General features: G+C 35.6%; 5 protein-coding genes and 2 pseudogenes across 7 annotated transcripts; 5 read left to right on the top strand and 2 right to left on the bottom strand.

Annotated features, from left to right (window-relative positions):
* The first annotated feature begins 32,908 nt into the window (after positions 1–32,908).
* On the top strand, positions 32,909–36,815 carry LOC146933397 (uncharacterized; annotated as a pseudogene). Its single transcript, XR_015007449.1, has 3 exons — positions 32,909–35,030; positions 35,174–35,774; positions 36,266–36,815. The product of XR_015007449.1 is annotated as an uncharacterized LOC146933397 (transcript).
* Positions 36,816–40,519: 3,704 nt separating this feature from the next.
* On the bottom strand, positions 40,520–46,569 carry LOC146933396 (subtilisin-like protease SBT2.2). The gene is made up of 10 exons (XM_085705187.1): positions 45,572–46,569; positions 45,060–45,219; positions 44,555–44,952; positions 44,381–44,476; positions 43,778–43,850; positions 43,011–43,293; positions 42,215–42,546; positions 41,849–42,119; positions 41,413–41,694; positions 40,520–41,282 (listed from the first exon to the last, which is right to left on the bottom strand). Exons 1-10 carry the CDS (start codon positions 45,817–45,819, stop codon positions 40,870–40,872), a joined length of 2,556 nt encoding a protein of 851 aa, XP_085561313.1. The 5' UTR covers positions 45,820–46,569; the 3' UTR covers positions 40,520–40,869.
* Positions 46,570–47,149: 580 nt separating this feature from the next.
* Positions 47,150–50,094, top strand: LOC146933395 (gamma-soluble NSF attachment protein-like). The gene is made up of 8 exons (XM_085705184.1): positions 47,150–47,297; positions 47,466–47,533; positions 47,664–47,748; positions 48,078–48,236; positions 48,334–48,471; positions 48,750–48,828; positions 49,524–49,603; positions 49,835–50,094. The coding sequence occupies exons 1-8, from the start codon at positions 47,251–47,253 to the stop codon at positions 50,001–50,003; spliced, it is 825 nt and encodes a 274-aa protein (XP_085561310.1). The 5' UTR covers positions 47,150–47,250; the 3' UTR covers positions 50,004–50,094.
* A 1,126-nt stretch (positions 50,095–51,220) lies between these two features.
* LOC146933393 (disease resistance protein SUMM2-like) lies at positions 51,221–54,657 on the top strand. 2 transcript variants are annotated; one of them, XM_085705185.1, is made up of 2 exons: positions 51,221–52,056; positions 53,700–54,657. In XM_085705185.1, exon 1 carries the CDS (start codon positions 51,355–51,357, stop codon positions 51,934–51,936), a length of 582 nt encoding a protein of 193 aa, XP_085561311.1. In that variant the 5' UTR covers positions 51,221–51,354; the 3' UTR covers positions 51,937–52,056; positions 53,700–54,657. The 2 variants fall into 2 exon arrangements, with proteins under 2 accessions (XP_085561311.1, XP_085561312.1); XM_085705186.1 differs by having other exon boundaries at positions 53,761–53,894.
* Positions 53,783–54,388, top strand: LOC146933394 (disease resistance protein SUMM2-like; annotated as a pseudogene).
* Positions 54,658–59,670: 5,013 nt separating the features above from the next.
* Positions 59,671–61,820, top strand: LOC146933392 (heat stress transcription factor A-4c-like). Its single transcript, XM_085705181.1, has 2 exons — positions 59,671–60,526; positions 60,646–61,820. Exons 1-2 carry the CDS (start codon positions 60,314–60,316, stop codon positions 61,636–61,638), a joined length of 1,206 nt encoding a protein of 401 aa, XP_085561307.1. The 5' UTR covers positions 59,671–60,313; the 3' UTR covers positions 61,639–61,820.
* A 2,594-nt stretch (positions 61,821–64,414) lies between these two features.
* On the bottom strand, positions 64,415–65,953 carry LOC146933391 (uncharacterized). The gene has a single exon (XM_085705182.1). It carries the CDS (start codon positions 65,753–65,755, stop codon positions 64,577–64,579), a length of 1,179 nt encoding a protein of 392 aa, XP_085561308.1. The 5' UTR covers positions 65,756–65,953; the 3' UTR covers positions 64,415–64,576.
* Positions 65,954–71,874: the final 5,921 nt, after the last annotated feature.

Genomic DNA, 71,874 nt, shown 5'->3' with positions numbered 1-71,874 from the left:
CTTATAAGGGAGGGGAGTATAAATTTTACTTTGCAAGGGAGGGGAGTGTATATTTTAACATAAGAGGGGAGGGGAGTGTAATTCAAGCATCTTTGAGGGGAGGGGAGTGTAATTTACTCTTAGAAAATAAGTGTTTAAAACCACAAATCAAGTGCTTCCTTTATTTTTTGGAATCTCATCTCGTTCGACAAAAAAAAAAAAAGTACTTAGAATACTTTGACAGGACATTGAGGGTGTGCTTGATTTTACAGTAGTTGAATTCTTTTGAATGAATTGATTTTAATTAAAAGTGAGTTAAATATAAATTGATTTGTATTTGTATAGATAAATTTATGTGATAAAGAAGATAAAAATAAAAATCATCTAAATTTATGTGATAAAAAAACAAAAAAGATTAATGATGAGGGTCATATATATATATATATATATATATATATATATATATATATATATATATATATATATATATATAGAGAAAGATTAATGAAAGGCCTGGAAAGAATACTGTGAGATTTAGCATATGATTGACACATTCTCACGTTTTAATCTGGACCATTTAATTTTAATCTAAAGGTTGACAAGTGTTCTCACCATTCTCACATAAGTTACCCATTCTCACTAGATATGCCATATATATATATATAACAATCAATTTTGTTGAGTCAATTAACTTGGTGTTTAAGTGCACACGGAATCTTCCGATAACTGCTTTGGTGATCCAATCAACCTATTAATATTATAGGTTTAGGCAACTGTTTGCAAAGAGAACACGACAACTAAAAGCAACTGAAATTTATGAAGGTGAAGTTGCATGGTACGTGAAACGGTAAACCTAAGAACGTGGTAACTAATTAATCAATTCATGGTCGACCTTCATAAAATTTTATTTTCCTCACACGTGCAAAGAAATTTGGGGACAAGCAAAGAATTTTAGAAGTCTTGATAAAGCATGAGTTGCGACTTACTTCTCCCCTTTTACTCCTTCCTATTAAAACTAGTTTGGGTTGTGCGTAAGGAAGGAGCCAAAATGTCTTCACATTGTGTTGTAATGACTTCACACAATCACACTGTTGTATTTTCTTCTTGGCACTAAATTAGACACGTCAACTTGTACTTGTTCATTCGTAAAAAGAAAAAAAAAACTTTTATTTGTTCTTAAAGATTTCTATAGACACCACCAAAAAAGAAGATTTCTAGAGTATTTTTCATTGAGGGTCTCATAGGTGGAGTAGTTTTTTTTCTTTTTGCTCATAGGTGGAGAATTTGAGTAGACATAATCTCCATTTTTCGAAAGAAATTTAAGTCACACTAATGTATATAAAGAGTCTGTTGGAACAAAATGTGTTTAACAATGAACCTTAAAAAGTTTTGATGATAACAAGGTATTAAAAATTGTAAATTGGACTAGCTAATATTTGTTCAAGTGTACAGGACCACAGTTAAAAAAAGTTACATCATTGATTGGTTCTGAATGAGCAAATAAAGAGCAAAAGAAAATGAAGCTTAGATGATTCTGAAGGCAATACGCTCCTGAAAGTAAAAGCGCTCCTGAAGTCAAGCTGCTCCTGAAGAAATAGTGCTCCTGAAGAAGTAGTGCTCCTGAAGAATAGTGCTTCTGAAGACAAGAGGTCCAGAAGCCACATCATCAGAAGCTGCACACCATCAGAAGCTGCAGAAGCTGCACCATCAGAAGCTGCAGAAGCTGCACCATCAGAAGCTGCAGAAGCTGCATCATCAGAAGCTGCCTCATCAGAAGTCATTTCATCAGAAGCTGAAGATCAACTGGATTTGCAGAACATTCAAAGATTGAAGAATCTACATTGCAAAAGCTGTCTATTGGTTTCGAAAACACAGCAGAAAATCAGTGGAACATTGCAACGGTCATTTCAAAGGTGTTTGAAGGCATGTGCTTGCAATTTGGACGAAAGCGTTGACATTGTACTTTGTACGAATTGTACAACCACGTTCTCCACTACTCTGTTTTGTGTCCACGCTACAAGACAAGAAAACAGCTCCAGAATACGGTCTCGCCTGCATATATGTTCCTTCGGATAAGGAATGGATTTCAAATTTGTTCTTCATAGGACAACAACCAAATCAGGCAAAATATCATCGGTGAAAGATCAAGCTTCAACAACGACTCTTTGGTGTGCTGGCAATTTCACAACGTCTCTTTCACACCTCTATATAAAGGAGTGAAGACCTAGAGATTTGGTAACGCAAGAACGCTGAACGAAAGACTCACAACATTTTTACAAGTGTCAAACCTCTGCTGAAATTGTTCTGCATTCACTTAGAATTTCTGTGTCTCAAAGTCATATCTTAGAAATTCTTAAGTTCATTGAGTCTGTATCTGATTTATATTGTGAGCACCTCTGATTGTATATCAAGTGTTCAACCTTAAACAATTTTCTGTGTAATTTTGTTTAGTTAGGAAGTCTCTTGCAGTTGTGCTTGAGCAGGAAGTCTCTTGATTGTGTTCTTGAGTAAAGGAAGTCTCTAGCTTGTGTGCTTGAGCAAAGGAAGTCTCTTGCTTGTGTGCTTGAGCAATTGTAATCAGATATTACTCTTAGTGAAATCTCCTTGGAAGTGCAAGGGGGACTGGACTACTTCCGGATTGTGGAAGGAACCAGTATAATTGCTTTGTGTTGTTCTTCTTCTCTCTCTCTGTTTTATTCCACTGCATTTAGATTATGATCATCACTTCAGAAGCTGTCTCACTTAGCTTCTGATCAGTGTGTTCAGTTTTTAGGAGAAACGAAGAATTTTTCAAAACACAATTCAACCCCCCTTCTTGTGTTTTTCTCACCTTCAATTGGTATCTAGAGCCTTGGTCTGTTGTGTAACACTTAACCGTGCAACAGTCAAAGATCTGAGAAAAACATGTCTATTCCTCCTCCTACTGGTTCTGGTGATACTAGCTATAAAAATGTCTCACATGATTATAGTGATAGTAAGAAATCCAGTGTTGGAAAAGTTCCAAAGTTCAATGGAGATGCTGAAGAGTTCTCTTGGTGGAAGACCAACTTTTACAGTTACATCATGAGCCTAGATGAAGAATTATGGGATATTCTGGAAGATGGTGTTGGTGATTTAGTCCTTGATGAAGAAGGAGCTGCTGTGGATAGAAAGAAACATACTCCAGAACTGAGGAAACTCTACAAGAAGCATCATATTATCAGAGGAGCCCTTGTCACTGCCACACCCAAAGCAGAATACATGAAGATGAGTGACAAATCCACTGCTAAAGCTATGTTTGCTTCTCTCTGTTCAAATTATGAAGGGAGCAAGAAGGTCAAAGAAGCAAAGGCTCTCCTGCTTGTACATCAGTATGAGTTATTCAAGATGAAGGATGATGAAACTATTGAGGAGATGTACTCAAGGTTTCAAACCTTAGTTTCTGGGCTACAGATTCTAAAGAAGAGCTATGTTGCTTCTGATCATGTAAGCAAGATACTCAGAAGCTTACCTGCCAGATGGAGACCAAAAGTGATTGCCATTGAGGAAGCTAAAGATTTAAACACTTTAAGTGTCGAAGATCTTGTTAGTTCTCTCAAAGTTCCATGAGTTAAGTCTTAATGAACATGAGTCTACTAAGAAGAGTAAATCAATAGCTCTTCCATCCAAAGGCAAGTCATCAAAAGCTCTCAAAGTGGTTGAATCTGAAGAGGAAGAACAGTCAAGTTCAGATTCTGAACCAGATGCTGCTGAAATGGCCATGCTCTCAAACAGACTTCAATATCTGGCCAAGAAGAACAAAAAGTTTCTCGCCAAAAGGGGTAACTCCAGAAGCTCAAGGAAAGAAGATCAGAAGGGATGCTTCAATTGTAAGAAGCTGGGACACTTCATTGCTGAATGCCCTGATCTTCAAAGAGAAAAGTCAAAGGATAAGTCAAAGAGGTCTACATTCAAACCAAGAAAATTCAAGAAGCAGATTAAGCAGAGTTTAATGGCAACCTGGGATGATTTGGGTAGTGAATCTGGATCTGATAAAGAGGAAGCTGATGAAGATGCAAAGGTAGCTGTTGGGTTGGTAGCAACAGCAACTTCAGAAGCTGGATCAAATTCAGACTCAGAAGATGAAAACGAGGTATATTCCAAAATTCCCAGAGATGAACTTGTTGAGTCACTTAAAGAACTTCTTACACATTTTGAAGTAAGAACCAATGAGTTGAAGGATTTAAAAGAAAAATATGCTGATTTGGTACAACAGCAAAAATCAACTCTATTGGATCTGAAAGCTTCTGAACAAGGACTTAGGGGCTTTGACTTCATGTGTAAAACATATGAAGATCAGCTCAGGTTCTTATGTCAGAAGCTACAAGAAAAGTGTAATGAAAAACCTTTAAGTAACCATGAAATTGCTCTTGAAGATTTTATTATATCTGGCATTGACAGAAGCAGAGTAGCCTCTATGATTTATAGCATTTACAAGAACAATGACAGAGGAATTGGTTTTCCAGAAGTGAAACTTGAGAAAACCAATCTAAAATCTTGTTGTGAATGCATCAAGGAAGGTCTGAAAACATTCTTTGTACCAGAAGGGGCTGAGTTGGAAACTGTTGTTCAATCAGAACCTGAAGCTTCTAGTTCTAAGGCTAAGATTACTTCAAAGCAAAAGAACTCTAAGTCAAAGCTTATGATCAAATCTGATTCCAAGATTTCAAAGGTTAGGATCCTGAAAAGATCAGAACGTATTCCTCAGAGTCTGGTGAAACCAAAATCTGGGGTTTTGAAGTCTAAATTTCAGAAGAAGACAGTAACTACTTCTGAAGTACCAAAACCTAAGGTGATGGTTAATCAGAAGCAACCCAACTTACAGCACAAGGTACAAGAAGTGAAGAGTAAAGCCTTAAGTACTAACCTTCCAGGACCCATAGGACAATGGGTACCTAAATCTAAAAATGTCAATGATGCAGGTATGTCTAAGAGCAGTGCCAAAGCAAAGATCATGGTACCTAGACAGCGGTTGCTCAAGACACCTGACAGGAGACAAGTCCATGTTCCTCAGCCTAACAATGAAAGAGGGAGGAAATGTGAAGTTTGGAGGAAACCAGACAGGCAAGATCATAGGTACAGGAACTATTGGTATTTCCTCTACCTCAATTAATAATGTATGGTTGGTAGATGGTCTTGAACATAATCTTTTGAGCATTAGTCAATTTTGTGATAATGGTTATGATGTGCTTTTTGAAAAACCCAACTGTACAGTAATCAACAAGGAAGACAAATCCATTGTGTTCAAGGGAAAGAGAGTTGACAATGTCTATAAAATCAATTTTTCTGAATTGGCTGATCAGAAGGTGATTTGCCTATTATCAGTGAATGATAAGAAATGGACGTGGCACAGAAGGTTGGGACATGCTAACTGGAGGTTAATCTCTAAGCTTAGTAAGTTACAACTTGTGAAAGGGCTACCAGACATTGACTATCATTCAGATGCACTCTGTGGTGCATGTCAGAGAGGGAAAATTGTGAAATCATCTTTTAAAACCAAAGACATCGTTTCAACCTCAAGACCTTTAGAATTACTCCATATTGATTTATTTGGACCAGTGAGTACTGCATCCTTATATGGAAGTAAATATGGATTAGTCATTGTTGATGATTACAGCAGATGGACTTGGGTGAAATTCATAAAGAGTAAAGATGTTGCGTGTGATGTATTCAGTAGCTTCTGCACTCAAATTCAATCTGAAAAAGAATCAAAAATTTTGAAAGTCAGAAGTGATCATGGTGGAGAATTTGAAAATGAGCCATTTGAAGCTTTTTGTGAAAAACATGGAATTTTCCATGAATTCTCTTCTCCCAGAACACCACAGCAAAATGGGGTTGTAGAGAGAAAGAACAGAACTTTACAAGAAATGGCCAGAACCATGATTCATGAAAACAATTTACCAAAACGTTTTTGGGCAGAAGCAGTAAATACAGCATGCTATGTTCAAAACAGGATCTATATCAGACCTATTTTGGAGAAAACAGCATATGAACTCTTTAAAGGAAGAAAACCCAATATCTCTTACTTTCATCAATTTGGATGTACATGTTACATTCTGAACAACAAGCTCTACCTAAAGAAATTTGATGCCAAGACCCAAAGAGGAATCTTCTTAGGTTACTCTGAAAGGTCAAAGGCATACAAAGTGTATAATTCAGAAACACTCTGTGTTGAAGAATCTATGCACGTTAAATTTGATGACAAGGAGCTTGAAGATAAAACTTCAAAGCAAGATGAAAGTTTTGCAGAGATACAGGTTCCTGAAGCTACCCCAGAACCTGATCAGATAGCTGAGTCTGAAGACAGTCCAGAAGCTGAACCCACATCGGAAGCACAAGATGAAGCTGCTTCTGATGAAGCACAAGATGGCTCACATCAAGAAGATCCTCCCAGAAACACATTCAAGCATAAGTCTTCACATCCTGAGGAGCTAATCATTGGAAACAAAGATAGTCCAAGAAGAACAAGATCACATTTCAGACAAATAGAGTCAATGATTGGACTAATCTCAATGATTGAACCTACAACAGTTGATGAAGCACTTTCAGATGATGGATGGATCCTAGCTATGCAAGAAGAGTTGAATCAATTTCAAAGAAATGATGTGTGGGATCTGGTATCCAAACCTCAGCACAAGAACATTATTGGAACAAAATGGGTATTCAGAAACAAGCTGAATGAGCAAGGTGAAGTAACAAGAAACAAAGCCAGGCTTGTTGCACAAGGGTATAGTCAACAAGAAGGCATTGATTACACTGAAACGTTTGCTCCAGTTGCAAGATTGGAAGCAATCAGGTTACTTTTTTCCTATGCAGTTAATCATGGCATAATATTATATCAGATGGATGTCAAGAGTGCATTTCTCAATGGTGTCATAGAAGAAGAAGTGCATGTCAAGCAACCTCCTGGATTTGAGGATATTAAATATCTTGACCATGTTTTTGAACTGAAGAAATCACTATATGGCTTGAAACAAGCTCCCAGAGCTTGGTATGATAGACTAAGTAATTTCTTAATCAAGAATGATTTTAAAAGAGGACAGGTTGATACTACACTCTTCAGAAGGACCCTTGGGAAAGATATTCTTGTTGTGCAAATATATGTTGATGATATAATATTTGGTTCTACTAATGCATCTCTTTGCAAGGAATTTTCTGAGTTAATGCAGGATGAATTTGAAATGAGCATGATGGGAGAGCTGAAGTTCTTCCTTGGCATTCAAATCAATCAATGCAAAGATGGAGTCTATGTTCATCAATCAAAGTACACAAAGGAGCTTCTGAAGAAGTTCAAACTTGAAGATTGTAAAGTGATGAACACTCCAATGCACCCTACGTGCACCTTAAGCAAAGAAGATGAATGAGCTAAAGTAGATCAGAAGCTGTATAGAGGTATGATTGGTTCTTTGTTATACCTCACTGCATCTAGGCCAGATATTTTATTCAGTGTATGCTTGTGTGCAAGATTCCAATCAGATCCTAGAGAATCTTATATGATTGCTGTCAAGAGAATCTTCAGGTATTTGAAAGGAACAACTAATCTTGGACTCCTTTATAGGAAATCCTTAGATTATAAGCTAATTGGATTCTGTGATGCTGATTATGCTGGTGATAGGATTGAAAGAAAGTCAACCAGTGGCAATTGTCAATTTCTGGGTGATAATCTTATATCCTGGGCTAGCAAAAGACAAACAACTATTGCTATGTCTACAGCAGAAGCAGAATACATTTCGGCTGCAAGTTGTTGTACACAACTACTTTGGATGAAACATCAGTTGGAAGATTATCAGATAACTGCTAACAGTATTTCCATTTATTGTGATAATACTGCTGTTATTTGTTTGTCTAAAAATCCAATTTTGCATTCAAGAGCTAAGCACATTGAAATCAAACACCATTTTATCAGAGATTATGTTCAAAAAGGAATTTTAGATATACAATTCATTGATACTGAAAATCAATGGGCTGATATATTTACTAAGCCTTTAACTGTTGAAAGATTTGATTTTATAAAGAAAAATTTGAACATGCACTACGTGTCTGATTAGATGTTTGCTTGCTCCTGAATAGGATTTTAGGTTCTGAAGTTAGTTCAGAAGCAGTAGTCCATTAGAAGCTCTTTATTGAGGTTCTGAGGAAAACTCGCTTCTGATGATAACGTCAGCATCTGAAGTCCAGAAGCTGGATTTATTGCTTCTGAATAGTTGAATTAGTGGAAACGTTGGGAGTTACTTTTTAAAAGTAACTTCTGGCCCACTAACTTGGTAGTTACTCTGTGAACTTCTTACGTGGCCTGTATGTGTTGGTGTATAACAAAAAGGGCAATGATGATTTAATAGCTTTGAAAGTACTTTTCACGCGCCCCCAATTTTGTCATTAATGTTTGTTTGTTTGTCTCTTTTGAATTGCAATCGTTTTACTCTTAACACTTTTTCAATTCACACACTACTCACTCACAACAAACACATTTTGCTTTCAAACCTCTTGCGAAGTAAGCGCAAAAACCTTAGAACCCTAAATTCTCTAAATCTTCTTCAATCATTATCAAATGGCATCATCAAGCTCTAAAGTTTCAGAATCTACTTCAAGCAAGCAAGGCGCAACAGAATCTGGGTCAGTCTACAAAGAAAAGACTATGGATATTCCATGGAAATCCTTAATCGTCCAAGTAGAATCGCCAGTGGACTTCACCTCACTTAAGAAGTACGAAGTGGACATGGAAGGTTATGTAGAAACTCAGAAGCTGTCCGGATACTTCAAGATGCTAAATGGGCCAACGTATGTGAACTTGGTCAAAGATTTCTGGTTAAGGGCTGAAATCGTCAATGGAAAGCCTGTGAAGGTAGCAGGTAAACAAGCTGGGTCGAAGAAAGGAAAGATGGAGATAGAGTTGAATCCCACTTCCTTCAGTAGCCTTGAGATAAGGTCTGAAGTGATGGGTATTCCCGTAACCATCACAGAGGAGATAATTGCTAAAGCTTGTAGAATGAATGCAGAAGGAAGGTTTCAAGAAATAGTTAAGAAGGACGATGTCCTGCTGCAAAACTACTACAACACTCTTCTGGGTGGTAACAAAGATGCTAAGCCTTCTGAAATGGAGATTCACAACAGAATGTTGGTGAAATTCAGTAACGATTGCTTCTTTCAAAGAGCAGGTGGGTCTGATCAACCCAACAACCAACAGAAGCTAGCAATTTACTTCATGACCAATCTGGAAAAGATAAACTTCCCAAGATATGTAATGGATCATCTCTGCTGGGCTATTAAGGAAGGCACAGTCAAAGGAAGGAAACAAGTGCCCTATGGAAGATTGCTCTCTGAGATCTTTTATCAAGGGAGAGTGCTGGATTTATTGAGAAAGACAAGGGATGCTTCTGATAAATGCTTCGAAGTTTCTACTGCAGAGAAGACTATCAGTAGCAAGACATTGCATTCTATGCACATATTCAAGACAGCCCCTAAAGATGAGAAGTGGTTAGAGATGACAACTGCTGAAACTGAGATAATCAAGGACTTTCCTCCCATCTTTAAGGAAAGTGACTCTGATTTCCTAGTTCAATCAGTTGCTAAGTATGTCTTGGAGGAAGATGCAAGCTCTCAGGAAGTAACTACTCCTATTAAGACCAAAGGGAAGAAAGTTAAAGGAGTTACTGCGTCAGAAGCCACTGATAATAAGCCCAAGCAAAAGAAGGATGCTAAGAGAAAGAGAGGGAAAGCTGGAACAGTTTACTACAAGGAAAAACTGGATGAAGCTTTGGATGAGATAGAGGAAGAAGAGGCAGAGCCTAAGCTAAAAAGAAAGAAGGCTCCACTTGACAAGAAAAGCTCCATGGTTCAAGTGACTCCAGCCATGAAGAGAATGGCTAAGGAACATTCTGATGACTTCTTAGCAAATAGGCGAGAAGTGAAAGCCATGAAAGAACTTGAAAAAGAACAGGAAGGAGAAAGGACTCTAATAGAGGATGAAGCTGTTGCTGAAAATGTAGAGCAAGTTCAGAATCTTGGAACTTCAGAAGCAGTAGATAACTCTGCAATGTTATCTAAGGTACCTCAAGTTTCTCACACATCTTGTACCACATCCTCTATTCCTTCTGAAGACACATCTCTTTTAGATCACCTAGAAAGCCATTATCTAGGTGAACTACCCCAATCTGGCTTTACCTCAACCTCAGAGAAAGCCTCTGAGACAACTCCAGAAGCATCTGCTTCTGATAAAGTTGTTTCAGAAGACCCCCCCCCCCCCACAACAAACACCTTCACCAGAAAAAGCCTCTTCACCCCCTACAACTTCATCACCCCCAATCATTCCTGAACCATCTGTTCCTGAACAACCAACTCCTCAAAAGACCGTTCCTGAACATTCTGTTCCTGAACAACCAGTTACTAAACCCACTCCTGAACCTGAACCTGAAACTGCCGCTCCTGAACACATTGTTCCTGAGCTAACCTCTGCTTCCATATCTTCTTCACTAGTACAAGTTATCAAGATCACCCATCATACTGGTGTATGTGATATGGACACAGACTCTGAGGATGATCAAAATGATCATGCCTCTGATATGGTAGTTGACCCCACTCCTGACCAACCATCAACCAGCCAATCATCAACTACAAATGACCAATCATCATCAAACCTACCAATTGTTCCCCTAGCCCCTCCAAAACCCTCTAAACAACCTTCACCTCCCACCATTTACCTGGATTCTCAAGTACTAAAAGATGTGTGGGAAGATATTGCTTCTGAAGTTCTCAGACTGATAGCAGGTAGAAATGACTTGGGTCATACAATAAGCTATCAGAAGCAATGGAGAAGGATCAAGGAAAGGGTCATCAACCTGATTTCAGCTCTGCATGATTCCTGCATTGAGGCTCAAGAGCAAGCCAAGCAGAAGCTGGAAGAGTGGTTGAATGGAATTGAAGAGAATGCTGGAGATGTAGAAATTCTTGGTACTTGGGTGAAGAATCCACTCAGTATCAGAGGCAGAGAACCTGATGAATTCCTGCCTAAGGAGCTGCATCTGATTATTCCTTCTGAGATCCTAGAAAAGATTGATGCACCTAACCTGGTTCTAGCTCAGGAGAACAAGGTGCTCAAAGAAGAAAATGAAAGGCTGGAAACAGAGCTACTAGAGCAGAAGCTGAAGATATCAAAGTTGGAAGCTGACATGCAAGAAGCCAAGATCAGAGAAGACAACTACAGAAAAGATATGGACAAGAAGTATGCTGATGTTCAAGAGCTTCTGAAGAAGATTTTAGAGAAATAAGCCAAACCCATAGTTGCACACTTTTAGCTTATTTTTCTGTCTTTTTAGGCTTTTGATATTCTTTGTTCATTTCTGCTTCTGAATTAGTTCTTTTTGCTTCTGATATTATAAGCTTCTGAATTCTTCCTGCTTCTGAAAATCTTTAACTGTTTATACCTTGTGTGTTATTATTTTCGTTGATAATAATGCTTGCTATGACTGTTTATTTAATCTTTGAAGATGGTTAAAATGCTTTAAATTTATTTGAATTATGCTTTGAACCTTTAATCTTGAGTTTTTCTCATCTCTTCTTTTTGTTTATGTCTTTTTGCTAATGACAAAAGGGGGAGTATATGTGATAGTATTTAAAGGCTCTGAGCCCCATTAATTAATGTTTGAAAATTTTGAAAATTTCTATCCTTTTTATCGGTGTATCAAAAAGGGGGAGTATCAAATTTCAAATAACAATTAATTGAACCATTCTTCTTATCTATAAGTCAATTCTTTCAATTTTTTTTAGCTCTGATATTATTGTGCGAAAAATGAATTTAATTAACCTGGATAGAACTTAGGGGGAGCTTACAAATCTCACCTTAAAGACTATCAGACTCAGGGGGAGTTAGAGCTTACAAACCTCAGACTCTGAGCTTACAAACCTCAGAACCCCAAGGTCAACTTGTTAATTAGATTAACAACAATTGATCAATTTTTAAATACTATTGTTTGTCATCATCAAAAAGGGGGAGATTGTTGGAACAAAATGTGTTTAACAATGAACCTTAAAAAGTTTTGATGATAACAAGGTATTAAAAATTGTAAATTGGACTAGCTAATATTTGTTCAAGTGTACAGGAACACAGTTAAAAAAAAGTTACATCATTGATTGGTTCTGAATGAGCAAATAAAGAGCAAAAGAAAATGAAGCTTAGATGATTCTGAAGGCAATACGCTCCTGAAAGTAAAAGCGCTCCTGAAGTCAAGCTGCTCCTGAAGAAATAGTGCTCCTGAAGAAGTAGTGCTCCTGAAGAATAGTGCTTCTGAAGACAAGAGGTCCAGAAGCCACATCATCAGAAGCTGCACCATCAGAAGCTGCAGAAGCTGCACCATCAGAAGCTGCAGAAGCTGCACCATCAGAAGCTGCAGAAGCTGCATCATCAGAAGCTGCCTCATCAGAAGTCATTTCACCAGAAGCTGAAGATCAACTGGATTTGCAGAACATTCAAAGATTGAAGAATCTACATTGCAAAAGCTGTCTATTGGTTTCGAAAACACAGCAGAAAATCAGTGGAACATTGCAACGGTCATTTCAAAGGTGTTTGAAGACATGTGCTTGCAATTTGGACGAAAGCGTTGACATTGTACTTTGTACGAATTGTACAACCACGTTCTCCACTACTCTGTTTTGTGTCCACGCTACAAGACAAGAAAACAGCTCCAGAATACGGTCTCGCCTGCATATATGTTCCTTTGGATAAGGAATGGATTTCAAATTTGTTCTTCATAGGACAATAACCAAATCAGGCAAAATATCATTGGTGAAAGATCAAGCTTCAACAATGACTCTTTGGTGTGCTGGCAATTTCACAACGTCTCTTTCACACCTCTATATAAAGGAGTGAAGACCTAGAGATTTGGTAATGCAAGAACGCTGAACGAAAGACTCACACCATTTTTACAAGTGCCAAACCTCTGCTGAAATTGTTCTGCATTCACTTAGAATTTCTGTGTCTCAAAGTCATATCTTAGAAATTCTTAAGTTCATTGAGTCTGTATCTGATTTATATTGTGAGCACCTCTGATTGTATATCAAGTGTTCAACCTTAAACAATTTTCTGTGTAATTTTGTTTAGTTAGGAAGTCTCTTGCAGTTGTGCTTGAGCAGGAAGTCTCTTGATTGTGTTCTTGAGCAAAGGAAGTCTCTAGCTTGTGTGCTTGAGCAAAGGAAGTCTCTTGCTTGTGTGCTTGAGCAATTGTAATCAGATATTACTCTTAGTGAAATCTCCTTGGAAGTGCAAGGGGGACTGGACTACTTCCGGATTGTGGAAGGAACCAGTATAATTGCTTTGTGTTGTTCTTCTTCTCTCTCTCTGTTTTATTCCGCTGCATTTAGATTCTGATCATCACTTCAGAAGCTGTCTCACTTAGCTTCTGATCAGTGTGTTCAGTTTTTAGGAGAAACGAAGAATTTTTCAAAACACAATTCAACCCCCCTTCTTGTGTTTTTCTCACCTTCAGAGTCTCTAATTTCTTTTAAGAAAATTTGTATTTATTTGAGAATTTTCCATACGCATTTCTTCTATGTTTGCTTTAGAAAGGAAATTGTCTATCTTGTATGTGAAAGACACTTGTCTTGCCCTTCATCTCTCTAATTTTCTACATTTTCTTTGAACATTCTCATCTAAAGGCTAAAAGTCTACATGACTTTAACAGATATTTGGATTCTGATGAGTTAGGTGTATGTTTATTTACGGTATTTTTTAATTTTCTATTTTACTGATAAAATCAATAATTTTGAGTTAAGGAAAGGAAGTTAGAGATTATAAGTTTAAATCTTGACAAATGAGAGAAAAAAACATACTAACCTAACAATTGATTACTAATACTAGTCATTAAAAAAAAAGTTTTGAATATATATATATATATATATATATATATATATATATATATATATATATGTGTGTGTGTGTGTGAATCACTTTTTCTTTCAAAAAATATATCTGTGTGTGTAAATCATATGTAATATGCTAACTTATAACATACGTCCTTTAAGTTATTTAATAGTAATAAATGATCATTTAAGCTTTTCTCGCACCACTTAACTCCTTTAAGTTAATTAATTGTAACAAGTTGATCCTTTAAGTTTTTTCAGTATCAATTATGTCTTTTAAGTTATTCAACTGTAACAATATGGGAGATTTCATATCTTAAAAATTTACGTTATTCGGGACCTAAAAATTACAATTGAACAATTTAAAGGACCTAAGTTTTATGAAAAATACTCAAAGGACTGACTTATTACAATTAAATAACTTAAATGACCTGAGTGATACAGAAAAAAAACTTAAAAGATCAACTTATTATAATTAAATAAATTAAAGGACCTTCAATATAAGTTTTTATATATCAAGTTTTATCACACTTAAAAAAATTTCTCACACTTTCTATAAATACAAGTTTTATATATCATACACCTTAATGATAAAGTCTTTTACTTTTTTGAGAAATTTAGATTTATTTGAGTATTTTGCATATGCATTTCTTTTATGTTTGCTTTAGAAATGTAATTGTCTATCTTGTATGTGAGAGACATTTGTATTTCCCTTGATCTATCTAGTTTTCTTCATTGTCTTTGAACATTCTCATCTCAAGGCTAAAGTCTACATGACTTTAAAAGACAGAGGACTTTGGGATTCTAATGAGTTAAGAGTTTGTTGTTTTTTTCTAAATTTTTATTTTTACTGGTAAATTAAAGTCAATAGTTTTGAGTTAAAGGGAAACAGAGTTAGAGATTCTGAATTCAATTCTCAACAAAGAAAAAAAAAAGAGCAAATTACACTCCCCTCCCTTCAAAGATGCTTGAATTACACTCCACTTTTCTCTTATGTTAAAATATACATTCCGCTCACTTGAAAAGTAAAATCTACACTCCCCTCCCCTATAAGATGCTTAAATTACAACTCTCTCCCTTAATAATTAAATATGCACTACACGTTAATTTATTTTAACATAAATAAATATTTTTATGATATATACTAATTTTGAACCACCATTTAAGAAAAATAAATTTATTTCTTTATAATTTAAATGTCAATGATAATTAAATTTAAATATTTTCCTATTAATTTTATAATTTATAGCATAAAACTAACTTTTAAAGAACCATACTTTATTGTCTTTAGTAGTTTTTCACATATTTTAATTTTATTTTTGGTTGTTTCATATTTTATAACAGGGTTTAAAACTATATGTTAATGAAATTGTAAATAAAAAATAGCAAAAAATATGTATTCAAATTTCGATTATATTAAAATAGACCTGTAGTACTATTTTCTTTGAAGTGTGTTAGATTATTATTTTTTTACTAGATTATTAGAAATAAAAAAATATATTGAGGGGGTAAAGTGTAGATTTTAACATAAGAGGGGAGAGGAATGTAATTTAAGCTTCTCTTAGGGGGTGATAAATATATTTTTTAAAAAATATATTAAGGTTTTCGATTTTTAAAAACTTGTATTTGTACAAAGTGTGATAAATATTGTATAGAGTAAATTACACTCTCCTCCCCTCAAAGATGCTTGAATTACACTCCCCTCCCCTCTTATGTTAAAATATACATTCCCCTCCCCTCTTATTCAAAACATATTAGAAAACTTTTCACTCCCCTCCCCTAAGAGAAGCTTGAATTACATTCCCCTCCCCTCTTATGTTAAAATCTACAATTTATTCCCTCAATTTTTTTTTATTTCTAATAATCTAGAAAAAAATTTAAACACACTTAAAAATAAAATAGTATTACGAGTCTATTTTAATATAATAAAAAATCAAATACATATTTTTCGCTATTTTTCATTCACGATTTCATTAACGTATAATTCTAAACTCTATTATAAAATATGAAAAAAATTGAAAATAAAATAAAAAATGTGAAAAATTACTAAAGACAATAAAACATGGTTATTTAAAAGTTAATTTTATACTCTAAATTATAAAATCAATAGCAAAATATTTTAATTTAATTATCATTGACATTTAAACTTTAAAGAAATTAATTAATTTTTCTTACATGGTGGTTTATAATTAATATATATCATAAAAATATTTATTTATGTTAAAATAGATTAAAGTGTAGTGCATATTTAATTATTGAGGGAGGGGGTTGTAATTCAAGCATCTTATAAGGGAGGGGAGTATAAATTTTACTTTGCAAGGGAGGGGAGTGTATATTTTAACATAAGAGGGGAGGGGAGTGTAATTCAAGCATCTTTGAGGGGAGGGGAGTGTAATTTACTCTATTTGAGGGGAGAGGAATGTAATTTTTTAAGAGTAAACTACACTCCCCTCCCCTCAAAGATGCTTGAATTACACTCCCCTCCCCTCTTATGTTAAAATATACACTCCCCTCCCTTGCAAAGTAAAATTTATACTCCCCTCCCTTATAAGATGCTTGAATTACAACCCCTCCCTCAATAATTAAATATGCACTACACTTTAATCTATTTTAACATAAATAAATATTTTTATGATATATATTAATTATAAACCACCATGTAAGAAAAATTAATTAATTTCTTTAAAGTTTAAATGTCAATGATAATTAAATTAAAATATTTTGCTATTGATTTTATAATTTAGAGTATAAAATTAACTTTTAAATAACCATGTTTTATTGTCTTTAGTAATTTTTCACATTTTTTATTTTATTTTCAATTTTTTTCTGTACTCGCAAAAGTACGGTAAGGATTCTAGGGTTTTAGACTGATGATTAGATACCTTGAGAATGCTCTCAAGAGTGGTATTTATAGCCTGCTATGGGTTTGGGCTTTGGTTGCTTGGTTCCCAAGCAACAGGGGTATTTGTGTAACTTGGGGTTTTTGGGCGGTTTCTAGAGGCTTCTAGAAGCTTAATGAGGCGGCGCCTTTCAGGGGGCGCGCCAGGGCTCAGGAATCCTTCTGGAGGGCGCCCAGGCCTTTCTGGAGGGCTTAGAGCCTTCTTTGGAGGGCTCCCATGCCCTTAGGAATGTGATGACGGTCCACAGCCCCCCAAGCACGAGTCTTGGGACAAGGCGAAGTGATGACGTCGTGCGAAGAGTCTTTCTGGGGTCATTTGATTCATCTAGGAATATGATGACGGTCCACAGCCCCCCAAGCACGAGTCTTGGGACAAGGCGAAGTGGTGACGGTTTCATGAAATCTCGCTATGCCGTCGGACTATTTCAAAGGATTTCTCCGGGGCGGTTTACGGATGTCACGGATATCCCAAGGGTAGATATAGGTCTTGTACTTGGAGCGCTGTACTGAGTCTGTCGTGGAATGCTTTGACGGAATCTGAGGGTGTATATTCTGCGTGCCCGTATTCTATATGCCCCCCAAGCACGAGTCTTGGGACAAGGCGAGATGATTGATGATCCGGGTTTGCTTTGTGTATGTTTTGCTTTGAAGGCGGTCGCCATTAGGCGATCTCGTACGTTCCTTGTTTGCGGCGAGTTTCCCGGGGCGTTCTTGGTGTATTCACGGACCTTTGATATTCCATTAATCGTCGATGACCGCCACGTGTCTTGATCTTAACTGTGCCTGACACGCTTCCCGAGGCGACCTTTGGCCTTCTTTAAAAGCGATTTTTCTAGGTTTTCATTTCTCCACTTTTCATTTTCCCGACGCTTCTTGCTGCCTTCTTCTCCGGTTCTCTTCTCTTTTTGCTCGTTGGTTTATAGCATCCGAAGGTCTGCCTTCCACGCTCTCGCAGGTACTTTGACTACTTCTCCCTTCATTTTTCCCTTTTCTATATTTTTACGTTTAAAGCGATAACGTTTAGCATAGGATATGGTTTTAATTAGAGAGTGCGACGGTGAGGGGAAACTGATCCAACCCAGCGATCCGATTGAAAAAGAGAATTTGAGGAAAGCGTGTCTGAGGCACGCTACTGGTGCTGATGGGGTTATCAACTGGGATGCTTATTACGATGGGTTATTCGGGGAAGAATTGTTTAGTGACCTTTCGAGCGAGTCAAGTGATAATTCAGATCGTGATAGTGATTGTGTGTTTCTGTCTGCCACTTCAGGGGCAGCTAAGGAGGACGAGTGCTGGGAAATTCGTCCACTTCAGGGGACTTCTCGCGTGGAGGGAAAGAGGTTACCTTCTAGGCTAATAGGGATGTCTTTGTTCGCGGAGGAAGTGTTGTTGGAAGATTCCCTTTACGTTGATGTCACTGCTATGGATTTATTTCGAAGTAAGTTCGATATTTCTGCCACTGGCCGGGAAGAGGACATGGTGTTGTTGTCTTGTGACCCAGATGAACGTGTGTGCGACCAGGAGATGGCGGGCGAGGGGGACGAGTCTTACTTTGTCTATACTGCCGTCTTAGAGGAATTCGGCGTGAAAATCCCTTTCACGCCCTTTGAGATGGACGTTTTGAAGTTTCTGAACGTGGCGCCCACACAGATTTTCCCAAATAGCTGGGCGTTCATTCGGGGTTTTGAAATTCTATGCAAGTCGCTGGGTCTTGAGCCTTCTGTCGCCGTCTTTTTTTGCTTTTATGGTACAAAAGACGTCAACAAAGGGACCTGGATAGCCATCTCTGCTCACTCTGGAAAGAGGCTCTTCCCCCCTTACGCGTGTAATTTTAAGAAGGAATGGCGGGATACTTTTGTTAGAGTGCAGGGGGCGCCTGGGTGTTCGACGGCTTCGGTTCTGGTAAAAGGCGAACCAAAGTTCCCTCTTCGGTGGACCAGTGCCCCTCTGGCGGTGAGAGGGTATGACTTGGATGCAATGTCGCCCTACGAATATGAGCTAACTCAGTTTCTGGAGAAGGTTCCATTGACAAATATCCATGACTTGTTAAATAGGGAGGGCGACGGCGTCCGCATGGCGGCTTATTTGCGTGAGTGTCCTTTAAAAGTTTTGTATTCGTTCTGTTTCGTCACTTTGTTTGGTTTATTTACCAGAGTTTGTTCCACTTTGTGCAGGCGAGATGTTGCCCCTGACTGGTGCCGAGATGAAGAAGTACTTGGCCGATTTGGATAGGAGTAAGAATCCTGACGGCTATGTGTCCAGCAGTCCAGCCGGTGTTTCCTTGAGGAGGTTGAAGAGGAAAGAAACTGGCAAAGGCGATTCTGGTGTGATCGAGGTGGACGACCTAGAAGCTGTTGGTGGAGGAAATGCTCCTACTTCGGCGGCCTCCCCTTCATCTAAGAAGGCGAGGACGGGAAGAGGATCGAAGCCGAGCAGCAGTCGCCCGCCTTCGGGAAAAGAAATCGGAGGGACTTCCTTGAATGACGACGTGATGGACTCCTTCTGGCATTCCGGATTCGACATCCGCCGGTATAATATTATTTTTGTTTTCTTAGGCGTTGATTCCTTTTGGCCGTTAGGCTTTTGAACTCTAGTGACCTTACTGCTTGAGGATCCTGCAGGTATATGAAAGAACAGGTGCCTTTTACTAAGGTGGACGTGGAAGCTGGATTGAAGGCTAAGTGCAGCGACCTGGTGGCGGATATCCATACCGCAGCTTTGAGGACTATGCTGTTGAGCCATTGCCTGGAGAGCAAGTATGACCTGGTGGAGAAGAAGCATACTGATGCTGCAGAAGATGTGGAGAAATGGAAACATAAGTCTTCTGGACTAGAAAGCCGTCTCAGGGATGCGTTGAAAGATAAAGCAGCCGCCGAGTCCGCCTTAGAAGAAATGAAGCAGGCTAAGGAGGCCGTAGAGACAGAGAGGGACGCGGCGAAGGCTGCGCTAGAAAAGTCAGAGTTGGCGGTAGATGAAGGACGGCGGGCTCTGGCGATATATTTTGAAGATGGCTTTATGCGTGCCAAAGATCAGGTGCTTCTGTTTAACCCAGAGGCCAAAGTTGATGAGCTTGACCCATTCAAGATCATTGCGAACGGCGAGTTGGTGGACGATGAATAGTTCTTGCTCTTCTTTATTTATTTTTTATTTAAACTATGTTTCTTGGTCTGTAACTTGATATTGGCGGCTTCTTAGAACGCCCTTTTAAACACTTTTGGTTGCTTGACGATTTGTGACTTTGAACGCCTTCTTATACGTTTATGTCAGATGTGGTACTTCTTTCTTGCTATGGCTTGATATTCCGCAAATGTTTAAGTATTTTTATGACTCTCTACGTTGCGATTTGGTTTTATATGTCGGATGTGTCCTCAGGCGTTGTTTCTTCAAAAAAGCGAAAGCTTTCGGTGATTTGTGTCACTTTTTAAATTTCGTCGCCCTAAAAAGTCGTTATAAGCATTTTGGCGGGCCCGTGGGGATGCCCGGCGTTTACTCTTTCATCTCTTATTCTGAAGGGATATTTTGCTTCCCACTCTGAGGGAAGATGTTTATACTTCCAACTCTGATGGAAGGCGCCTCCTACTCTGAAGGAGGACTTTTGGCTTCCCGCTCTGGGGGAAGATTTTTCACTTCCAACTCTGATGGAAGGCGCCTCCTACTCTGAAGGAGGACTTTTGGCTTCCCGCTCTGGGGGAAGACTTTTCACTTCCAACTCTGATGGAAGGCGCCTCCTACTCTGAAGGAGGACTTTTTGGCTTCCCGCTCTGGGGGAAGACTTTTCACTTCCAACTCTGATGGAAGGTGCCTCCTACTCTGAAGGAGGACTTTTGGCTTCCCGCTCTGGGGGAAGACTTTTCACTTCCAACTCTGATGGAAGGCGCCTCCTACTCTGAAGGAGGACTTTTGGCTTCCCGCTCTGGGGGAAGACTTTTCACTTCCAACTCTGATGGAAGGTGCCTCCTACTCTGAAGGAGGACTTTTGGCTTCCCGCTCTGGGGGAAGACTTTTCACTTCCAACTCTGATGGAAGGCGCCTCCTACTCTGAAGGAGGACTTTTTGGCTTCCCGCTCTGGGGGAAGACTTTTCACTTCCAACTCTGATGGAAGGCGCCTCCTACTCTGAAGGAGGACTTTTGGCTTCCCGCTCTGGGGGAAGACTTTTCACTTCCAACTCTGATGGAAGGCGCCTCCTACTCTGAAGGAGGACTTTTGGCTTCCCGCTCTGGGGGAAGACTTTTCACTTCCAACTCTGATGGAAGGTGCCTCCTACTCTGAAGGAGGACTTTGGGCTTCCCGCTCTGGGGGAAGACTTTTCACTTCCAACTCTGATGGAAGGTTAGGCGAGTAATTGCGTCGACGTCGCCAGAGCCCTTATTGTGGTTGGCGTTGTGGATCTTAGTACTTTCAGTGTGCGTGTTCTGTTTGCATGATAGAAAAAATGCGGATAGAATCATAGATATGAAAAAAGGAAAGGGCGCCTCGTTAAAAACCCCTGCCCTTGCAGGGGAAAAGAGTGCCACCCTAACCCTGTATTATTGATAAAGTCAAAAGATAAGAGTTGCAGTGGTGATTTTTACATCATCCTTATTTAATACATAATAAAATCAAAATGCAAAAGGAAAGGAATCTAGCTATAATAGTGACGCAGATTGGCCACATTCCAAGTGCGAGGTACGGCGTCTCCATTCAATTCTTCCAACTTATACGCCCCGTGAGCGTACTTTTCCCTGATTCTGTAGGGTCCTTCCCAGTTTGGAAATAGTTTGCCTATTCTGGTTGGGGCGACGACCTGCTTGAGGACTAGGTCGCCCTCTTTCATCTCCCTGGGCGTCACTCTGGAGTTATATCGTCTTGCTGCTCTCTGCTTGGCTGCGAATTCCCTGATGTGTGCCTGCTCCCGAACCTCATCAATGACGTCCATGCTTACCGCCATACCTACTTCATTAGCTTTTTAAAGGAAAGTAACACGTAAATTTACAATAGCAATATTTCCCTGCACCGAAAAGTGTTAGTCGCCTGGCGTAATGAAATAGGTACCTTCTTCGGAAAACGTATCTCGCCTCCACGTGGGGGTGTCGATTTCGACAGGTATCATGGCGTCTGTGCCATAAACCATAGTGAACGGTGTCTCCTTGGTTGTAGAATGGGGAGTAGTGTGGTAAGACCATAGTACCTGTACTTATTTTGATCGATGCATTTGTTTATATATAGTATAGAAGCTTGAAAGGGATTTAAAACTGTGGAAAGTTGCAGCGAGAGTAAATTTATTCTGAAAATTATTCATACCTCATGGAGTTGTTCTGCCCACAAACTTTTGGCGGCTTCTAATTTCTTTTTGATTCCGCTAAGAATAACTTTGTTGGCCGACTCGGCTTGTCCATTGGCTTGCGGGTGAATTACCGAGACGAATTTTGTCTGTATCCCCAGGTTCTTGCAGAAGTCCAAAACTGTTGAGCTTGCGAACTGAGTTCCATTATCTGACACTATGCATTTAGGTAGACCGAAACGGCAGATGATCTTCTTCCAATAGAATTTCTTCACTCTTTCTGCAGTTATCTTGGCGACTGCTTCCGCCTCGATCCATTTGGTGAAGTAATCCACTCCTACTATGAGAAACTTCAGCTGCCCTGGGGCGAGAGGAAAGGGCCCAACGATGTCGACTGCCCATTTGTGGAAGGGCCATGGCGAGTATACAGAGGTCAACTCCTGAGCCGGGACGTGCTTTCTGTCAGAGAACCTTTGGCATTTGTCACATTTCTTTACGAAAGTCGAGCTATCCTGAAGCATGGTGGGCCAATAATAGCCGGCGCGGAGGAGTTTGGCGGCTAAGGCTCGCCCGCCTATATGGCTACCGCAAACGCCCTCGTGTACTTCCAGAAGGACCAATTGCGTTTCGTCTTCTCCTAGGCATCGTAGTAGGGGAGTCGTGCGGCCTCTTTTGTAGAGTTTCCCCGAGACCAACGTGAATTTGGACGCTCGCCTCCTGATTGTCTGTTCTTCCTCGCCGTCGTTTGGTGTGAATGATCCTGTCAAATATCTAAGCAGTGGTTCCATCCATCCTCCTGTGTTTTCTACGACCTGAAGTACTTCGTCCACCCTCGTACTGGGAGTTGCAACTACTTCCTGGATAACTGTTCTGTTGTTGCCTGGTCGTTTGGTGCTGGCGAGCTTTGCCAACAAATCCGCCCTAGAATTCTGCTCCCGTGGTACATAAGTGGCTTCGAAGAAGCTAAATTTCTTGGCGAGGCTCTGCACTTTAGTTAGGTATTTAGCTAGCTGTGTGTCTTTCGTCTGATAGTCGCCCGTGATCTGACTTGTGACGAGCTGGGAATCACTCTTGGCTCGTAAATTTTCAGCGCCCATCTCTAGGGCTAAGGTCATGCCCGCTATTAGAGCTTCATACTCGGCCTGGTTGTTGCTCGCCTTGAATTCGAATCTGAGGGATTGTTCGATGAGAACGTCGTCCGGCCCTTCCAAGATAATGCCTGCACCGCTGCCTTTCAGGTTGGATGAGCCATCTACAGATAGGAGCCATACGAAAGGAGGTTGTTCCTGCACTGGGGAGGCGAGCTCTACTACGAAATCTGCTAATACTTGGGATTTGACGCTCCCCCTTGGTACGAACTGAACGTCATACTCTGACAGCTCTACAGACCAAGCTACCATTCTACCGGCCAAATCAGGTTTCCCCAGTACTTGCCTGATCGGGTAATCTGATTTTACGACGATCTTGTGACTTTGGAAGTAGGGGCGAAGCTTCCTTGCTGTTACGACAACAGCAAGGGCGAGACGTTCTATCTTTTGATATCGCAGCTCTGCCCCCTTGAGTACCCTGCTGACGAAATAAATCGGCTTCTCTCCTGTTGCTGAATCTTCTACCAATACCGTGCTCATGGCGTTGTCAGATATCGCCAGATATAGGAAAAGAATGGCGTTCGGACTTGGCCGCTGAAGGACGGGCGGACTGGCCAAGAACTTCTTAATCTGCTGGAAAGCATCCTCGCATTCTGTAGTCCACTCGAATCTCTCCTTTTTCTTAATGGAGGCGAAGAAAGAGAAGGCTTTGTCCCCGGCGCAGGACAAGAAACGAGAAAGAGCGGCGAGCCTGCCTGTGAGTTGTTGCACTTCCTTGATGTTGGTGGGGCTCCTCATGTTGATGATCACCTGGCATTTGTCAGGGTTTGCCTCGATGCCTCGTCTTGTTAAGAGGAAACCTAAGAATTTTCCCGCCTGCACCCCGAAAGAACATTTTGATGGATTTAGACGAATCCTATATCTTCGAACCTGGCTTAATATCTCCTCCAGATCTTCAGAATGACTGTATCCCTCTTTCGTCTTTGCGACTAGGTCATCAATGTATACCTCCAGATTCCGTCCTATCTGCGCGGAGAACGCGGTGTCCATAGATCGCTGGAAGGTGGCGCCTGCGTTCTTTAGACCAAAAGACATGACTTCATAGTGATAATTCTTTGTGCTGGTCATAAAGACCGTTTTTGGAGCGTCCAGAGGGTCCATCCGTATTTGATTGTAACCTGAATAGGCATCCATAAAGCTTAGAGTTTGGTAACCAGAGGCGTTGTCGATCAGGTGGTCAATGTTAGGGAGAGGATAAGGATCTTTGGGGCACGCCATGTTCAAATCAGTGTAGTCCACGCACATTCGCCACTTCCCATTTGCTTTCTTAACAAGTACGGTGTTGGCTAACCACGTGGGATACTTTATTTCGCTGATAAAGTGGGCTTCAACTAACTTCTTTACTTCCTCATCAACCGCCTTTCTTCTTTCCTCGCCCATCTTCCTTTTCCGCTGTACTACCGGTTTCACGCCAGCCTTGATGGACAGGTGGTGGCAAGCAATGTCGGGGTCCATCCCTGGCATTTCTGATGGATGCCAGGCGAAGAGATCCAGATTCTTCTTTAGCAGCTTGACCAGGGCGACCTCCTCTTCAGGGGGTAGTGACGTGCCAATTTTTGTTGTATGGTGGGCTTCGGGTCCGATGGAGACTTCTTTTAACTCTTCGGTGGGTTCTAGGCGTTCTTGTTGGAAGCCTTCTCTGGGGTCTAGATCGATCATGTTGACTTCGTGCATTACTTCGTCACTTGACTTCTTTCTGGTTTTTTGCAAACGCAAACTGTTATGATAGCACTCCCTGGCGAGTTTTTGATCACCTCGAATGGTTCCAATTTTTCCAGAGTCAAGAGGGTACTTCATTACTAGATACTTCGTGGATAAGAATCCGCCCAACAGGTTGAAGGCAGGGCGACCTATGATAATGTTGTAAGAGCTAGGTGAGTTCACGACGAGGTACCTGACTCGAATGGTTTTGGCGTGAGATCCGCTTCCGAAAGTTGTCTTTAGGGTGATGTATCCTCTCACATGAACCTGCTCGCCTGTGAAGCCCGCCAGAGTTCCTCTGAAAGGTTGTAGCTGCTCCGGGTCTAGCCCCATTCGATCAAATGTGTCATAGTAAAGAATATCCGCAGAGCTCCCTGGGTCTATCAACACCCGTTTTACGTCCCACTTGAAGATTTGTAAAGTGACGACCATGGGGTCGTCGTCGTGGGGTACCACGTCTCGAAAATCTTTGGGCGTGAAAGATACTTCTGGTTCGTGCTTCTGATCTGCTTCCTCGTATTCCTGGCATAGCATTACCTGTCTCACATATTTCTTTCGCGACGAACTTGACTCCCCCCCTCCGGCGAAGCCGCCTGAAATAGTGTTTATGGCGTGTCTTTTTTCGTCATTCACTTCCTCCTTTTTATGATCTGTTTTTTGTTTACTCTCGCCCCTTCTGTCCCTGACATACCCTCTTAGCTTCCCACTTTGTATTAGTCGCTCAATTTCCTGGCGAAGATGGATGCATGAGTCTGTGTCGTGTCCCCGTACCTTATGATATTTGCACCATTTGTCTTCATCCCTTCCCATGACGGAGCTGCGGGCTGGCAAGGGCTCTGGGATCAGCCTTGCTTCCAAGACTTCCTTCATGATACGCCCAGGTCTGGTATTTAAGGGCGTGAAGTCCCGTTGAGAATACGGATTGAACGGTCGCCTCTCCGGCCTTCTGTAGGGGGCGCGATCTCTGCCAGCTGCTGGTTGATAAGGTCGCCGTTCTGGGTTGTTGGCGCGCTCCTTGGCGTCTCTGGCTTTCTTTTCTGCGTTGCTCTCCTCGCCCTTGATGTAGCATTCTGCTCTGGCTATAACCTCTTCCATGGAATCCGCAGGTTTCTGGGCTAGAGACTCGTTGAACTGCCCCGCTCTTAGTCCGTTTTGGAAAGCTCCTACGAACACTTCCTGGTTGGGGTTGATTACCTTGATGGTTGTGTCGTTGAACCTAGCTAGATAGTCTCTGAGGGATTCATTATGTCCTTGACGCACATTAAAAAGGCTAGTTGCTGGGACCTTGCGATGTCGACTGGCGGAGAACTGTTGTATGAGTTTTCTGGTCATGTCCTGGTAGCTGAGGATGGAGAACCGTGGGAGGTTCATGTACCAGCGTAAGGCAGCGTCAGTGAAAGTACCTGCTAGCAATTTGCACTTCAGAGAATCGGGAGCCCCAACAACCGCCATGCGTGTATTGAAGGCCGTAACATGCTCCATGGGGTCGTTCTTTCCGTCGAAGGTGGATAGGTGGGGCGGCTTGAAGCCGTCTGGAACTGGTGCGTCCCAAATTTCAGAGGATAATGGTTGTGGTTCAGGGTCATCTAGCTCGCCATGGTGTGATTCTTCTTTTTCCTCCAGTTGCTTTTGTTGCATGGTCTCCATTGAGGCCTGAAGGGCATCGTTGTGATCCTTCAGCTGAGCGAGTTGGGTTCGCATGGATTCTAATTCTTCGGCTGTTGCCATGATGAAAGGCTTTTCTCTAAATCGTACGTGAGGTGCGATTTAGGTTGGTCGAAAGGGGTTGGGGTTTCTAAATCGCGAAGGAGTCTTACGATTTAGAGGTCTAGCTTAAGGGTTTCTGAATCACGATTTGCGATCCAGGGACGTGGTCAAGGTTAGTTTTACCTTTTCCCACAGACGGCGCCAACTGTACTCGCAAAAGTACGGTAAGGATTCTAGGGTTTTAGACTGATGATTAGATACCTTGAGAATGCTCTCAAGAGTGGTATTTATAGCCTGCTATGGGTTTGGGCTTTGGTTGCTTGGTTCCCAAGCAACAGGGGTATTTGTGTAACTTGGGGTTTTTGGGCGGTTTCTAGAGGCTTCTAGAAGCTTAATGAGGCGGCGCCTTTCAGGGGGCGCGCCAGGGCTCAGGAATCCTTCTGGAGGGCGCCCAGGCCCTTCCAGAGGGCGCCCAGGCCTTTCTGGAGGGCTTAGAGCCTTCTTTGGAGGGCTCCCATGCCCTTAGGAATGTGATGACGGTCCATTTTCATATTTTATAATAGAGTTTAAAATTATACGTTAATGAAATCGTGAATGAAAAATATGTATTTGATTTTTTATTATATTAAAATAGACTCGTAATACTATTTTATTTTTAAGTGTGTTTAAATTTTTTTTCTAGATTATTAGAAATAAAAAAAAATTGAGGGAATAAATTGTAGATTTTAACATAAGAGGGGAGGGGAATGTAATTCAAGCTTCTCTTAGGGGAGGGGAGTGAAAAGTTTTCTAATATGTTTTGAATAAGAGGGGAGGGGAATGTATATTTTAACATAAGAGGGGAGGGGAGTGTAATTCAAGCATCTTTGAGGGGAGGAGAGTGTAATTTACTCTATACAATATTTATCACACTTTGTACAAATACAAGTTTTTAAAAATCGAAAACCTTAATATATTTTTTAAAAAATATATTTATCACCCCCTAAGAGAAGCTTAAATTACATTCCTCTCCCCTCTTATGTTAAAATCTACACTTTACCCCCTCAATATATTTTTTTATTTCTAATAATCTAGTAAAAAAATAATAATCTAACACACTTCTAAGAAAATAGTACTACAGGTCTATTTTAATATAATCGAAATTTGAATACATATTTTTTGCTATTTTTTATTTACAATTTCATTAACATATAGTTTTAAACCCTGTTATAAAATATGAAACAACCAAAAATAAAATTAAAATATGTGAAAAACTACTAAAGACAATAAAGTATGGTTATTTAAAAGTTAGTTTTATGCTATAAATTATAAAATTAATAGGAAAATATTTAAATTTAATTATCATTGACATTTAAATTATAAAGAAATAAATTTATTTTTCTTAAATGGTGGTTCAAAATTAGTATATATCATAAAAATATTTATTTATGTTAAAATAAATTAACGTGTAGTGCATATTTAATTATTAAGGGAGAGAGTTGTAATTTAAGCATCTTATAGGGGAGGGGAGTGTAGATTTTACTTTTCAAGTGAGCGGAATGTATATTTTAACATAAGAGGAAAGTGGAGTGTAATTCAAGCATCTTTGAAGGGAGGGGAGTGTAATCTGCTCTTTTTTTTTTCTTTGTTGAGAATTGAATTCAAAATCTCTAACTCTGTTTCCCTTTAACTCAAAACTATTGACTTTAATTTACCAGTAAAAATAAAAATTTAGAAAAAAAAACAACAAACTCTTAACTCATTAGAATCCCAAAGTCCTCTGTCTTTTAAAGTCATGTAGACTTTAGCCTTGAGATGAGAATGTTCAAAGACAATGAAGAAAACTAGATAGATCAAGGGAAATACAAATGTCTCTCACATACAAGATAGACAATTACATTTCTAAAGCAAACATAAAAGAAATGCATATGCAAAATACTCAAATAAATCTAAATTTCTCAAAAAAGTAAAAGACTTTATCATTAAGGTTTATGATATATAAAACTTGTATTTATAGAAAGTGTGAGAAATTTTTTTAAGTGTGATAAAACTTGATATATAAAAACTTATATTGAAGGTCCTTTAATTTATTTAATTATAATAAGTTGATCTTTTAAGTTTTTTTTTCTGTATCACTCAGGTCATTTAAGTTATTTAATTGTAATAAGTCAGTCCTTTGAGTATTTTTCATAAAACTTAGGTCCTTTAAATTGTTCAATTGTAATTTTTAGGTCCCGAATAACGTAAATTTTTAAGATATGAAATCTCCCATATTGTTACAGTTGAATAACTTAAAAGACATAATTGATACTGAAAAAACTTAAAGGATCAACTTGTTACAATTAATTAACTTAAAGGAGTTAAGTGGTGCGAGAAAAGCTTAAATGATCAATTTATTACTATTAAATAACTTAAAGGACGTATGATATAAGTTAGCATATTACATATGATTTACACACACAGATATATTTTTTGAAAGAAAAAGTGATTCACACACACACACACACACACACACACACACACATATATATATATATATATATATATATATATATATATATATATTCAAAATTTTTTTTTTAATGACTAGTATTAGTAATCAATTGTTAGGTTAGTATGTTTTTTTCTCTCATTTGTCAAGATTTAAACTTATAATCTCTAACTTCCTTTCCTTAACTCAAAATTATTGATTTTATCAGTAAAATAGAAAATTAAAAAATACCGTAAATAAACATACACCTAACTCATCAGAATCCAAATCTGTTAAAGTCATGTAGACTTTTAGCCTTTAGATGAGAATGTTCAAAGAAAATGTAGAAAATTAGAGAGATGAAGGGCAAGACAAGTGTCTTTCACATACAAGATAGACAATTTCCTTTCTAAAGCAAACATAGAAGAAATGCGTATGGAAAATTCTCAAATAAATACAAATTTTCTTAAAAGAAATTAGAGACTCTTTATATACATTAGTGTGACTTTAATTTCTTTTGAAAAATGGAGATTATGTCTACTCAAATTCTCCACCTATGAGCAAAAAGAAAAAAAACTACTCCACCTATGAGACCCTCAATGAAAAATACTCTAGAAATCTTCTTTTTTGGTGGTGTCTATAGAAATCTTTAAGAACAAATAAAAGTTTTTTTTTTCTTTTTACGAATGAACAAGTACAAGTTGACGTGTCTAATTTAGTGCCAAGAAGAAAATACAACAGTGTGATTGTGTGAAGTCATTACAACACAATGTGAAGACATTTTGGCTCCTTCCTTACGCACAACCCAAACTAGTTTTAATAGGAAGGAGTAAAAGGGGAGAAGTAAGTCGCAACTCATGCTTTATCAAGACTTCTAAAATTCTTTGCTTGTCCCCAAATTTCTTTGCACGTGTGAGGAAAATAAAATTTTATGAAGGTCGACCATGAATTGATTAATTAGTTACCACGTTCTTAGGTTTACCGTTTCACGTACCATGCAACTTCACCTTCATGCAAATTTCAGTTGCTTTTAGTTGTCGTGTTCTCTTTGCAAACAGTTGCCTAAACCTATAATATTAATAGGTTGATTGGATCACCAAAGCAGTTATCGGAAGATTCCGTGTGCACTTAAACACCAAGTTAATTGACTCAACAAAATTGATTGTTATATATATATATATATATATATATATATATATATATATATATATATATATGGCATATCTAGTGAGAATGGGTAACTTATGTGAGAATGGTAAGAACACTTGTCAACCTTTAGATTAAAATTAAATGGTCCAGATTAAAACGTGAGAATGTGTCAATCATATGCTAAATCTCACAGTATTCTTTCCAGGCCTTTCATTAATCTTTCTCTCTCTCTCTATATATATATATATTTATTATATATATATATATATATATATATATATATATATATATATATATATATATGACCCTCATCATTAATCTTTTTTGTTTTTTTATCACATAAATTTAGATGATTTTTATTTTTATCTTCTTTATCACATAAATTTATCTATACAAATACAAATCAATTTATATTTAACTCACTTTTAATTAAAATCAATTCATTCAAAAGAATTCAACTACTGTAAAATCAAGCACACCCTCAATGTCCTCTCAAAGTATTCTAAGCACTTTTTTTTTTTGTCGAACGAGATGAGATTCCAAAAAATAAAGGAAGCACTTGATTTGTGGTTTTAAACACTTATTTTCTAATGAGGTATTCAAATAAGTAATAAGCTTTATAGTATTAATTTTCACATTTTTTGTGTACGAAAAGAACGGTCTGGATGGGAAAGCTCCAAATTTTGTGTATCCAACTAGTTCTCGAACAAAAACTAATTATTACTACACGATTGTTGATAGTTTGTATCTATAACATGATTATAAAAATAAAAATAAAAATAAAACAGATTTTTCATTTTAAAATGTTCAATTTTAAGATTTCTTTTAGGTTTAGATATAGAATTGGCCCTCTCAACCTCTGCAAAACTACATTATCATCAAATTGTATTCTTACCCTTAAAAAATATCAAATCGCATTCTTGTACATGTTTAATGTTTTTTTTTTTTGCACAAGCTAAAATGAGATATATTAAAACTACACATGAAACACCCTGCACAAGACGTGCAAAAAGCGAATCACTGCTAAATATTTACAAAGTACAAGGTGCCAAATAAAGGAAAGCACCCCTCAATTAACCAAAAAATAAACATCAGTGGTGCACTCCCATACAAAGGAGCGGATATTTCCACCAGTCATAAAAACAGTAATTAAAAGATATATTTCTTGCTTTCATCCATAGAAATGAGATGCGTTTAATTTTCTCCATAAGAGCGAGAGAATGTGATGCCTCGTTTTGGAATATACGTTTGTTTTTGTCTTTCCATATCACCCAAACAGAGGCATACCAAATACCTGTAAAATAAGCATGAGTACTCCGAGGAAGTCCCGCCATATGACAAAACTGATGGTAGTGTTGTTGTAAATCATTATGATGTACCAAATACAAGCCTAACCATTCCGAAATCAATGACCATAAGATACAGTAATTTTCGCATGATAAAAACAAGTGACGTGCCGTTTCCACGACTTTACACCCAGTCACACACATTGAATTATTTGCCTGAACTATATTTCTTCGTAACAAATTGCCTCGGGTCGGTAGTCGATTGCGAAGAAGACGCCACACAAACAAAGACACCTTTGTCGGTATGTGCCTATGCCAAACATTGTCGACACAGTTCGTAACCGATTGATCTCTGAAGCTAGCTAGAAAGCGATAGGCCTCTCGCACCGAATATCCTTGAACAGTGTCAAGAGTCCAGCTCCATTTATCAATAACATTAACCTGTAAAACAAAGTTTTGTAATAATAATGCACACTCCCTCACACTCTCCTCCTCCCATGCTAACAGACGTCGTCGCAACACCCATCCCCCTCCTCCTTCGTCCCACCCCTCTCTCTCCATATCCGCCACCGTCCAATCCTTATGTACAGCAAGATCAAAGAGCCTAGGATATTTGAATCGCAAAGGCGACTCCCCGACCCAATGATCATACCAAAATAAAGTACCACATCCATCTCCCACCACCTTCCGAATGTTCCCATCAAACCAATTTCCTACTCCCTCACCAACCCCCCCACGAACACTACACAACATCCTCCACCAAGACGAACTATGTCTGCCCCCTCCATCAAACGGCCACCCTCCTCACCGTAACGTGCTTTTAAAACACGGTACCATAGGCCCACTGTACATGTTTAATGTTAATTGAGTACCTACACAAGAATTTATTTCATCCGTGAAAATCATATCTACACATTTTTTTTTCGCTTTTCTTAAATCACATATCTTTTTTACAATAATAATATCATTTTCTTTTTAGAAAATAAGAAAAATAATCACATTTTATATTTTAACACAAATTCTTTCTCTGTAATAAAAACATAGACTCATTCTAATTATGTTTTTCTTTCTGTCGTGTGAAAAGAAAAGACATTTTAACGTTAATTTTAGGGTTGAAATGTTAGTTGACTATGTTACCACTAAGACGGGTCAAATTGAGATGCATGCATGAAAGAGAGAAAACAATGATGTAATATATGTAAAAATTGAAGATGTTTTTACGAGTACAACCCTAAATCAAAAATATTTGGGCACACTCATAAAATGAAATTTTTTAAAAGATGTGACTAAATTATTTTATGTGGGCGTGCCTTAAAAGATCAATATAAAATCGGGTGTCGAATGAGTGTTGAAAATTAATGAGTGTCTAAATAAAAATGTTCATAACTAAATAAAAAACAAGTGTGCTACAGTTGCCTCTAAATGCTATAAATACACACCTTCTTAGCATAATATGAATATCATAAACCTGCATGCAAACCAATCCAAACCAAACCAAAGAAGCAAGCATGGCTTTGTTTTCTCATTCACTTGTTCATTTTGCCTTATTAATGATCCTTATTCCCTTTGATTTCAACAACCTTTTGGTTGGTGTATCATCCTCCACTCTAAGCATTACCACAGACAGAGAAGCCTTAATCTCATTAAAATCTCAATTAAGTAATAATGACAATTCTAGCTCTCACCCATTATCCTCTTGGCGCCAGAACTCATCTCCTTGCAATTGGACTGGTGTCCTGTGTGACAGAGATAACCAAAGAGTGACTAGCTTGGATCTTTCAGGCTTTGGACTCTCAGGTAACTTAAGCCCTTATATAGGTAACATGTCCTCTCTTCAGTCCCTCCAGTTGCAGGATAATCAGCTCACAGGATTCATTCCTAACCAAATTACCAATCTATATAATTTGAGAGTTTTAAATATGAGTTCCAACAGATTTGAAGGAATGATGTTTCCTTCAAATCTTACCAATTTAGATGAGCTTCAGATTCTTGATTTGTCCTCAAACAAGATTGTAAGCAGAATTCCTGAACACATCAGCAGCTTGAAAAAGCTGCAGGTCTTGAAACTTGGAAAAAATAGCTTCTATGGTACAATTCCACAATCTCTAGGAAATATTTCTTCTCTAAAAAATATTAGTTTTGGCACAAACTCTCTTACTGGCTGGATTCCTAGTGACTTAGGTAGGTTACATAATTTAATTGAGCTTGATCTCATTCTTAACAATATTACTGGAACTGTTCCACCAGTTATATACAATTTGTCTTCCCTTGTTAACTTGGCTTTAGCTTCAAACTCCTTTTGGGGTGAGATTCCTTATGACGTTGGTCATAAACTTCCAAAGCTATTAGTGTTCAATTTTTGTTTCAATAAGTTCACAGGTAGGATTCCAGGATCTTTGCATAACCTAACAAACATTAGGGTCATTCGTATGGCCTCTAACCATTTGGAAGGAACAGTTCCACCTGGTTTAGGAAATCTCCCATTTCTTCACATGTATAATATTGGCGGAAACAGGATAGTCACCTCAGGAGTCAATGGTTTGGACTTCATTACTTCATTGACAAACAGTACTCACTTGAAATTTCTAGCATTTGATGGAAACATGCTTGAAGGTGTAATTCCTGAAACAATTGGAAATCTCTCCAAGGAACTCTCAATGTTATACATGGGAGAGAATCACTTTAATGGAAGTATACCGTCTTCCATTGGTCGTCTTAGTGGCTTGAAGTTGTTAAACCTGCAATACAATTCAATCAGTGGTGAGATTCCAAAGGAGTTAGGCCAATTAGAGGAGCTACAAGAGCTATATCTGGATGGAAATAAGATAACAGGAGCTATTCCAAACTCTCTTGGTAATCTCATAAACTTAAACAAGATTGATTTGTCAAGAAATGAACTTGTAGGTAGAATACCAATAAGTTTTGGTAATTTTCAAAATCTGCTTTACATGGATTTATCTAGCAACAAACTCAATGGAAGCATACCTGCGGAAATCCTCAACCTACCAACTTTGAGCAATGTTTTAAACTTATCTATGAACTTGTTGAGTGGACCAATACCTCAAGTTGGGAAATTGACTACCATTGCCTCCATTGACTTTTCCAACAACCAATTGTATGGCAGCATTCCAAGCTCATTCAGCAGTTGTTTGAGCTTGGAGAAATTGTTTTTGGCAAGGAATATGCTTTCAAGTTCCATTCCAAAAGCTCTTGGAGAGGTGAGAGCTTTGGAAACATTGGACTTGTCCTCCAACCTACTCACGGGTCCAATTCCTACTGAACTTCAAAGTTTGCAAGTCCTTCAGCTTTTAAACCTCTCTTACAATGATCTAGATGGAGACATTCCTAGTGGTGGAGTTTTCCAAAATCTCTCTAATGTCCACTTAGAAGGCAATGAAAAACTATGCTTGCATTTTTCATGTGTGCCTCAAGTCCATAGGAGATCACATGTCAGACTTTATATCATCATAGCTATTGTGGTAACGTTGGTACTATGTCTCGCAATTTGCTTTCTACTATACATGAAGTATTCAAAGGTGAAGGTAACAGCAACATCAGCATCTGGACAGATACAGCGACAGGTATTACTAAAATACCTCATTTATTGATAACTTGATCAATTGATTAATTATGAATACAAGGACTCTATTTATACATGAGTCCATATGAAAATGAAGAAGATAATGAGAATAGCTAACTTAACTAACATTATCTCTAATAACAGGGTCCAATGGTCTCTTACGACGAGCTTCGTTTGGCGACTGAGGAGTTCAGCCAAGAAAATTTAATAGGAGTTGGGAGTTTTGGATCAGTGTATAAAGGCCATTTAAGTCAGGGAAATAGTACTATTGCAGTGAAAGTGCTTGATACTCTAAGAACAGGTTCTTTAAAGAGTTTCTTTGCAGAGTGTGAGGCCATGAAAAATTCAAGGCATAGAAATCTGGTTAAGCTAATCACATCATGCTCTAGTGTTGATTTTAGAAACAATGATTTTCTGGCTTTGGTGTATGAGTATTTAAGTAATGGGAGCTTGGAAGATTGGATTAAGGGGAGAAGAAATCATGCAAATGGAAATGGTTTGAATCTTATGGAGAGACTGAATATAGCTATTGATGTTGCTCTTGCATTAGATTACCTGCACAACGATAGTGAAACTCCTATTGCGCACTGTGATCTAAAGCCAAGCAATATTCTCCTGGATGAAGATATGACTGCAAAGGTTGGAGACTTTGGTTTGGCTAGGTTGCTGATTCAAAGATCAACTAATCAAGTTTCCATCAGCTCCACTCATGTCCTTAGAGGTTCAATTGGGTACATACCTCCAGGTTAGTACTTTTTTTTTTTTTTCTTTTTTTTTCTTTTTTCTTTTTTAGGTTAGTACCTTGACAATTTTCTCTTTTCAAGAATGGTTTAACTCATTCAAGTATAAATTTAATATGACAAAAAGTGAATTAAATGTTAGTGATTTATTTATGTTTGGATAAATTCATTTGAAAGTGAGTTGAACAATAAGTCCTAGGCTAACGGTCAATTGTAGAGGCAAAAACTACAAATTCCATCTTCAAGTTAGAATAAATTTTGAAGCAAAATCAATTGTACTTGAAAGCATCCAAACATATCAAAATCAATTATATATTGGAACATCGCTGGAATCAATTTCCTCTCCTCCAAAATTGAACCAAACAAGCAGTCAGACTTTTATTCCTTCTGCATGAACCTTTTAATAAAAATTCTAAAACATTGAATATTTAATGTTCTTACCTCTCTCCTGCTTTGTTTGTTTAACAATAGTTTACTCTTTTTTTTTCCAATGTAGAGTATGGATGGGGAGAGAAACCTTCAGCAGCAGGGGATGTATATAGTTTTGGGATAGTGTTGCTTGAACTTTTTTCTGGGAAAAGTCCACAAGATGATTGCTTCAGTGGAGGCCAGGGCATAACAAAGTGGGTACAATCAGCATTCAAAAACAAGACTGTACAGGTCATCGACCCTCAGCTTCTATCCCTCATTTTCCATGATGATTCTGCTACAGACTCCAATCTACAACTTCATTGTGTGGATGCAATTATGGGAGTTGGACTGTCCTGCACTGCTGACAATCCAGATGAACGCATTGGCATAAGAGTTGCGGTTCGCCAACTAATAGCTGCTAGGGACTCGCTTCTGAAAAAAATCTGATATTAACAGTCCTGCTAGTCCTACTCATAATAAGAGTCCTGCTAAAAGCTATTTGATAAATAATGCAAGAGTTGAAATTTGAGGTCAGGGGTTGAAGTATAGGCAAATAATGTATAATAGACCAAATAAATAATCTTGTTAATATATATGGTTAGCCGTGTTTCATACAATAAAGGTGGTTTCTGAGATTTTGGGTGCAAATTTAGAAGAAATATGTCTTATTAATAATTTGAATAACATTCTCTTGCCATTTTTACTGCAAAGTCATTAATAAATCATGTAAGATTTCTGATTTTCTTGCAAAACTATTTAAACTACCTTATGATATAATAGATCACATATAAGATTTTAACAATTGCAATTTATAAAAACTTCTAACAGAGGCATCAGTAACTAAGATGGGTGTAGATACTCTCAGCATAAGCTTATACTTGTTGTAGTCAACCCTACTTATTCTACACACAATATCATCTAACATATACCTTAACCATTGTTGAAATTTCTGAAATATTAGAACTTCCATACCATAGATATGGAGTATAATGTTTCAGAAGTGACTTACTTGAATCAACAATGGAATCATCTTACCACTCATGAAGGAACTTCAGATAAAGCAATGTGATTGGTTAAGAAGCATTCCTTAAAGGCATATAGAACTTGTTATTGACAATAAAATGTCAAGTGTGTCACTATTATATGACTTTCATTTTGGATTTCTTGTTCCTGATTAGGGTTAATCATCTAGTAAAATAAAGTTTCTTAGTGCATTTTTGTTAGGCACCGGTAGAGATAAAGAATGGAAAACTCTGAAGTTTCACCAACATAATGACTTTTTTATAAGACAGCTCTGCAACAGATTAACTATGCCAACTAATTCAACCAAAGTCCTAGACTCAAAATTGATTTATGCGGAGATTGATGAATTGGAACATTTTCATAGACAAGGTTCCCTGAGTCTATGTAATCATATACCGAGTATGAATTGCGATTACTACTAGAATAATCAAAACTAGGCTATTCAAAATGAATACAGGTTGAGAATTATGTTTGAGGATAAACCTCTATGTTTAGCTCAAGATGGTGGATACCTGAGAGCAAGAGAAGCAAGAAAGCACAGGATGGTTCGGGCAGATGCTGTGACGATGACGGTGGAGGATGTGCCATGACACCAAAAGTGAAATTTTGTGGCTTTGGTAGTGGTGGAGCAAAAAGTGAATACAAACGGCGATGGATTGTTCCTCAATTGGTTCCATGGAGGGAAGAAATGCATCAGAAGCCGGCAGAGTAGCGTTTATCAACACATAAGCATCAATCTCCTCTTGCATCAGGTCGAGGATCTTTCACACGACTCTCTGATTACTCATGTATGTTCAACCATATGAAGATTAAATTGTTGGTTGGCCCAATTCAGCCATGGAAGATATGATGTGCGCCTTCCACGGCTGTGTCGAATTGAGTTCTTTGTACCATTGAGAGAACTCTAGAGTAGGATTGAATTGATATTGAATTAAAGCATTAAAGAAAGACATGGTCATAGAAATATTGTTGTATCTCTCTCCTTAACCGTCGCTTTCCGGCGATGCTCCGGTAAGGGTTTTGCACTGATTTTTGCCCTGTTCCACCGTTCAGATTCACCTTTCTACTCCGTTTTAGGGTGTTTGCTTCACCTCTCTCCTCTTCTTCGTCTTTTGGTGGCTTTCCGCGAAGATTCTCCTCTGGTTCCGAAGGTTCTCCGGCGTAGCTTCTTCGTTTCGCTCCGGTTGTGAGGCATCTGTTTTCGATTCGGTTCTTCCTTGCTAGGATGGTTTGCCCCTGGCCCTTCCTTGCTCCGCTGGAGACGGTGGTGGCAGAGACGATCAGTAACAACAAATCGTTCGCTCAAGCTCTTTCGGCGTCTTGCGATATCCAGTTGAATCAACTCCCTCCAAGGTGTTCATTGGTGATACGGTCAGTATAAAAATCTCTCAGGATGAGTATGAATCAAGTCTTGTAGCTTGTCGAAACAACCTCCATGGGAGGTTGACATTACACAAAGAGGATTCACCATTAACAACCAAAGCTCTCAAACTCAAGCTGAATGATTCGTGGCCGAGGCTAAAAAACTGGAGCATGCTTCCACTGGGAAAGGGATTCTTTGAATTCAATTTTCAATCGGTTGAAGATATGCGCAAGATTTTGGCTCTTGGAGCAGTTAATTTGAAACCTGGCATTCTGAGATTCTACTGTTGGACAAAGGACTTCACGCCACAACATCAGGTACAAACTCATGCTCAAATCTGGGTTCGGTTGATGCACCTCCCTCAAGAGTATTGGAGGAAGAAGACGTTGTTCGAGATAGCTTCAGGTATTGGTACCCCCCTTACCATAGATGAGGCTACTTTGTCTAGAGTGTTTGGCTTGTATGCTAGGCCAGCTAGGGTGTTAGTGGATGTGGATATGTCTGGAAGATTGTTTGATGGAAAAGGAGGGGCATGCCTTCCCTGTTGCTATTGAATATGAGAAGAAACCCCCTGTATTGTGCACACTGTAAAATGTTAGGTCATACCTTGCAAAGTTGTAAGAAAGTAAGCTCAATGAATGCTCATGATGGCACTGACAAGATCAAGGTTACTAAAAGACATCAAACCAATAATCCCCAAACTGATTTCGCAGTTCCAAGGGGTAATGTAGTGAAGCAATCAGAGCTAGGCCAAAAGGAAGATGTTTTCATTATCTCCAAGTCTGATCAGGTGGTTAACAAGGAGTCTGATGCAACTCTGTCCAATTCTGATTGCTTTTAGAAGGCAGGAACCAATGTATTTGCTAATGTCACCATTGACAAACTTCAGGATCAGATTGAGGATCCTTCATTGGTTCTTCACAACTCATTTGAATTGATTAGTGAAGCTTGTGACCTTCCTAATGGGGATGCCTTAATGGAGGAACAGGAACTTTCTATGCATTCAGCTGATGTGACTGCAGAACCTGTCCTAGAGGTTTCCAGGGGGACTGCTTGTTTAGAACCAGAGAATGAGACCATGTCAAGCATAGCCAGGGATCATATGGCTTCACTACAGAGTGTCAACTCTCAGGTTTTATTTCCAATCAAGCTTGCTGTTCCTATTACCTCAATTGATGAAGATTTAGGTCCTGACAAAAGAAAAGTGCAAGCTTATGGTGGTTCCAACAATCACACAGCTGCTAGTCTTAAAAGTGATAAAATATTAAGCAAATTTTGGGGGGACATGGTGGATGATGACACTGCTACTGACAGTACTATGGAACCTGATTTTGACACAGAAAAACAGGTGGCTGCTATGAAGACACACATTGATGCGAAGAAGTACTTAGCTAAGCAATATGAGATGGCCAGTCAAATAAAACCTAGCAGGACAACTAAGAAGCAGAAGAGTCCTAGAAATCAAGTTGGTACTAGTTCTGCGGGAATCAGAACTCGTTCGAAAAAAGGCCAAAACAGCAGTATTTCTCCATGTGTTGGTTGTGAAAAGTAGATGTTACCACATACATAGGGAAGGCAATTGGCTGCAGATTGCTTTGGCCAAATTTTAGCTATGTTTCCTTTGCTTCATAGGGATAGTTTACATTTACCATGCTCTAGTATCTGTTTGTAATGTGTCCTTTTGTTAAGGGTTCAGGCCCTAACATGCTTCTTTAGTGCTTTTCTTGCTTGATCAAAAAAAAAAAAAAAAGACATGGTCATAGAAGATGGTCTGGTGTTTCCAGCGACTACTTGCACAACAAAAATACAAGTTTTATAGCTGACAAAATGCCATCTCTATTATCAGTAATTGAGAAGCATATTATATTGTTATTCTTAATTGTCAATAGCCGTTGAAAACAATAAGATTTAATGTTGTTTAGAATATTCTATAGTTTCACCATAAATATCAAGTAAAAGAAATAAAAACCAAAATATTATTATGCATTCTAAATATTCTCCCTCTTTATCCAATTTCTGCAGAATCCTCTAGTTTAATCACCTCTAGAAAACCACATTAAACAACAAGTATACAAAATTCAAAAGATTATCACTGATGACATTTAGTGTCCCAGTCAACATAACCAGAGCTGGATATAGCCCAAGTGTGTACCGAAACAATTATATGCAATGGAATCCATCTCAACTATTTCTATTCGGTACACATACATGCTTTTCCACACTCGCCAGTTGTGTAGCATTAAGGTGTATTTAACAAATTTGTAATTATAACTTGCTAATTTTCATTAACCATGCTAATTTTCTCACAGTGAAATTTTAACGATGACAGACACAGGAATGTTGACTACATGACCTTGATTACCAAACAACCCAATCCTTCCAAAGCTGGCAGTTGAGCTGTTGCTGGTTGCATTGAAGATCACAGATAAGACTTGTCTCTCTCCATTGGCAAGAGAGAAGCGAGTTGGAGTTACTTTTACTGAAACCCCGTATGGAGAACTCCAACCAACACTATAAGTTTCATTTTCAGCAATGTTTTGTAATGTTCTCTGAACTACTCTAGATTGGTTCAACCTTGCTATTGTGATTGAGGGCAAGTTTAGATCAGAGCCATATCCAGTAGAGTTAAAATTTAAACAATTCTGACCCGTGTAGTCTAGAACTGTAGAAGCTGAACCATTGATACCACATAGAAAAGACATGTAATCATCATAACCTAAAAAAAAAATGAAATTTACACAATTCAAATGTAACCTATACTGCAACCGTTGTTGAAATTTCTGAAATATTAGAATTTCCATAGACATTATAAATATAATGATTCAGAAGTTCATTAAGTGACTTACTTGAATCAAAAAGCAACCCTGGATTTAATGCTGCAGTAGCATTCACAAAACCACTCCCCATGTCAAAGGGAGTTGCTGGAGATTGGTTTAGCTCTGGTGAGGGATATGACCGCTGAGCCATTATTGGCTTCCCACTGTTGTCATACAGAGACGCTGTGGTGGAAAGCGCAGATCCAATGGCAGCAGGACTGAAATTGGGAAACTTTTGCTTGATTAGTGCAGCAAGACCAGCAACATGAGGTGCAGCCATGCTTGTCCCAGACATCATTGCAAAATTTTCACCTGTTGGTTGAAAATATAGATCAGACACTTAAATTTCACTATACAGACATGCACAATAAATTTAAATTCATATTTCGTATTCACGTTTCACTTGATTGTATTGCTAGTGCTTCTCTTTCCTATATAGTAAAAGTTTGTTTATGTATTTACAAACCTAGAAATTCATCTGAATCAGTGGCAACAGAACTCCAAGCAGCCCATATTAAACTTCCAGGAGCGACCAGATTTGGTTTCAAAATGTCAGCTTCATGAGGAAGACTGTCCTCTGGATCTGGGCCTCTGGCAGAGTAATACATAACACTTGGGGAAACATTACTATAGCTCGCTGTAAGTCCACCATTAATGCTAGCAACAGCCCCAAGTTTAACAATTTTTTCTGAAGTACCTTCTTTTTCAAGTGAAGAATTGTAGTATTCTAGTAATATCTGTCCAGTTGAAAACAACATTGCATAATGAGAACTGCAAATATATGTATACTGTATAGTAAAATAAAAACCAATATGAAAAATGGATGGTGCACCTTGGAATCATTTGCAAATGAAATTATTATGCTGGGAATTTTCATTGGAATTGGATTAAGCTGAAAACCATTCACAGAAGGATTCATGGGAAAAACAACACCAGCAGCACTCAGATTCTTGGCTGTTTCTAAGGCCTGGTTGATACTGGAGAGACCAAGCACAAATCTCATTGTATAGCTACACATTAAGAGGTTCCCCTGGACCAAATCTTTATTGAACTTACTTGCATCTTGACACTCACCAACATACATATCATCAGCAATTGTAGTGTCATCATTCAAAGCATGATGTGCATGAATCAATTTGTACATTGTGTTCTCAGGTGTACCAGCTGGGAAAGTAATAAAAGAACAAATTTCAAAAATTGGTTATAATGAATCTCAATAATAACAATCATATAACAAAAAATATTTGCATAAATTAACAATTAACTCATTTCATCATCCATGGATGAACTTCAGCAGTATTAAGATGATGTTGTTATAGGCAACCAAAACTGGTATAAATAGTATATGCGTCCATTTTAAATCTTGAATTTCTTGTTCCAGTTTAAGGGATCATCAAGTAGTGAAAGAAATTAGTGTATTTTCAACTAACAAAACAAAAGTAACAAAAATACACAAACATATTCAGGCTTATGCAAATGCAGCGCAATCACTGCAAATATTCTTGACAACGAGAGAAATTCAAAGAAGGAATTCAATCATTAAAACATAATACTCAACTCTTTTGGAGATTTTTAGTCTAAAATGAAGTCATGTATAGCTAACCAGGTTTATAGAAACAGAATTTTACGTGCAAGTCCAACTCCAAGTATAGTCGCATTATTTCCAAGAAATAGTGAGTTGCTATAAACTCGATCGTGAGAGGTGGCACCAATTGTAAAGATCCATGGACTAAAGGATGACATGCTCATAGGGGAAGGCCCAGTATTTCCAGCAGCTTGCACAACAAAAATACCAGCTTTTGTAGCTGACAACAATGCCATGTCTATTGGATTGAAGAAAGTTGCAATATCAGGAGGACGCCTATTTGGAGTGATTGACAAGCATATTATATCAACTCTATCTTGAGCTGCCTGTAAAAAATCAAGTTAATCATAATATTAATCCTTAACAGAATTATAAAATTGTGGATGCAATTAGTAAATAGATTTTGAAGGGATCATATGGGAGGAAATTATCAATACTGAACGGTTACAGTAACTCTTTGATTCATGACCGTGCATACCTCGATAAAACACAAATCAAAAAAAGAAGATAAAATACAACAGGATTGGTAACTGTTTTAAGTTAAGATTAGCAAGAATGTCTATAAAACATGTTCGTCGCTGAATCATAAGTATATGAACCCAATAAAAATAAACAGATTCTTCAAAAATGGATCAAACAGGTTAACCATGAAATCACATTAACACATACTTAAGGAAGGAGGACACAACTTGAATATGAACGGTGGAGAAAAAATTGTGTCAACAATTGGCTACAAATACATTTATCATGTATTGCTGACACATAAATGGTTTAAACAGCAATAAGTCGCTTGTCTGTCTTTATATGTACCTGGTCAATAGCTGCAACAACATCAGCCGCAAATCCTCCAAATTCCTTGTATAGGGCCTTATAAACAGCAATGCTGCGAAAGATTGAAACGGAATGCATTCATAAATTTAAAATAAAATAAAAATCCAATCATGCTTGCATGAAATGATTAGAGCTCTACGATAGAACAGATACAACATTTCTTTTTTACAGGCCTTCTTCTTTTTCTTGAATAAAAAATACCCAGATTCTATAATTTTCTATCATCTTTCAAATGGCAATAGGCCAAATAATTTGTTAAGGTAACAAATACTGTTGACACTTGACAGGCCTTCAAGGTTATAAAGTACCTCAAATTTATGACCATTAAATAGCACTGACATATTAATTCTTGGAACCAAGACCCCTGCCAAGTACTAAGTACCAACAAATATCTAAAGTTCTAACATTTTAAACGGCAGTGAGGTGCTCGTCTATGTTATCTTGATTGTTAATGCAAGCAACCTTTACTAATTCAAGTACTTTTCTACAAAGCAAAAGATCTCAACTTTTTTTCCGCCCCATAAACAGATTACAAAAAGCATGAAGATTATAATAGTAGCACAAGAATTTATAAATAGTTACTGTGAACGAGGAGCCATCCCGCTAGCATTTCCAAAATGATGCCCAGCAACAACCACTGGAATTCCATGGTTTCCAGCTGCAATAGAAGCTATGTTCCTGTTTATTACAGATACATCAGAATGGACTATTTGATTGACACAAATAAAAGAATGGAGCAAGAGCAAAATTACTCACGTTCCATGTCCATCACCATCAAAGGGAGAAGCACTGTCCTCAGTTGAGTCAAACATTCCTCTGGTTATAGCAGATGCTGCAAAATGACGTGCCCCAACAAGCTTCCTATTGCACGAACCAGATGGAAAATCCGGAGTAACCTCACAGGTGCCACAAAACCGAGCAGGAGCATTGAATGGATGTTCAGATTTATCATCAGCAAAACTAGGGTGTTTAGGATCAATGCCAGTGTCAACAAATGCAATAGTGATTCCTTCTCCAGCAGTTTCAAACCCACCTGATTGAAACCAAGCTCCCTGTGGAAGACCTAAAAATTGTGGAGTGTGCGTGGTTGCAGTTCTTACAGAAAAATCCAAAACCACATTGGACACTTCTCTTCTCCTTGATAGCTTATCTGCCTTTATAAGTGATTTCAAAATTAAGCATTTTATCAAATTACATATTTTGTTTACAGTGTAAGAATAGAATCGTGATGTTGAAAAATGAAGAGCAACATCATACAAACCTGCTGTTGGTTAACAAGCACAGCAAAGCCATTGATCAAGTAATGATAGCTATAGAGTTTCAAATACTTTTCCCCTTTAAACACCTTCTTCAACAAAGAATCATGAACTTGTGCAATGTTAAAACCATGTCTCTTATCTGTCTTTGTAACATTTCGATGTCTGAAAAAAGCCAAACATTCATTTTTCCAAAATAAACTCACAAAGTCAAGAAATTAGGAAATATTTTAGAATGTTAATCAATATCATGATAATTTTTTCGAACAATTTTTGTCCATGAATTATTTAGATTTTAAATGCTAACTGCTAAAAAAATCATTTTAACAAATACTTGCCGGTTGCCATCATAGCACAGATATAACTTTCAAAAGAAGCCTAAACTTCAATCAAGAAGAACTAGAAAGCTAAAAAAAAAAGCATCCGCCAAATAAGGAAATGCAATAATACAATTTGTAAATGCAACTTAAACACTTTCTAAACCTTCAAAACAAAGATAGTGAAAGGAGTGCATTACCTTGGTTTGTGAAGTCTGGTTCTCCCAGCAGCACCGCGTCTGAAGTGGTTATAAACTCTGCTCAACTCACCCTGATAATGAGAAGTAGGGGCTTGTCTGAGAGTAACAATGTACACAGCAGTAGTTGCATCAACTTGACAAGAAGAATGCATTAGAAGCATCCCCAAGAAACACAACAGTGCCACTAAATGTACCCAATATGTGCTCTTCCTCATTTGTGTTTTGGAATGCAAAGCCCCACCAAACATGATCAAGAAACTTACAACAACAGCAAATCTTCAGTAGCATGCATAGTTAGTCCATCCTCAAGAGCAAAGATTTGACCTTTGGAAAAAACAATGAGTTTTGGTTTTGCAGTCTCTTCTGGACCCCACTATCCTGAAATAGAAGTGCAAAGTGAAGCCAACCAAGCATAGATGAACATAAATAGCAAGGTTTGTTAGTATTAATAGCTCAAGTATATGACCCTAAAATAACATGTAATAATTGAGTTAGTTATTAATATATAGTTTCCTTATCATACTTTATTGTATTTATATACATATATAGAATAGTGGAAATGGAATATTCCTATGCAAATATAAATACAATTAATCTTTTGAGTGTATTTATAGTGAAGCAATTGGTGGGCACTTAAAAAACCGATGAGGATGATATCTTTGAGCATTGTCCATTATACATATTGCCTTGAATTTTCAAATATTTAAGGCATCACCTATTGCATTGCTTGTGCTCTCAAAGAAAGTGGATGTATTGTGGCAACAATAGTGCATGCTAGTTAGTGCCTTTGAGCACATGGCATAGTGATAGCGCGCGCACTACCTTGTGTAGTACAAAAGTTACTTCCTTTTTTTATGAAAAAAAATTGACATGAACAAATGGTACGCAGTAGAACAATCTCTAAATTCAATGAACACTTTTTTTTTTTTTTTCCATTTAAAGCCGGTGCAAAGTTCTGTATGGAGCTGCCTACCAAAATTGACACTAGAGGGAACTTGAGACCTTGAGAGGAGCAAACTTCAAGATCCCAAACCAACCACTAAACTAACCCCAAATGAGTTAATTCAATTAACACTTATTTCCCGCTTATAGAACAAGTGTTTATCAATGAGAAGCACTTATGTATAAGAATTTTGGAAAAAAAATTAGAATCTTTTAACAAAACATGAATTAAATTTAAATTTTAAGTACCAAAAACATAAAAATTCATATTTAATTCATCATTTTGTTAACAAAATTTAAACTTTTACATGAGATAATTATATAATGTACTAAACATGACGGCGAAAAGAAAAATCAAGATGTAAAACTTTTGGGGACCAAAAGTAGAAAAAAATTTCTTTGCCGGACAAAAATGTTGATGTTAAATTTATACAGCGCTAAAAAAATGATGATGGAAATTTTTTTTTATTGCAAAGAGAGCCTCTGATGGAAAATTTTAATGACTAAAAAATGCAATTTTATTTTGTAGAATCTAGATACGAAACTCTGAATATTTATAGGGTATTTCCCTTTTTTCTACTAATGGCACCATTTAATTTTTCTTATTTACTTAATTAACCCACAAAAAAAAAAAAAAAAAAACTGCGTCGTAATCTAAATTAAATTAACCATGATCGCCATTTTCATTTGCAACAGGTGCAGTCTTAAATTAACAACAGATGCAGACGTGATCATTGATGGCAAGTTCTGATCCCCAAAATTTGATAAACAAGGCTGATAACTTGTAATTTCTCTCTTTTCCCTTTTCTTTATCATTCATGTATTCATCTAAGCTATATTATCAAATATCAATATTCTACCTTTCTCAACATGATTAAAAATTGGAGTATTGCTTTATTTCTTTCCACTTAATTGTTAATTATATTTACTCCTACTTTCCATATGGCTTCAGAACAACACTTAGTTTCACAAGGTGGAGTGCAGATTGGAGAAATGCTACTGTTCTTTATGAGCAAGCTGGTATATATGCATTTCTAAATTATTCATTGTATATGCAATTAAATGCTTTTGTATCAAAATCAAAGTTCTAAATGAAAACAAATATGTGGCTGGATAATAAATCTACCAAGCTCTTATTACTATATTGTAGCCAATGGATTTAAAATGGCCAAAGACTACGAGAGAGCAAAATCTGCATATGAGAAAGCTTCACAGGGACAAGAGATGCTTTCTTCGTATCCTTAATTACCTTGTTCTGATTTATTTATTATTCTCTTTAACTGAATCAACAAATTAATGATCATTATGTAACTTGTATATTGTCAATATCATGTTGCCTGTGTTAAAACCAATGTCTTACAAACAGAACCGGATGATTCAACTAGTTGAACCGTGAACTGGTGCTATCTATGACGGTTATTTGAGACTTTCGTCAATGGTTTTAAACCGGCTCAAGCAGTTTAAAGCCTTTGAACCATGACTTTGAAGGTTTTTCCGGTTAAATGTCTGGTTTGCTTTTTTTAAGCATATGTCTCTCTTGATTTGTCCTTGACAAATAAACAAGACCTTGGGAAGCAGCTAAGAACATAGAATCTGCCGCCGCTATGTCAAAGGAACTGAGAAACTGGACCGACATCAGAGATTTATATCGAAGAGCGTCCGGATTGTACATTGAATGTGGGAGATCACAACCTGCAGCAGATGCTCTTGCAAAGGGTGCCCGGTAACTAAACATATTGTTTACATTAAATCAAAAAAAAAAAATGATTTTATATGTTGGATCTTGAAACATGTTAGTCCATTGGGAATTCCTTATGCAGTGCTTTGGAAGATTCCCTGCCTGAAGAAGCTATTAAGCTATACACTGATGCTTGTACAATACTTGAAGAGGATGGAGGAGAACAAATGGCCTTTGATCTATATCGTGCTGCCGCTAGTGTTTATATAAAACATGAGAAGTAAGTCCTGAAAAATAAATGTGAATATACATTTCCATGGAATATTGAGTTTGAAGAATTTCTATTCATGCTTCTCTACTATGTGAAACAGCATAAGTTCATAACAGTTGAATGCTGAAAAATATAACATAAGATGGATAAATTATACAATTCCCCTGCTGTTATTAGACAATAATGGTTTCTTTTGGAAATAGAATTGGTTTATTGCACAAATACTGATACACATTCCATTTGCTCTGATGCAAATTTTAATACCTGAAACATTCCTTAATACACAGGTATGCAGATGCTGCATCTTTCCTGCTCAGATTAGGCGTAGCGGCTGACAAGTGTAATGCAACTAATAGCCAGACCAAGGTTTAGAGTTGTTTTAACTTTCGTTCTTTATTTTAATCATCTCCTAAAGCAAAGATTCCTTTTTGGTCTACTTTCAGTGTTTTGGAGAAATATGTTGATACAATACTAGGCAGAATTATAAATCATCAATTTATTCCTTAAACTATCATTCTTTTCTTCAATTCAGTCCCTAAACTATATAAATATAATAAGTAGTCTCTAAGATATTTGAAATATGTCATATACTTTAGTGACTCCGTATTATACTTATATAATCTAGGGACTAAATTGACGGTTTATTCATTGTAGGTATGAATGAGCATAAGTAGTATAGATAGCTAATGGAATATGTATGATGGCTGCGGTAAAGATTTTGTTTTGGTTTTCCTTGTTTAGAAATTTACATTTTAATTAGCTATTTGCAGGGGAACCAGTTATTCCTGCATAATTCAGATGCACAATATGGTATATGTATTAATACTGAAATAGCTGTTTGCAGTGATTCCTATGATGTATGGTGATTTATATATTATATTTCAAAGTTTGAAAAAAGCTGACATTTGTTGAATTAGTGAAAAGTTGTTGCATTATTTATTCCAACATTGCAATTTGAGGAAATGTTTTGGTTTCCACTTCCCTTGTTTGAGTTAATGTGCAGCACTCCAGAGTATTTTATTATGCTAAAAAATCTCACTCACTGAGCTGTTCACATGCAGGCATACCTTAGTGCAATTATTGTCTACCTTTATGCTCAAGACTTAAAGCAAGCAGAGAAGTGTTACAATGATTGCTCTCAGTAAGTTTATCTAATGCCTCATTTTTCTTGTGCTATTATGTGGCTTCAATCTCAAACTCATACAGCATTTTCTGTTGTCTACACTTGTTCTTGTTGTTCCCTTTACCATAGAAATTTTCTGTTGATCTCAATCTTTTATTCTGTTTTATTTTTCGAAGATTGATTGAATGTTACTCTTTAATTATTGGGACCGAATAATTAATTGGCATAAATGTTTTGTGATGTCTCTAGGATTGATGGTTTTCTTAGAAGTGACCATGGTCGTTGTGCCAGCAAGCTTCTCGGTGCATTCAAGGACGGAGATATTGAAGAGATCAAACGTATAAATCAATCCAGCATTATTTCAAATCTTGATCATGTGGTGAGTGAATTAGTTTATGTTACATGCCTCAGTTCTTAAAAGCTAAATTGAGTATACTTAACTGTGTCACCATATATTCTATTATTTATGAACAATGATTGTATAATTCAACAACATCAACGAGAATCTCTCTTAAGAGAGAAGGAGAAAAAGGTTGGATATTTGCTTGGTATCAAAGCAAACAGTGCCGTTTCCAATTTCCCCCAATTATTTGGTGAAGTGAAGCTTTCTCAGGTCTGAGATCTAAGATATATGTTACTAAACAGCACACACCTTGTGGTTAGATTTCAATTCTCTTGTTTATTGCATTAATTTAATTTCCTATGTTTATAATGCATTTTTTATCTTCTAGTTAAAGGTCTGGATAATATAGTCTTTACAGTTGCCAGTAGTAGTATTATAGGGGATATTAGAGTTTATGGGCAACAAACATGGCTGTTAAATTATTTTTTAAGGATGAGTAGGTGGGCTAACTTAATCACTTAACCACTTAGGTTTTGATCATTTGGACAATGGGCCTTGCTAAATGTATGATGTTGTAGTAGTTGTTTTATTTTCAAAGTTTCATTTAAAAATTTGGTTGTTGATCCAGAGGGTAAGACTATGTTTTAATATGATAAGTAATTGTGTAAATGTAAGGACTTTCTGCACTTAACTACATAGGTTTTGTCATTGTTCTGTAGAAATTCTTGGAATACAAGTTTTATAACATAGTAGTCTTTTTGGCTAATGTCATTTGATCCTGTCCAAAATCTCTCAAACAATTACCATTATGTTTTAGATGATAGACCCTGTCCTTTGGCTGATGTTTGGCTCATGTAAAATTTCTATTTCAAGTGGAGCCATGAAATTTCAATTTTCCCTAATCCAATTGTGATGTTGTAACTCTCATTATAGGCCACGGAAGCCTGCGTTTCGTCTATGGTGGTGCCAAAAAAACAAGTTTGACACTTTTATAGTGAGTATAAACAATAGAGTAAAGTGAGAAGTCAACTGTTAACATTCTTGATTTTACACTCTAAAATGAGCATCTAGTTTGAATAAGTGAAATCCTTTAAAAATATTTCTATTGCGTATCCTTTTCCTATCAAACGATTGAATGAGTTAATTTTTTTAACAAACTTTGAATCTTGAACACACAAACACGTCTTAGTTCCACACCTCCAAATTTTTTATTTTTTTTTTAAACTCACACTCACACCTCCAAAATTTTCTTTCTGTGACATTGAAGATAAAAACAATCAGTTGCAGTTATAATATTATTAATAAAAAATCAAGGACAATATATTGTCGCATGCACAGTACCATCTTAATCTTCTTCTCTCCCTGAATCCCCAATCTTCCATTTCTCTTTTCATCAAAAAATTGTGTTGTAACTTCTTGTGCCATTATGTCGTTTGAGAGATTGGTTCGGCAATCCGGGAACAGTTTGGGGGGCATTTATATTCCCAGCGTGGATGATAAGGTTAAAGAACAAATTATGAGTGCACTAAGAGTGAGAGACCAAGGAGAAAATATAATTGGATTATGCGGGCCAGAAAAAAGAGTCAAGCATTCTGCAAAAACAGCTATAAGAAGAGCTGAGAGAGATCAATTGTTCCAAAAGATTGTCACAGCAACTGTGACAAAGAAGCCAGATATTACAAAGATTCAAACACAAATTGGTGATGCAATAGGTCTGAATTTTGATGATAAAACGGATCCGGCTGAATCAACTTGTTGCATGTTTTTTGGTAATAGAAAAAGAATGGCAACTGCAGAAAGAGCTCATCTTTTGTGTGCTAAGATGAAAGAGCTGCAAACAGTCCTAGTTGTACTGTATGATCTTCATGGCAGACTCGATTTAAGTGAGATTGGTATCCCCTTTGGTGAAGATCATAATGGTTGCAAGATATTGCTCACATCTACAAGTTTGGAGGTTTTATCCGAGCAAATGAAGGTTCATAAATTGATACAATTGTCAGAGACATGACATGACTCTCTTCCAACAAGAGCGTTTGTAGCAGAGATGATGAAAATCTGAAGTCCAAACATACACATCGTTTGGAAAACACCATGTTGGAGAGATTAGAGGTTGAGAAGTGCTTTGCAGGTATAGATGAACTAAGGTTTTGTATTCTGTCAAATTCTTGTGTTGGTATTATATCCGAGACATGTATCCATTATGGTAAGATTTCCCTTGTTTCTTGCAGTAATTTCCTCTCTGGTTCTTTAAAGGGAGGGAGGAATTCACCTTCCTCTCTAATAAAATGGTTTGAACTAGGTTTGATTTGGTTGGTTCTGTTAACAAGTCACTGTTTGCTAAATAGTATAACATATTGTAGCTGTTTAATTTTCAAAGTTTAATTTAGATTTTTGAATATTAACTTGGAGTGTAAGGCTATGTCTTGACCTGATAAATAATTGTATAATTGCAAAGGCTTTTGTATTTGAAATCTCAATATTTTAGTAGTCTGTTTGGTTGATGTCATTTGATACTATCTCAACTCTTTTAAACACCATTCATTATATTTTAGATGATAGACTCTGTAGCAACCAAAGTTACTCACATAACCCATCTATATGTTGACACATATTTTCATTATTTAAACAAACTCTAATCACATTTGTTTGAATAAAACAACTCAATTTTAAAATAATATCTCATTCTTCATTTCCTTTCAACCAAACAAGCTATCATTCTTCGTTTAAATAAAAACTTTAGTCATTTGTTTGGTAAAAAATAACGAATAAACTGATAAGTAAGTTTATAACAGATGAACTTGTAGTAGATAGTTGATAAGCTAGCCTACAGTTGATAACAGATATGTTAACGGATTAAAATTGTAATGTTTGATAAAATTAATTGTTGAATTAGTTTATAAGTATTAAATTAATATTTAATTTTTTTAATTAAGACTGCAATGGAAAAATTGAGATAAAAACTGATAAGCTATAAACTACTTGATTGTCTGTTTGGATAATGCTTATTTTGAGCTTATACAAAACAGCTTATGTAAATAAATGAGTTTTTTTTATTATTATTTATAAACTTGTCAATATAGTTTATGAAAAAAACTGGTAATAAAGATACAATTTTCGTTAATAAAAACTTATAAATTAAAATTATCCAAACGAGACGCTATAGACTAGCAAAAATAAGCTCCTAAGACAAATTTTTAGTCAAATAAGCTTATAAGACATAATCTATAAACTCAAATACGTGTTTTGCCAAACAAACGTGGAGTCTAATGAAGTTAGATCAAATGAAACTTTCTGTTACTTCGTTCTGTTAGTTAGACTGCAAAGCACACAGACCTTGAGTTGTTGTAAGAGTTCGATTCTCTTGTTTCTTGCATTCATTTCTTCTTCTTCTTTATTCAGCACCCATATACACAAAAAATAAACCACTTCAATTATATAAGCTTCTAATTATTTGTCTTGTTAAGCCAGCAAGTTTATTTCCTCTTCTTTCTTTTTTTCAAAGTTTCATTTTGACTTTAGGATATTGATTTTCACTGTATAATAAGGCTATGTAACTATGTTTTTACCTCATAACTAATTATGTAATTGTACTGGCTTTTGTTGATTTTTCTATAAATATTCCTTGGGATACAAGTTTTATAATTTAGTAGTCTGTTTGATGGGATACAAATTTTGATGATCCTTTCCCATATCTTTTAATCAACTTCTATTATGCTGTTGATTATAGGCTTTCTAGCTTGATGTTTGGATCTTGTTGATTTTCTGTTTCAGGTGAAAGCCTGAAATTTGAACTTTCCCCATTGATTTAAGTGGAAAAAAAATTGTGTTGTAGCTTTGTAACTTCTTAGGCCATTATGTGCTTTTGGATGCGGAGGAGGAGGAGAATGGAGACAAAGGCTAGTTTGGGTTACGCTTACATTCTTGGCATGGATGATAGGGAACAGATTATGATTGCTTTAAGAAAGAAAGACCAAGGAGAAAATATAATCGGATTATGCGGGCCAGATAAAATAGTCAAGCATTCTGTTAAAACATCTATAAGAAAAGCTGAGAGAGATCAATTGTTTCAAAAGATTGTCACAGCAACTGTGTCAAAGATGCCAGACATTACAAAGATTCAAACACTAATTGGTGATGCAATAGGTCTGAACTTTGATGATAAGACGGATCGATCTGAATCAACTTGTTGCATGTGTTTTGGTAATAATAAAAGAATGACAACTGTAGAAAGAGCTGATCTTATTTGTGCTAAGATGAAAGAGCTGCAAACAGTCCTGATTGTACTGTATGATCTTCATGGTAGACTCGATTTAGGAGAGATTGGTATCCCCTTTGGTGAAGATCATAATGATTGCAAGATATTGCTCACATCTACAAGCTTAGAGGTTTTATCCAAACATATGAAGGTTGATAAATTGATACAATTATCAGAAATATGACATGATTCCTCTTCCAACTAGAGTGTTAGAAGCGGAGTTGAAAATTTGAAGTCCAAACATGCACATCGTATGGAAAATACCATTTTGGAGAGATCAGAGGTTCACAAGTGCTTTGTTGTTGTAGATGAACTAATTTTGTTTTTCTGTTAAATGCTTGTGCTTGTAATCTAAGATATGAATCCAGTCCAAATAATAATATCTGTCATGATGTTACTGTCATCAAATTGATGATGTATTCATTTAGTCTAGTATTGTATATAGTGTCAAATCTAATGCCACTTTGTTTGTTACTTTGTTAGTTACACTTGAATACACCTAGAGTTATGGTAAGATTTCTCTTGTTTCTTGCAGTGATTTCCACTGTGGTTCTTTCAAGGGAGGGTGGAATTTAACTTCCTATAAATTTCTCTTCAATAAAATGGTTTGAACTATGTTTGGTATGGTTGGTTCTGTTAACAAGTCACTGTTTGCTAAATGGTACAACATATTGTAGCTGTTCTAAGTTTAATTTAGAATTATGAAAATTAACTTGGAGAGTAAGGCTATGTTTTTGACCTGATAAATAATTGTATAATTGTAAAGGCTTTTGTACTATGTTTGCAATCTCAATATTATAGAGGATGTTTTGTTTATTTTTCTGTACAGATCCTTGGAATACAGGTTTTTAGTAGTCTATTTGGTTAATTCATTTGATGATATCTCAACTCCTTTAAACATAATTTATTATTTATGGCTTTAGATAATAGACTCCCTAGCTTGATGTTTGGCTTATTTAATTTTTCAATTTCAGATGAAGGCATGAAATTTATTCTTTCCCTAATCTAATTGTGGTGCGTCAATTCTCATCATAGGTCATGGATACACCCTATCTCGGTATTTATGGGGTGCAAAAAATGGGTTTGACACTTTTATAATGAATAGAGTAAAGCGAGAACAGATTATGGAAGTAGAAGGGACTATTTTGATTTTTGAGGGACATTTACATTCCTGGCATGGATGACAGGGTTAAGAAACAGATTGTGAGTGCACTAAGTGTGAGTGAGTGACCTAGATAAAATCTAATCGGATTATCACAGACAACATGACATGATTCTCTTCCAACTAGAGTGTTTGAAGCAGAGATGATGAAAGTCTGAAGTCCAAACATGCAAATCATTTGAAAAACACAATGTTGAAGATATTAGAGATTGACTAGTTATTTGTAGTTATAGATGAATCAAGACTTTGTTTTTTCTGTCAATTGCTTATGCTTGTAATCCAAGATATGATCAGTTTACATAATAATAACTGTCATGATATGAATATGACCATATGCCAAAAAGTGGAAATCAAGACTGGCATAGATCTCATAAGTCACATACACTCATCAATGTTATGTATTTTCATTGAATAATTGGACAAACATTCCCTGAAATTTTTTATAACAATAGTCAATAGGCGGACATTTATATTGTATCCCATCATTTGTTTTAAAAGGTGGCAAAGGTGTAAGGTGGTGATGAATATATGATGAGAAAGATGGAGAATACTACCGACTAGTACGAACCAACATCTATGACTATGACTATGAATATGATGCAGATTGAAGAGTGCTAGAGTTCAACGTAAGAATGTAACTTGTGGCTTTATTGGCCAACACAACACTAACTATAAACGGTGGTTGGGCAAAAACAGACAAAAATGAAAAGTGAAAACAAAAATAATTTGAGATTGTTCTTATGTTTTTATTTCTTTTCAAAGAGGTGGACGACAAAACTCGGATCCACTGAATGCTTAAACAGAAAATGATAGATTTGAATTCGCGTCACAATATATAAATATTCATGCAACCTTTTATCATATGAATTATATTTACAAAATGTTCTTAAATTTTTATTTTGAAAATAAAAAGTAAGAACAAGTTTTTGAAAATAAATAATCAACAAACAAGTTTAAACAATTTTTGTTTTGTTTTTGAAAGTAAAACAGTTTTACAAACGGTATGAAGCATACATGCTTAATATAGAGATTGTAAAATTGATAGATAGATTGATAATTGGTAAATTCGTAGTATTCATGAAGAAAGATGTGTACCGTATCCAAAATTGTCAAAAATTAAACTATTTTTTTTTTATAGAATTCTCAAAAAATAAAATTAAGCTTTTTTTTTTTTTATAATGATAATGATCTTCTTGATTTTAATTTTTGTAGACTTAGAACGATAATCTCCTCCTATGTTCTTAGAACGATAATCTCCTCCTATGTTCATGAGAAGAAAGTCAACTCAATAGTATTAAGGCTCCGTAGACCACACCAATTGTTTTCGTCTTTCTTGAGGCTGCTACGTTGGAACGAAGAGGATAACATTGTTATTATCCAGTAATTATTACACTTTTATTTTGTATAAGAAAAAAAAAATACTAAATAAATAATTGAGAGTAACGGTTGTAGCAGGTAAATTGCACAGGTCCATCTATGGACCCTTACTTTTTAGGGTCCGGCTACCATTGTTAACACATACTTCTAATTATTTTGAAGGCAACGAATAATTTATGAATAACAATTTTATAAGTCCCATAAAATATTTACCAAATTGTTTTTATTTTGAGAGAATTTACCAAATTGTTAATTTAATTGTTGGTTTTTTACCTTTCGTCTAGCATTATTGAAATAAATGGTATTTTGAATTTAATTCACAAATTTTTTTCTACTAATATGAATATTACTTTTATCATAGAAACTCAAATAGTTTGAAGAAATGGCTTGAAATTTAAATAGTTTACTCATAATATATCTATATATATATATATATATATATATATATATATATATATATATATATATATTTCATATGAATAATATTGATGATGTAAATATATATACACACAAAAAGAGTATTAGAGTGTTTTACCTTAATAGTTTAGTTATAGTGGAGGCATTAAAATATATTTTCATTTCAAAATAAAAACGTGGGCAGCTCTCTTATATATATATTTTTTACAATGATATTAGTATTAGTATGAAGTTTTCATCATCATGTAATTAATTTATGTTGGAAAATTTGTGGTACACATAAGATATGGGTTCTTCCCTCACAATATGATTTTTCCACTCGAAACTCTAACCACTTACTTAAGAGAATGTTTCTTACAACTTAAATCAATCCGTTGTTGATGACACCTAGTCTCGCCTATATTGAGTTTTCAACTGTGGTTTCAGACATTGAAGATGACTAGTTTGCAATGATCCTTTACGTTGTACATGACTATAGTTTCTTTTGTTAGTTCCATTCAATTATTATTACTTTTAACAAAATGAGTTTAAAACAAATACATATACTAAAAAAAGAAATAAACTATCACTATAAATCAATTTAAACATACATACAACACAATTTTATTTTTTTACATTATAGTGAAAATAATATATAAATTATAATATATATATCAACCAAATTTTAAAATTATTGATATGAAATAGAAAATTAATCAATAACACTTTCTCGATGTGAATATTTACATTAATATCTTCTTCTTTTTTTATAAATCATGAGAGCAAATAAAGACATCAAGGAGAAATTAGGTATTCTAACTAGATTGACACCTTAAAGCAACTCACATCCTACACCATCTCTTCAAAAATATTGTTAAAAAAAGAGAAAATTGTACAAAAGAGACCAAACAAAAACCTTCAAAAAACTGACAAAAATAGGCAAAATAAAAAACACGAGACCTAAGAAAAACAAAAACTAAGAAGTATGTGCTTGTCTCTACAAAAATCCTCCATAATAAACAAGGGTAAAGAATTCCACCAAACAACTACATTAATATCTTTAATCTTTTGACAAAATATAGTTTTGTCAAAGAAAATACCTTTTTTTTTGGTGTACAAAGAAAATACCTATGTGTAATCACGATACAAAATAGAAATATGACCATGTTTAACTTTTATGTTTTTTTTTTGTTGTCAAAAATAAAACTTTTATGTTTTTTTTTAAATAAACTATCGTACCTTCTATCAAATTTAGTCTCTAAACTACGCAAATATAAGAAAGAGTTTAATTAGTATACTCTATCAGTGTAACATTATATAAGAATTTTTTTAATTTATCTAGTCATACAATATATGAATATCTATAAAAAAAAAATGTGAAACTTTTTTATTTGAGTTCCATGTTTGATAAAGTTAGTCAAATTAAATCTCTAATAACATCTTAGCATTCTAAATTACATTGCACAATTTCTATACTTTATGATTTATTTATCATTTTTAGTCAAAAAAGAATTATTTATTGTTCTTAAAAAAATAATTACTTTTTTTAAGGCAGAATCACCTATTTATTCTTGTCAAAAAAAAGAATTATTTATTAATTATGATTATTTTGGTTAAATTTTTTATTTATTTTATATACATTAAAAAGTTGCACATTTATTACATTTATTTTTTATGTGATTATTTATTATATTTATATAATTTAGAAAATAGAAAAATCCGAGAGTACTTTTTTAATAAATTGATTCTTTGTTTTTGGTCAAAAAAATTTAATTCTTTATTCTAATTATTTTGTTTTTGAGAGTATTACGCAGACATTAACAAATATGTCACAGACTTTAACGGAGAAAATGACGGAGAAACTAATTGGATGATGGTTTGCAATGGGGGAGGGGGTTACCTATTTACTCACTATTTTACGCATGGATATAATGACTTGTTGTCATATTTATCAATTGGCATGACAATACATTATTATATGTATGTGTAAAATAATTGTACATTAACTGAATATACTAATTAAATTATATAAGAAATCTCTTAATTTAGTCTTTCAAAAATATATATGTTAATTTAGTCATCATCTTAATATCTTAAATTACATTGACAGAAAAGAGAATTATTTATTAATTATGAATATTTTGGTTAATTTTCTTTTAAAAAAAGAATTATTTATCATTTTTTCTTCAATGAAAAAATTATTTATCATTTTTAGTCAAAAAGTAATTATTTATTGTTCTAAAAAAGGTTTTTTTTTAAGGGTGAATTATTTATTTATTTCAGTCAAAAAAGAGAATTATTTATTAATTATGAATATTTTGGTCAACTTTTTATTTATTTTATATACTTTAAAAAGTTTTTCATTTATTATATTTATTTTTTATGTGATTATTTATTATATATATAATTTAGAAAATAGAAAAATTAGAGAGACTGAAATATTTTATTTATTAAATAAACTGATGCTTTGTTTCTGGTCAAAAAAAATAATTTGATGCTTTATTCTAATAATTATTTTTTCTAAAAATCAACAATACGTTGACCTTCTGCTCAGGAAAAATATTATGCAGAAGAGAAAAAGCTGGCTAGAAACAAAGAAAGAATTATCAACGCGTTTCAACGAAGAACAATAATTCCAAACACAACCCTTTAACCTTTCACTTCAAAATTCAATTTTTATTCTCTCTGCAACTTTTCACTTTTCTTTCTCCTTTTAAGATCCAACAACGTTAGCGCCGTTGTTTTCTTCATATGTAATTTCTTCTGTTTAATCTTATTTTTCAATTATTGTTGCTTTTTGTCCAAGTTTTCCTTGGAAATTGCAACTTACGTTACTTTAAGATTTCTCCAAGCTTCTTTTTGATGATTTTTCTTGGTTATACTTTGATTAGAGGGTTATGGACTGTTCTTCTTTGTGATTAGGTTATGGTGCTTTATGATTATTGATTGATTATCAGGGTTTTTTTTGGGGATTTTGTCTAGGTTATATTTGGGATTGAAAAAAAGTTTTTTTTTTTTTTTTTTGCTTTGTTTTTAATTTGTGGTTTTTCTTTCTTCCAGAATATATATAAGGTGATTTGGGGTTTGTTTTATTTTGAAAAATTGGGGATTGATTAGGTTCTGGGTTTTGAATTTAGGTTTTGAGGGTGAGATTTGTCAATTGGGAATTGATTAGGTTTTGGGTTTTTTTGAGTGATGGATGAAGCTGGAAGTTCAAGTTCTCTGCCTCCTTTTCTGGCAAAGACTTATGAAATGGTGGATGATCGATCCTCGGATCCTATTGTTTCGTGGAGTGCATCGAACAAAAGTTTCGTTGTGTGGAATCCTCCGGAATTCGCAAGGGTTTTGCTTCCGAGATTCTTTAAGCACAATAACTTCTCCAGTTTTATCAGGCAGCTGAATACATATGTAAGCAAATTTGATGTCGGTGTTGTATTTGTTGATGCGAATTCTTGTTTTATGTTTATTTTATTTACTGATTCTGGTTTTTGGTTGCTTGAACTGATTCATAGTATATGTATGTGCAGGGATTTAGGAAAGTTGATCCGGAGCAGTGGGAATTTGCCAATGATGATTTTATAAGGGGGCAACCGCATCTGATGAAGAATATTCATAGACGGAAGCCCGTTCATAGTCATTCTCTGCATAATCTTCAAGCACAAGCCCCTCTAACGGAGTCTGAAAGGCAGAGTATGATTGATGAAATAGAGAAGCTGAAACAGGATAGAGAACAACTCCTCGTGGAGACGAAGAGATACCAGCATGATTGGGAAAGGCATGAGATTCAAATGCATTGTTCGAAAGATCAGTTGGAAAAATTGGAACATAAACAACAAAAGATGTTGTCCTCTGTTTCTGAAGCATTGCAGAAACCTATGATTGCTGTAAATCTCTTGCCACTGGCAGAAGCCATGGAGAGAAAACGAAGGTTGCCGGCGAGAAGTGGTTGCTTTAATAATGAAGCTAGTGTTGAAGATGCTATGGAGACTTCTGTAGCTTTGCCCAGGGAAAATCCAGAGGATAACTCTACTTTGACGTTAAACACCGAGAGATTGGATCAACTTGAGGCATCCGTGGCATTTTGGGAGACTCTTGCACATGAAGTTGGCGACAATTTCGTTCACACTCATTCAAACATGGATTTGGATGAATCTACATGCTGTGCTGATAGTTTGTCGATATCTTGTCAGCAACTAGACGGTGAAGTTCGACCTAAGTCACCTGAAATTGACATGAACGTTGAACCAGCTGCTGCTGCTCTTGAGGCTGTTGCAGTAAAAGAACAACCTGCGAGAATCACCACTGCAGCAACTGGGGTTAATGATGTATTCTGGGAACAGTTCTTGACAGAGGATCCTGGTGCATCGGAAGCACAGGAAGTGCAATCAGAAAGAAAAGATAATAGTAGCAGAAAAAATGAAGGAAAACCTAGTGATCATGGTAGATTTTGGTGGAACATGCGGAAATCAAACAATCATCCAGAACAGATGGGGCATGTTAGTCAAGTAGAGAAAATTTAGTAGCTATTGATTATTTCTTCTGGTTGTGTTGCCCCACAATCATGTGTAATAAAACTTGGTATGCATTGTTTTTGTCTGCAATAGATACATATTTCATACTTTGGCTGAGGTGAATGTTATCAAAGATTGTGTCACTCCATTGGTTTTTGTCTGCAATAGATACATATTGTTTTTGTCTGCAATAGATACATATTACATCCTCCATTGGTTTTTGATTATTGTGTCACTCTTGTCTTTTAATGCGCTAGTATGTCAAACCTACATGTACTGAATTGCGATCTGGTTCTAGCTATTATGTCAAACCCACCTTGCTGAATTGCAATCTGGTTCAAGATTTTAAATTGTGAACCACACCATGTAGTTAGGACTGTTCAAAATTTTACTGTGAGCATTGATATGCCGACCACACTTTGGTGGGAAAAGGTTTGGTTGTTGTTGTTGTTGTTGTATTGATTTGCGATGGCACCATCATACACTCAAATTGAGTAACCATACCCGTAGTCTCTTATATCTATTCTTGTTATTCTCATTGTGCACCCAGTGTAGGTGTGAGCCCTAATTGAATTCCTGCTTTTGTGCTGTTTGTTTTTATTTTAAATCTCTATGATGGGTTCTAAACTTCTAATTGAATCTTCTTTCTTTGTGCTGTGTCTTGTGTGCTTTGGTTGACCTGTTGACCTGCTTTAGTTGCTTCAATTTTGAATTTTTACCCATTTCTCTGGTTGTAATTGACAGTTCAATACTTGTACAGAAAATATAACGCGTTCAGGCCTTACTAGTGCTTTTGATTGGTGGCTCTTGGTAAGATTTTATTCTTATATGTAAATAAGGACAAAGAGCTGGGTTTATTATTTGAATAGCTGTATAAATAATTTCATTAGTGACGAAGTGCATTGTTCTAAACAGTTGGTATATTTCGTGTGTTTCTGCATAATATATCAGCTTTCTGGCTTTGGCTCCAGTATCTTTAGATAATTATCTTACATTTTGATTCTTAACCAAATGCAGCATTTATTATGCTACTTCATATTCCTGTTTTTGGAACTGATTTTGGGAATCATTCCTAGGATGAACTGAATCTCTATTCAGCAATATAGTAGTATTGGCTTTACTTGTTTTGTCGATATTAATCAGCATACTAATCTCTTTTAAACGAGCTTCATTTGTTGTCTGTGTATCATTTTCCAAATTCCTTTCAGCAGGAAAATTCATTTTTTTAACTTTTGTTGAGCTAAGTTGAGTCTCAAAAGTTACAAGAATGGGGATTTTTGTTTATTCATTATAAACAGTAATACATCAATGGGTAGTCTATTTGCATGAGGGTCTAGGGCTGAACGTGAATATAAAAGTCCTCAAAGTGGAGATTTTATATTCATTCCAAATTAAACCTTTCCCCTTGTCACCTTTTTTGCACTTACCCACTCATGAATGTTTCAGCAGCTCCATTTTTGTTTTATGTCTTTATAGTTAAATAGGTCTAAACTTGGATTGCCTTTAGAAGACCTAACAACTGTGAGATGATCACCTTCCATTGCTGTAAAAAAAAAGGCATGATTGAGTTAAGCATGGCTAATTTCTATTTATTTCTGGAAATATTATCTAGTCATGGAAGAGTTGAGAATTTTGAATTTGCTTTGACATAATGAGTATGATAGGTTTGAAGTTGAACTCTTTTTTGTTTCTTTTTACAGATTCATGCCTTAAATTTTGAATTTCTTTTTATAGTGATTAATTTGAAATCTTACCACAAGACTTGGACCTTTTTATAGTCTTCTCAACATTGAGTCTCACCTTTTGCTTTTATTGTTTTTATGAAGTCACCAAAATCTGCTATGACTTGGCTGGATTGAGAACCTTTTATCCATTAGATGTAAACTGCTTATTCAAATATATTGTTTAATGCTCAAATTCACATCATGTGAAATTTAGGTGGTTAGATATGTTTGATATTATAATAGTTTGGATAGTCTGACTGTGATAGTCTACCTTATAGATGCCTGATATGATATATTGATATATTTAAGTGTTTGTGCTTAAATAATAAATAAGCTTTGAGATATTTAAAGTGTTGATTGCCTCTCAAATAGTGAAGTCAAAACTCAAGCCAACCACAAGAGTTGTTCCATTTGGTATGCTATTGCCAAGTAGTTAGACAGTGACTTGTTCTGCAATCTGATCCTCTTTGTTGACATTTAAGATATTCAATTGCAAATCAAAGACATCTATTATGGTGATAGGAAATTTGAAGATCCCACCATAAGCTCTCATAGGCATTTTGATAAGCTACTCAAGAGAGCTTATATACAAAAAAAAAAGAGGTAACACCAGTTATGGGTCAGTCATGTTCTCTTAGGCATTTTTAATATTGTTTTATGTAATCAGGTGACGGGTCTTGCGTCTGCAAGAATAGGATAAAGGTTCTATATTTAGTTATCAAATTTATTGGAGTACCCTTCAGTATACTAATTGTCCCATATTGTAGATTATGTCATTAGCCATACATAGTTTTTTTTTTGGAAAGATACATAGTATATTTATTAATTGCAGGTTGTTTACATGTATTTACTCTTACTATTAGGAGGGTTGGAAATGGTAGGGACAACCTTATCCAAGACCACTGTAATTGTAGTAATATGCACAGAAGCAATGTCCTAAACTGTTTCTACTTTTGGAATCTCATTGGCTTTCTCTTCTTACCGGTGCTTTAGACTTTTTTATTAGCCTACTGCTGAAGAATAATTATATTGCTAAAATCTTACTACTACGATCATTCTAGTTTCAACAACATAACAACTTGATACTATAGTTCTAAACCGATTTGCATACACAAAGAACTTGTTCTTGTGCAAAGTCTATGAAGAGAATAGTTATATCGAATATAAATTACAGATTAGAACTTGGAACATGATCAACTATTTACAATTCTAACAGGAAGTTGCTAATCATAGTAACAACATTGTTTCTCTGATTTATTACACAAACTTGAATGGCTCATGCATAACCATACCTGTCGAAATGCTTTGATAATGATATCATGGTATTCATTGGAATTCAAACTCAAATAGCATGCTAACAACTCTTCCATTTCTTCTGGCTGGCTTATCTCTTTCTCTTTGATCATCTCAATCATTGAATCTCTAAAATCTTGTTGTGGATCCAAAGAACACTTCACAACTGCAAAACTATCTAACCCTTCTTCTGTTTCCTCCACAATTTCCTCTTCTTCTTTCTTCATCTTTAGTTTTGCTTTCTTTTTGTCTTCTATCGCCTTCATTTTGCGTATTTCGACTTTAGTAGCCATCTTTGGAGAATGTACTCTTACCTTGGAACTCTGCTTTGGTTTCCTCCTCTGTAATTCTCTGCTCACATGAACTGATTCCCTCCTTTTGTTAACCTTTGCTTTAAACTCCTCACATTGATTCACACCATTTTCTCCGACACTTTGAAATCCAAGACCAGAACTTTCTGCATCTACATAAGAGGGAAATAATTGGGTTCTTGGTGATTCAAATTGGAGCTCATCCTTTTCTAAGGATTTACATTTACTTGATGCAACAAATTCAGCTTCCTCTGCTGCATTCTGTAATTTCAAGAGCTGCTCTTGTAAAGCTCTTTGTGCTTTCCTCTCATATCTCCTCTTTAAGCACTCAACTTCCTTTGCACTCTTTGTTTCATTAAGCAATTTTCTATCTTCTCTTCTTCTTCTTCTTCTTCTTCTTCTTCTTCTTCCATGTCTTTTCACATCCAAACTGTACATTACTGGCTTCAGAATATCTTTACTTTTCTTCTTTTGGTCATTAGTAAACTCTTCACCAAATGACAATCTCCAGAATGCATCATCCTCACCACCTCCATAAAACCTGCCTCTATTCCCACAAGGAAATTGTGATGAACCATCAGACGGGGAGTTCTGAGTGGGATAATGCTTGATTGTTGTCGTTGCATCAGACGGGGAGTTCTGCATCAGCTTTTTGGATTTTGCTTCTGAGTCTGAGTTGATTTTCATTTGCTTGAACTTTGACAGCCATGAAAAAGAGGATACATGAGAGATGAAGGAAGGCTTAGAAGAAGAAGAAGAAGCTGAAGCTGAAGAAGGTTTTCTTCCACTCCACTTCATTGTTTGATTTCTTGACTTGGTTAAGGTTTGTGAGCTTTAAGAGAACAAAATAGAGACCAAAAGTGAAGAGTTGTAGTAGCTAGTGGGACTGAGACGGTTAGGTTGTTAAATAGGAACGTGGGTTTGTTTGTTAGTACTAGTTTTCTTTTGCTGCTATACTATACTATGATAATATGGTATGGTATGTTTTCAAAAGAGATACCCGCCCCAATTCATGTGACCACTTTATCTGCTTTTTCGTTTCTACTCCAAAAATCATCTCTGCCAATCAGGGACCTCTTTTCTTTAGGCCCACTAAATACAGTTACAAATTAACAAATTGTTAATGTAGTACATTATATTCCTAAGATTATTAGAGCTTCATCATATAAATTAGTTTTACACCGACATTCAACGAGAGTTCTTTATAAGAGGGTTTTAAAAATAGTTGCAAAATATTAGGTTTTCATTAGGCGTTAGTGTAAGTAGTACATGTCCCTTTTGGCGGAATATTTAAGTGAGGATATTATAATGTAAAATGTTATTTTCAAGTAAATGTATAAATATATTTAGTAAACTTGGAAAGAATGTGGTAAACATGAGTGAAAAGGTATATTATAGTTGTATATTATAGGACTATTTTGACTTATTTTGAAACAAACACAATTATGTGGAGGACACCAACATAGAATAGGTTGTCTGTAACTTTATTATTGTAGCAATTCTGACTAGAAACTGTATCCCATGACATATCATTTTCATAAACAGCTAATTCCTACTTAGCATTGGTGTTGTGCTGAAGGTTGTTATTAACTGAGGTTAGCTGAGAAGATTAGGAATAAGAGGCTGAATACTCCAGTTTATTTGAACATTAACTTTGTTCCCACAATAATATTAACGTTGTTTTGTTTAATTTGGATTTTGTGATGGAATGAGAGTGACTTTTCTCCTATAATTCTGGCCAGCAAAATCCTTGTTTCATCTTTTGCTTTTTCATTGCCTTTATTTCTTTGTAGTTTCCATAACTTTTTCAAAGACTCGTACAGTGTCCAATGTCCATTACCCATGTATGTCCTTCAAACTTGCTAAATCATCTACCAATACAACCTTCATATCTCTTTGGGTTAATACCCCTTTTGGTCCCTGCAATATGAGCGAAATCCGGTTTTAGTCCTTGTAAAAAAAAAAATTTAGATTCTGTCCCTATCATTTGAGATTCTTCCACTTTTGGTCCCTCGCTTGACCTTATCAGCAGAATCTGCTGACGTGGCACGCTGACTGTGTAATTATATTATTATTTTTTATTTTTTTATTGTGCACACGTGGCATTTGTGATTTTTTTAATAAAAAATTCTTAAAAAAATAAGAAACGAAAAAAGTCTAAAAAATAAAAAAATTCTAGAAAAAAATTTATAAAAATTAAAAATAATGAAAAAAATTTGAAAAAATAACGGAAAAATAAAAAAATTCTGGAAAAATTTAAAAAATCTCGTAAAACGAAAAATAATGAAAAAATAAAAAAATAGGAAAAATTAATATGTATCGAAATTTTCAAAAAAAATTATAAAAAAAATCTTAATTAAGTTCCTCAAAAATTGTAAAAAAGATCAAGTTCCTGAAAAAAAATTGAACTTTTTTTAATAAAAAAAATTCTGTAAAAATTTTAAAAAAATCTGGAAAAGATTAATATATAACGAAAATCTGATTTTTTTTTAAATTCAAAATTTTCGAAAAAAATCTGAAGTTAATATTTTAAAAATTAAAACTAAATCGATTTTTCTGGTTATATAATTTTCGAAATTTTATATTTCATATTTTAATTGGTATTTTAAAAAAAAATCCAGAATTTTTATTTTTTGTAGATAAAATAAAAAAAAAATTAATTCTTAAAAATCTGAATTTTTATAATTTCAAATTTTTTTATTTTGAAAATTAAATTCCAGAATTAAAAAAATATTAGAACTTTTTACTATTTTTTTAATTTAAAAAATCTAAAAAAAATTACTGATTATTTTTAGTTTTTGAAAAAAATCTGAATATTTTTTCGATTTTTCAGATTTTGAATTTTATTTTAAAAAATAATTTTTTTTTATAAAAAAATCTGAATTCAGTTCTTGAAATATTTTAAATTCCTGAATTTTTCCTTTTTTTTATCAAAATTCTAATAAAAAATAACACTTCTTATAAAAATTTCCGGAACTTAAAGTATTTCGAAATTTTTTAAAATAATAAAAAATATATTTCAAAATTTTTTAAAAAAAGTTCAATTTTTTTTTCAGGAACTTGATCTTTGTTAGAATTTTTCAGGAACTTAATTAAGATTTTTTTTTTTTATAATTTTTTCGAAAATTTCGATACATATTAATTTTTCCAGATTTTTTTTATTTTTTCATTTTACGAGATTTTTTAAATTTTTCCAGAATTTTTTTATTTTTCCGTTATTTTTTCAGATTTTTTTAATTATTTTTAATTTTTATAAAAAATTTCTAGAATTTTTAAGATTTTTTTTCGTTTTTTATTTTTTTAAGAATTTTTTATTAAAAAAATCACAAATGCCACGTGTGCACAATAAAAAAAATAAAAAATAAAAATAATTACACAGTCAGCGTGCCACGTCAACAGATTCTGCTGACATGGTTTAATGAGGGACCAAAAGTGGAAGAATCTCAAATGATAGGGACAAAATCTAAACTTTTTTTTTTACAGGGACTAAAACCGGATTTCGCTCATATTGCAGGGACCAAAAGGGGTATTAACCCTATCTCTTTTAAACTTCAAACTTGTCTAAATAATTTAAGAAAAGGAAAATTATACTCTTCTGAAGGGAATTGATTCCATGCAGTGAATGCATGATGTGTTTATTAATCTTGATCGTCTGATCCCAAATCAATAATAAAAATTAGGCTTAATTAATGATCTGGTCCCTTAAGTTAGTATATGTTAGCCAAATAAATCCTCACCGTCAGTCTTTTGCCAAAACGTTAAATAGGCACATGTGAACGGTGACGTGACAACTTGCAATGTGTATCCACCTTAGACATTGGTTTAACGGTTTTGACGGTGAGGATTTATTTGGTTGACGGAAGATGACTTAAAGGGACCAAATTGTAACATTAATAACTTATGAGACTAAAATGTAACCAACATATAACTTAAGGGACCACATCATTAATTAAGCCTAAAAATTATTTAAATTTGATTTGATGAAGAGGTGATATAGAAGATTAATCTCAAATCGATGGTTGATATTAACTAATACCCTTTTTTTTTAAAGAAAACTAATATCTTTAATTGTGTGTATTTTTAATAGCAATGAATTAAATTCAGCGACGAATCTATTTAGAGGTTATGTGTGGCTAAAGCCACACATCCAACTTTCTTATTTTTTTCTTTTTCTTTTTTCATTATAAATAAAGTTAATAGTTATTTTGATGTCTGAATTTGTAACGAGTAGTTACAATAGTTTCTCAATGTATTAAAATTTTAAAATAGTATCTGATTTTGCACTTTGTTAGTCAAAATAGTTCCTGAAGTGACAATAAGTAAATATATTGAAGTAATGTCACAATATTAACGAAGTATTTTAATGTTAGGGACTATTTTGACTAACGAAGTGCACAATCACTGACTATTTTAAAATTTTGATACATCGAGGGACTACTATATCTACTCCTTACGCATTCAAAGACCAAAATGACTATCGCCCCTTATAAATAAAACTCAATATGTTAAGAATAAGAACAACAAGTCAACAACCTTATGCAAAACTTGTGAAAACAAATAAGTGCAACACATTTGCTATGATTTATAAGCTTTTGAAGTTGGCTTTGTTCTTGTTGGTAGCAACCACAAGTGTTGAACGTATTTTTTCAACTATGAAAGTTGTGAATAGTCAACTATGTAACAAAATGGATGATCAGTGGCTAAATAACCGTCTTGTAACTTATATAGAAAGAGATGTTCTTTTAACAATTAACAATGATGTCATTTTAGCTCATTTTCAACAAATGGATAGAAGACGATATTCATTGTAATGTATTGAATTAAACAATGTTATTTCTTATTTTTTAATATAGTTTGCATTATTGTTTCTTTGAAATTTTAGCCACACATGTACCAAATATCTAGATCTGCCCCGTCTAAATTCCTCCTTTAGCGAGGCATCTTAAATGACACATGCTTATGTTTTATAATTTTGGGGTAAACCCCTTTATAAAAAAGACACATCTCTTCTCTTTAGTTACCACCCTCCTCGTCTTTACAAAATATATCTCATTATTTTGTAAGGAACATATATCCCAATAATTTTGTGCTATCAGGAGATGCATTATGATAAATTAAGGGTGGCATTTAACATGGGAAAGGCTAAAAGTTTCCCACCATGGGAAAGTTAATATTAACCATCAGATCAAATATTTTATCATACACACTCAACACTAGATTTTTTGCACTATCTTCCACCACCATCTCTCTTTCATACCCACCAACCTCACTGCCACCATGTCTCTCTAATTTTCCAAAAACAAACCCTCCAAATCATCCTGGATTATTCAACTCGTTCCATAATCTCACAGCTCACCTTATGCTAAGGACAAGGCTACCCTATGCTCACAGCTCACCTTTGATGAACAAACCGTTGCATCACAGTTACCATTAACCTATGAATGTTAAATGCTATTACAAAAAATGGTTATGCTAATTTGTATGCGAGACCATTGGAGGGTGGCAGGGCAGTTGTGGTTGATCTCGATGAAATGAAGATTGTTGGTTACTCTGATAGGCATGTGATTCAAGTGCCAAAAGCTGAAGGAACCGGGTATCGAGCTTTTTGGAGAATCTCTTAAAAATTCCAGAAATTAAGAACTTAAAAATTCTTCCTCACCTTTAATACAGAAATCAAATTAAACTCTTCCACAGCCTAGAGATCCAGAAAAAAAAAATTATTTTCCTTTTGTTCTGGAAAATAAAAATGGATCAAAGAGGTATGTTGATAAGTTTTCAATCAGGAAACAACAACACCAACATCCATCATCACATAAAGCATACTCCTCACACATCTTCCTTTCAAATTCAACACTCCAAATTTTTCACACAGTCAATTTCTTCAACTCCCATAACAAATCAAATTAACTTGTTTTACCTTCTTTTATTGTGAGATTCAAGTGAGAATAATAATAAAATCAAATTAAAGTTAAAATAATAAGAAGATTGAGTTATGAGAAACATGAGTGGTAAAACATAAAATTGGGGTTTTGTTATAAGGAGAGTGGCGAGGAATAAGAACTGAACAAAAAAGTTTGGTATTTCATATGTCAATTAAGGAGAAAAAGACTAGAGAGATGGTTGCAGTGAGGTTGGCGTGTATGAAAGAGAGATGGTGGTGGAAGATAGTGCAAAAAATCTAGTGTTGAGTGTGTATGATAAGATATTTGATCTGATGGTTAATATTAACTTTCCCATGGTGGGAAACTTTTAGCCTTTCCCATGTTAAATGCCACCTAAATTAAGGGTTTTTAAGCCAATGTAAAGGGTTTATAGAGCAATTTTCTATTAGATATTGTGCCGTCGGAATGACGAGATGTGAGGATCTATCTAGTTCAGAAAGAGAATCTTTAAATGTACCTTATCATTTAGTATTATACTTCTTAACCTCTATATCTTACGAATTCCCCAAAACATGAACCGTCAAAATGACTACTTACTTATTCTCAATTTATAGAACAAAAAATAAACTTAGGTCAAAAGTTTACTGTTTATAATTACAAGTCAGAAAGTTTAAACTTTATTTATGGTATATGTATGTATTTTTGGAAAATACCCTAAACTTTTAAGGAAAATGTTATGTTGAGCGAAAAAAAATTCACGAGTACATCACGATTTGTATTTCATTTACCTATTATCATTGCTACCTTTGATTTCCACTAATTCCGCATATTTTGCCTTAGAGAACTGCAATAGAGCACGACGGCATGCACCCCACGAACGCACGACAGGTTACGTGGCACAAGCTCAATTGTTAAAATAATTTTTAATTAAAATAAATAGGAAAATGTGAAATAGTGTTTAGTTGAAATACAACCTCGTGCGGTTTCCACGACAAATGCATGTCGTGTTGTTATTTAGCATTTTTCTTTGCCTTA

The sequence above is a fragment of the Medicago sativa genome, chromosome 4 (assembly GCF_051527215.1).
Source record: "Medicago sativa cultivar Bolivia chromosome 4, Bolivia_mono, whole genome shotgun sequence".
NCBI lineage: Eukaryota > Viridiplantae > Streptophyta > Magnoliopsida > Fabales > Fabaceae > Medicago > Medicago sativa.
Note: the sequence above shows the minus strand (reverse complement) of the source record. Positions and strands in the feature narration are given on the sequence as shown.

Coding starts and splice junctions, on each gene's coding strand:
- LOC146933396 (XM_085705187.1), bottom strand. CDS start 45,819: ATGTTTGGTGGGGCTTTGCATTCCAAAACACAAATGAGGAAGAGCACA. Junction 43,851..44,380: donor GGGATGGCTCCTCGTTCACA/GTAACTATTTAT, acceptor AATCTTTCGCAG/CATTGCTGTTTATAAGGCCC. Junction 43,294..43,777: donor TTGTTGCAGCTATTGACCAG/GTACATATAAAG, acceptor GATTTTTTACAG/GCAGCTCAAGATAGAGTTGA.
- LOC146933393 (XM_085705185.1), top strand. CDS start 51,355: ATGTCGTTTGAGAGATTGGTTCGGCAATCCGGGAACAGTTTGGGGGGC.
- LOC146933395 (XM_085705184.1), top strand. CDS start 47,251: ATGGCAAGTTCTGATCCCCAAAATTTGATAAACAAGGCTGATAACTT. Junction 48,237..48,333: donor GCTCTTGCAAAGGGTGCCCG/GTAACTAAACAT, acceptor TTCCTTATGCAG/TGCTTTGGAAGATTCCCTGC. Junction 48,829..49,523: donor CAACTAATAGCCAGACCAAG/GTTTAGAGTTGT, acceptor GTTCACATGCAG/GCATACCTTAGTGCAATTAT.
- LOC146933391 (XM_085705182.1), bottom strand. CDS start 65,755: ATGAAGTGGAGTGGAAGAAAACCTTCTTCAGCTTCAGCTTCTTCTTCT.
- LOC146933392 (XM_085705181.1), top strand. CDS start 60,314: ATGGATGAAGCTGGAAGTTCAAGTTCTCTGCCTCCTTTTCTGGCAAAG. Junction 60,527..60,645: donor TCAGGCAGCTGAATACATAT/GTAAGCAAATTT, acceptor ATGTATGTGCAG/GGATTTAGGAAAGTTGATCC.